At 34.7% G+C, this 71,238-nt stretch overlaps 7 protein-coding genes and 2 long non-coding RNA genes across 10 annotated transcripts in view; all 9 read left to right on the plus strand.

The window, feature by feature from the left end:
• The first annotated feature begins 502 nt into the window (after window positions 1-502).
• On the plus strand, window positions 503-5,543 carry LOC114723387 (TMV resistance protein N-like). Of its 2 annotated transcripts, none has more exons than XM_028909583.1 (5): window positions 503-1,020; window positions 2,156-3,260; window positions 3,521-3,797; window positions 3,915-4,751; window positions 4,994-5,543. In XM_028909583.1, the coding sequence occupies exons 1-4, from the start codon at window positions 539-541 to the stop codon at window positions 3,944-3,946; spliced, it is 1,896 nt and encodes a 631-aa protein (XP_028765416.1). In that variant the 5' UTR covers window positions 503-538; the 3' UTR covers window positions 3,947-4,751; window positions 4,994-5,543. The 2 variants fall into 2 exon arrangements, with proteins under 2 accessions (XP_028765416.1, XP_028765417.1); XM_028909584.1 differs by lacking the exon at window positions 4,994-5,543 and adding an exon at window positions 4,857-4,905.
• A 6,124-nt stretch (window positions 5,544-11,667) lies between these two features.
• On the plus strand, window positions 11,668-20,866 carry LOC114723340 (TMV resistance protein N-like). Its single transcript, XM_028909536.1, has 9 exons — window positions 11,668-12,161; window positions 13,098-13,679; window positions 13,791-13,913; window positions 16,876-17,953; window positions 18,246-18,406; window positions 18,488-18,524; window positions 18,624-19,460; window positions 19,797-20,194; window positions 20,794-20,866. The coding sequence occupies exons 1-9, from the start codon at window positions 11,668-11,670 to the stop codon at window positions 20,864-20,866; spliced, it is 3,783 nt and encodes a 1,260-aa protein (XP_028765369.1).
• A 5,056-nt stretch (window positions 20,867-25,922) lies between these two features.
• LOC114723367 (TMV resistance protein N-like) lies at window positions 25,923-26,535 on the plus strand. The gene has a single exon (XM_028909561.1). The coding sequence runs from the start codon at window positions 25,981-25,983 to the stop codon at window positions 26,488-26,490; it is 510 nt and encodes a 169-aa protein (XP_028765394.1). The 5' UTR covers window positions 25,923-25,980; the 3' UTR covers window positions 26,491-26,535.
• A 1,093-nt stretch (window positions 26,536-27,628) lies between these two features.
• On the plus strand, window positions 27,629-28,144 carry LOC114723341 (TMV resistance protein N-like). Its single transcript, XM_028909537.1, has one exon. The coding sequence runs from the start codon at window positions 27,629-27,631 to the stop codon at window positions 28,142-28,144; it is 516 nt and encodes a 171-aa protein (XP_028765370.1).
• Window positions 28,145-31,150: 3,006 nt separating this feature from the next.
• Window positions 31,151-33,023, plus strand: LOC114723342 (TMV resistance protein N-like). The gene is made up of 4 exons (XM_028909538.1): window positions 31,151-31,606; window positions 31,850-32,125; window positions 32,228-32,807; window positions 32,980-33,023. The coding sequence occupies exons 1-4, from the start codon at window positions 31,151-31,153 to the stop codon at window positions 33,021-33,023; spliced, it is 1,356 nt and encodes a 451-aa protein (XP_028765371.1).
• Window positions 33,024-33,030: 7 nt separating this feature from the next.
• LOC114723369 (uncharacterized) lies at window positions 33,031-56,502 on the plus strand. The gene is made up of 3 exons (XR_003738231.1): window positions 33,031-33,067; window positions 33,281-33,395; window positions 56,461-56,502. It is a non-coding gene; the product is annotated as an uncharacterized LOC114723369 (long non-coding RNA).
• Window positions 56,503-67,225: 10,723 nt separating this feature from the next.
• On the plus strand, window positions 67,226-70,449 carry LOC114723343 (TMV resistance protein N-like). The gene is made up of 5 exons (XM_028909539.1): window positions 67,226-67,710; window positions 68,677-69,760; window positions 70,022-70,132; window positions 70,264-70,294; window positions 70,388-70,449. The coding sequence occupies exons 1-5, from the start codon at window positions 67,226-67,228 to the stop codon at window positions 70,447-70,449; spliced, it is 1,773 nt and encodes a 590-aa protein (XP_028765372.1).
• Window positions 70,450-70,504: 55 nt separating this feature from the next.
• Window positions 70,505-71,155, plus strand: LOC114723344 (uncharacterized; the record flags this gene model as incomplete). The annotated part of the gene is made up of 1 exon (XM_028909540.1): window positions 70,505-71,155. A coding segment is annotated over exon 1 (480 nt), but the record flags the coding sequence as incomplete, so codon positions are not given.
• A 19-nt stretch (window positions 71,156-71,174) lies between these two features.
• The window catches only part of LOC114723368 (uncharacterized), an 841-nt gene continuing 777 nt past the window's right edge, over window positions 71,175-71,238 (plus strand). Inside the window, exon 1 of the long non-coding RNA XR_003738230.1 lies at window positions 71,175-71,224. This is a non-coding gene — a long non-coding RNA (uncharacterized LOC114723368). The remainder of the gene's footprint in view (window positions 71,225-71,238) is intronic.

Below are 71,238 nucleotides of genomic sequence, written 5' to 3' on the forward strand. Positions count from 1 at the left end.
TTTTTTCTCAAAAATAATCTTATTGCCGGGAGGAGTGTGTAAGAGAGATGATAAAGACATAAAAGAATGATGATTTCAGAAATGAGATAATAAATATAGTGAGTATTAAAAGAAGTAATTAATGGGAAGAAAAATAGAAAACTAACCAATAAAATTTGAGATATTTTGTAATTTTTCCTTATAAAGAGAGGTAAGATGGGGATAATAATTGTTTTTTATGAGAGGAAGATGGAGGGAGGATGGCAGAGGAGAAAGGATTTTCAAGGAAAAGAGAAAGTGATACAGTAGAAATTAATTAAAAGACGAGGCGCTATATTATAATTGACTGACTTCCGGCCCCCAAAAAAGATGAGATTGGTTTGCTTCCTGAAGTCAGGCTTTTTGTACTAAAACAGTCAAACTTGGGTGGCTAAAGAATGAATTAATTATAAAGCCACTTTCTCGTAGATACCATCGAATCGATACTCTATATCTTGTAAATTGCGATCCATGTAAGCGTGTTATTGCCCCTGCTGCCTGATTCCGTCCATAAGCGGCGATGGCTTCTTCTTCTTCTTCCGGTTCTCCCTGGACTTACGATGTGTTCTTGAGTTTCAGAGGCGAAGACACCCGTTACGGTTTCACTTCTCATCTTACTGAGGCTCTGAGACACTCAGGAATCCATTCTTTCATGGATGATTCAGGGATTGAGAGGGGAGAGAGGATCTCTGGCTCGATATTGCAAGCAATTGAAAGATCAGGAATTGCGTTACCAATTTTCACTCCGGCTTATGCTTCTTCCCATTATTGCCTGGATGAACTGGTGAAAATGATGGAGTGTCAAAGAACTCAAGCTCAAGTGGTCATGCCAATATTCCATGACGTGGAGCCGTCAGATGTTCGTAATCAGAGAGGCAGATACGGCGAAGCAATGGAACGACACGAGCAAAGGTTGGGAAGGGGCAGTGATCGGGTGATGCAGTGGAGGCAGGCACTTACCCAAGCTGCCAACATTTCCGGCTTTATTTCCTCGCCAAATCGGTAACATTCGAAACCAGCCCTCATTAGGACCAAAAAAAAAAAAAAAAAGGAAATGATGATGATTGCTCACACTCAAAATGCTTTCATATATACTCTTCTTGTGAGTAAAGAGAAAAACACATTTTTTTTGTCCTATTCATAGGGCACCAAGACAAATTTTTATATGCATGTACAATTTTACTTTTCATTTAATATTGTGTTGACTTTATTGATATAATGTATAATACATATTAAATAGAGATAACGAGGGACAATCGATAAGGAGAAAGACATATATTAAGGACCATCAGAATTAGAGAATCCCAAAATGCTCCTTCAAAATGGCTTAATTCCTATAAAGTTATAGACTTTTCTAAGATTAAGTTTTTTTGTGAAATGACCTAATTGTCCTCATTAAAAAAAAAAAAACCCTCCCTATCGCTGGTCGCTGGCGGCCTCCTCCGGCGTGCCAAAAACCAGAGCTTCAACACTGATTGCAGGGGAATTTCTTCGGTAAGGGTTGGTCAATGTTGAATTTGAAAACAAAAACTTTAGCAGTGAAGTAATCATTGATCCACCAATAATTTTTTTCCCTACTTGGATCCACAACACTTAAAGTCCAGAAATTGAAGTTTTAAGAGAGCAGTTGTCATTACTTGAGTTGTCATTATCATTTCGTATAACTAAAATTGTTATTTCTCAGAATGAAGTAGTTCTTGATCCACCAGTACTTGAAATTCTAAAAGCTAAAATTTAAGTGAGTAGTCATCACAATTTAAGTTATTTGTGTCACTACATAGAACTAAAAGTGAACTAATTATTGACACACTGAAACTTAAAATCCTAAAAACAGAATATTAAGCCAGTAATTGTCATTTTTTAAAAATTATTATTGTCATTTTCATATAATTAGAATTATCAACGTGACGCTGTAGTATCTTGTGATTCCATGATTGTGTGTGCCGAATATGTCCGTCCAATAAAAAATATATGTAGAGTTAAAATAGATTAATGTTGACTAAATTAGTCCATCTCTTCATTCTTAATGGTTCATTAAAATTATTCTATTTAAAAATAATCTTTTTGGTTTATTTCTAATAGCGATATTATATATGCGGCTGATTATTGTTTCACGGATATTTAATATTACTGACAGGAATCAACTTGGTCTGATTGAGGATATTGTTGGGGCTGTTTCAGAAAAATTAGACTCTGGACAATTGTTTATTGCTGACCATCCAGTGGGAGTGGAGTCACGAGTTCATGAACTGACAATGGAATGGTTAAAAGAGAGATCACCAAAACCTCTTACCATAGGTCTCTTTGGGATGGGAGGCGTTGGCAAAACCACTATTGCCAAAGCCATTTACAATAAAATTAGTCGTCAGTTTGGTGCAAGAAGTTTCCTTGCAAATATAAGAGAGAATTCAAAGCATGCTAGTGACCTAGTTAATTTGCAAAAGCAACTCATTTGTGATATCACCAAAACACAAGTTTTCAAGATACCTAATATTGATAGAGGGAAAAAAATAATCCAGGAAAGATTTCCCAACATAAAAGCATTTCTTGTGTTGGATGATGTGGATCGCATCAATCAACTAAAAGGATTGTGTGGGAGTCACAAATGGTTTTGTCCAGGGAGTGTAATAATCATAACAACTAGAGATCTGCGCTTGCTTCATTTTATTAAAGCTGGCTATAAGTATAGAGTGAGAGAAATGAATAAAATTGAGTCTCTTGAGCTTTTAAGTTGGCATGCTTTTGACCAAGCAACTCCATTAAAAGATTTGATTGAACTTTCCAAGGAAGTAGTTGATTATTGTGGGGGACTTCCACTTGCTCTTGAAATCCTTGGTTGTTGTTTGCGTGACAGAACAATTCAAGAGTGGAAGGCTGTATTGTCCAAACTACGAAGAATTCCTAACCAAGATATACATGCAAAGTTAAAAATAAGTTATGATGGATTGAACGATTATATGGAGAAGGATATTTTCCTCGATATATGTTGCTTCTTTGTCAATAAGAATAGGAACTATGTTACAAAGATATTAGATGGCTGCGGACTTCATGCAAAATATGGACTACAAATCCTCATAGAGCGAAGCCTCATAAAAGTTGGTAGGAATAAAAAGCTTGAAATGCATGATTTATTACAAGAAATGGGAAAAGAAATCATCCGTGGAAGCCCACCCAATGACCCTGAGAAACGCAGTAGATTATGGTTTCATGAAGATGTACTTGATGTCTTAGCAGCACATACGGTAAGGATTTTCTTGATATGCTGTTTTCTTTTGCACATTTTGATTTCAAGGGATGCTTTGTATTTTTCTTAAAAAAAGTTTGTGATCTTTCCTTTTTTTTTTGGCTCCATTATACAAGTTTCATCATCCTTTGTTATAGCGATCTTTTACATAAGAAGCAAGATTAAGATGTATCCATGCCATGTGTTGATTGGCTTTCTCTCAACAAATATCAAATGCTTCCCTTTCTCGTAACATTTTTTTCTCCCACTAATTTACAGGGAACTGAAGCTATTGAGGGTATATCTCTAAAGGTTCAAGGAAGTCATAGAGAGTGTCTCATTGATTCTGTGGCATTTAAGGAGATGAAGAAACTTAGATTGCTCCAACTAGATGATGTCAATCTTAAAGGAGATTATAAGCATCTTTCCAAAAAGCTAAGGTGGCTCTGTTGGCACAGATTTCCATTGAAATACATTCCAAGCAACTTTTGCCAAAAAGAATTAGTTGCTATTGACCTCAAATATAGCAGCCTCAGTAGTTTGGAAAGAGCCCCAGGTATATATATATTCGTTGTTACTTTTTACGAAGACAATCAACATCAATGATTATTATAATTCTTCTACGTACTATGAAGTTTCTAATTATTTATTTGAAACCTGCATGATTTTGCAGTTGCTGGAGATGCTGAAGACACTCAATCTTAGTTGTTCGTCTTGGTTGAGACAAACTCCTGATTTTACAAAATTACCAAGCCTTGAAAGGCTAGTGATGAAAGATTGTCCGAGCTTGATTTTAATTCATGAGAGCATTGGAGATCTAAAAAATCTTCTTCATGTGAACCTAAAAAATTGCAAGTGCCTCAGAAAACTTCCTAGAAGCGTCTACAAGTTGAAATCATTAAAAACTCTTATTCTTTCTGGTTGTTCATTGATTGACCATTTAGAGGAAGATTTTGAGCAGATGGAATCCATGACAATACTAAAGGCAGATAACACTGCCATAACAGTAGTACCCAAGTCATTAGCAAGATTGGAAGTGCTTAAGCATGGATATGTATGTTTCCCTGGCCTTGAAGGAAGAGCACAAGATATATTTCCTTCTCTCATATGGTCTTGGATGTCACCCACTGATATTCGCGAGTCCAGTAGTGAAGCATTTTTGCTGAGCATATCATCTCCATTTTTCTCAGTTGTACAGAATGGTAGCTTTCATGGCCTATCTCCATTTCCAAGCGATTTTGCCAAGCTTCGAGGTATGTGGGAGGGATGCCGATCACAGTCTCGATTCAATAGAGAAACGGAAAGAGGTTTGGATGCCTTGTATGGGACAAACTTTATGGAATTGGAATCCACGCCAAGCACATCAAAATTCTCATACATGGAAGCTCCTGTATCATCTGACTGTCATGATCGAGCTCACAATGCAACGCCAGCAGATTCCTCCAATTCCCTTTTAATTCAAATGGCAAAGAGCAGCAAAGTAGACATATTGAAAGACAAAATACTACAGGTTTGTCTCTGTTTTCTTTTCTACGACCATCATATTTGGAAACATGAATTTTGTGAGGTTCCTAACGCGTATTAATATTTCTTGCTTGCATGGAAAAATCTGTAGTTTCAATAAAGGGCGGTAATTACCTGACATGAGCCCTATTACTTCCCACAAGTCTAATGAGTATGCTAAAATAAAGGTAGTAGTTATAAGTACTTATGTACAAGATTTTGATTCCTGTGTGTTGATGCAATACATAGGGATGGAATAATGGTGGGGGGGATGATTCTTACCTACCTGGTGATCAGTATCCTGACTGGCTCATTTACAAGGGCAAAGGACACTCTGTAATTTTTAAGGTGCCTCAAGTCATAGGTTGTCATTTGAAAGCGATGCTTCTCAATGTTGTGTATTGTTCTTGCATGGATAACACAACGCCTCAATTTCTCCTGAATGTTCTGATCATTAACTACACGAAAGCTACTGTTGAACATCGTGAGGGAGACTGGGCAACTTTCCATGAAGATGTAGAATGGCAGAGTATCATATTCTAAGTGTTCAACCTGGTGATCTGGTGGAGCTTGTTTTAAGCATTGGGCCTCAATTTCCTGTCAAGATGATTGCAGCATACCTGATTTATGAAGGTTCTAAGAGTTGCAGGTTATTGAAATAATTGTTGCACAGCCTGATTTTGGTTTGTAATATAGCCTCGCTACTTCTGTCCTAGCTGCAACTTTCTATGCAGGGAACATGGCGATTACGCAGCTTTTTAAATAAGATAATGATACTTCAAGAGTCCAAATTTGAAAATGCCAATTGGTTCATGGAATTTCCCTAATCAGCAAATGACCTTGTTCATCAATTGGCACTTTCAAGTTTTAGGGTCATTAACTGGTATTATCTTGCTAAAATCTGTTGTGATATGTTGGATGATGTAGTGTGTTTTGAGTGTTTGTGTCTGAAGACTCTTAGATGAGTGAATTGGACTTTCAAAAAATTATTGTTGTCATTATGATGTCTTTTGACTGATAGAAACTTTCCATTCCAACTGTTATCTGAACATCAAGTCTCTTGATGCAGTGTGATTGTTGGAATTCTAGATTTTTCAATTTACAGACAAAACAATTTGAAGTCTTTCTTCTCACCAAAAACATGGAAAATAAAAACCGAGATTAAGAAGGAAATAATCAGTCAGCTTGCTAAATCTTCATCGGACAATCCATAGACCTTGCCCCACAAATTTCAAATAAAATTCAATTTAAATGCAAATGTAATTTTTTTATACTAATTTGTGAAACAGCTTCCTTGAATAACAATACCAAATAAGAGCCGATTGATTATGTAATCTGTACGTACTGTGTGAGGATTCAGAATCTCTTGCAGTAACATCCATTAAGATACAAGGAATTCTGATTGCTGTCAGAAAAATTGACAAATAATTTGCTAGCTGAATCATAACTGAGAAAATCACTTTCACTATCTCTGAAATTGAGCAAGCATATAAAGAAAATAAAAATGCGGAGATAAGAAATTCTACTATTGAATTTCTGCTTACAAAAGTCATTTCTGCCTAAAGGTGCCAGTTGAGATATGATACTCAACGAGACCACTGTTGAAGCTTTGATGGATGAAGAAATGGGGTGATTTCATATCTTCGGGGCCCTGTCAGGAAGATAAAAGAATAATGCAGGCGTCTTTATTTAGTTATAAAGGGGAATCTGAATTGGGGAAATTGCAAATAAAGACCCTCCAATATATAAAATAGCTATCAGGGACCCTGAATTTGTAAAATAGCTTCAAAGGACCCGGTCCCAAATTGCAAATATGAAATGATGGTAGAATGTCCAAAATGCCCTCTGCTTTTCTCTCTTTCTTCCTCTCCAGATCATCTTCTTCCCGACCTTGCCTCCTCATTTTCCTCTCACTCTTCGTTCTCTCTTTCCTCTCCAAGTTTCCTTCCCTCTCCTCACTCTTTTCCCAAAGTATATGGAACTCCCAATGTCTTTCGGTGGTCCTCTCCTCATTGTCATCCCCGTCACTTTCTTCTTATCTTGCTTACCTGCTCTTTCGTCAACAATGAAGCCTCTTCCATCATTCTCTCTGTTGCTGTGGAAGGAGAGGAGAGTCGGGAGTTTGAGGGAGAGTGACAGTCATTTGTAATGCTTGTAATGTTTGCTTGCAATGTGTGCGGTGATTGCTTGGTGCTGAGACAACGCCCAATAAATCTGGATTTTTATTCTTCATTTCTATTTTGATTTTCAGCTTGTGTTCGTAATTGAAAATAACGAGTTTGATAAGTTGTTGAAAATAACAAGTTGACAAGTTCTGATACCCAGTTCACGACAAGTTCAGTAATGCGAATAACAAGTTTAGCAAGGCGAATAACAACTTCTGATAAGCAATTCATAGAAATTCGAGTTTCTCTGTTAAAATGACAGCATTTTCAGATTTCTTTAGCAGATGACAAGTTCTGATACACAATTCATGACAAGTTCAGTAAGGCGAATGACAAGTTTAGTAAGGCGAATGACAACTTCTGATAAGCAATTCATAGAAATTTGAGTTTCTGTGTTAAAATGACAGGTTCCCAGTAGGTTTTCATACTTTTTCCTGTTAAAATGACTGGATTTCCACATTGATTTATCAAATGACAGGTTTATAATAGAAAATAACAAGTTTTCATAAGATTTTTATGCTTTTTTTTTACTGGAATTACAATTTGCACATTTCTGACAGCAACAACTTCTGATAAATACGAAATGACAAGTTCAGAATGAAAAATGACAAGTTAAGTATAGCAAATGACAAGTTCCCATAATGTTTTCATACATTTTCATACTTTTTCTGCTAAAATTACAATTTGCACATGTCTGACAGCACCCACTTCTGATAATTGCAAACAAGCTCTAAATTGTGAAAATCAAGTATGATGATTGTATTTCGGTGGGAAAAATCGATCAAGGTGTGGCATGTGAGGAACAAACGAGCCCTAAATACAGTGCTAAACGAATAAAGTTCTCGCTTTATATGTAGAATTTGATGGTTTCTTGTTCATATGATATGGCAATTTATATTTGGGATTTCATGGTTGAGGATGCACTTGTGAGTGGATATGATCATCGTAGTGCATTTGCCACTGGTGTTGATATGAGCATGCTTCTTGAGGGGCTTATGAGAGTTCTGGTGCTATAGTTTTATACATTAGGAGGAAATGAAAGGTGAAGTTGATGATGAAAGATGTTAATCAGAAGTGGCTGCTGTAAGAAATCTGAACATTGTTATTTCAGTAGAGAAATTTACATTTGTATGAAAACGTGATGGGAACTTGTCATTTTACATACTTAATTTGTCATTCGCTATTGTGGACTTGTCATTTATTGTTTATCAAAAGTGATTGCTATCAGCAATGTGCAAATTGTAATCCCACCAGAAAAAGTATGAAAATGTATGAAAACATTATGGGAATTTGTCACTTGCCATACTTAACTTGTCATTTTCCATTATGAACTTGTCATTTCGTGTTTATCAGAAGTTGTTGCTGTCAGAAATGTGCAAATTGTAATTCCAGCAAAAAAAAAAGCATAAAAATCTTATGAAAACTTGTTATTTTCTATTATAAACCTGTCATTTGATAAATCAATGTGGAAATCCAGTCATTTTAACAGGAAAAAGTATGAAAACCTACTGGGAACCTGTCATTTTAACACAGAAACTCAAATTTCTATGAATTGCTTATCAGAAGTTGTCATTCGCCTTACTAAACTTGTCATTCGCCTTACTGAACTTGTCATGAATTGTGTATCAGAACTTGTCATCTGCTAAAGAAATCTGAAAATGCTGTCATTTTAACAGAGAAACTCGAATTTCTATGAATTGCTTATCAGAAGTTGTTATTCGCCTTGCTAAACTTGTTATTCGCATTACTGAACTTGTTATGAACTGGGTATCAGAACTTGTCAACTTGTTATTTTCAACAACTTATCAAACTCGTTATTTTCAATTACGAACACAAGCTGAAAATCAAAATAGAAATGAAGAATAAAAATCCAGATTTATTGGGCGTTGTCTCAGCACCAAGCAATCACCGCACACATTGCAAGCAAACATTACAAGCATTACAAATGACTGTCACTCTCCCTCAAACTCCCGACTCTCCTCTCCTTCCACAGCAACAGAGAGAATGATGGAAGAGGCTTCATTGTTGACGAAAGAGCAGGTAAGCAAGATAAGAAGAAAGTGACGGGGATGACAATGAGGAGAGGACCACCGAAAGACATTGGGAGTTCCATATACTTTGGGAAAAGAGTGAGGAGAGGGAAGGAAACTTGGAGAGGAAAGAGAGAACGAAGAGTGAGAGGAAAATGAGGAGGCAAGGTCGGGAAGAAGATGATCTGGAGAGGAAGAAAGAGAGAAAAGCAGAGGGCATTTTGGACATTCTACTATCATTTCATATTTGCAATTTGGGACCGGGTCCTTTGAAGCTATTTTACAAATTCAGGGTCCCTGATAGCTATTTTATATATTGGAGGGTCTTTATTTGCAATTTCCCCATCTGAATTTATATTTGAAGATTATAATTAAACAATAACTAAAATTCCATTTTGGTCCCCCAAGATGACTCCTGTATCAAATAACTTCCTTGACAACTTTTTGTTTCGCTTTGCTGCTCCGATAGGTTGACTTTATTTCATTCTTTGTTCTGCAGAACCATTTACCCAGAACTTCAAAAAGATAATGTTAGAACAATTATTAATACCATTTTCAGTCCTTAAAATTTAACTTAATTTTTTATTTTGGTACTTAAAATTTGAAATATGGTTTTAGCTTTTGAAACTTTATGCCGAACCAAAAATCTCTAGACAAACCAAAATAAAGTCAAATTTTAGGGAACAAAATGATTGGTTTTAAATTTTATTAACCAAAATTACAGATATCAAATTTCAAAGACTAAAGATGATAACTCTTGGAACAAATATTACACGCAGGAATGGCCCATTCGTAAAAGGAGCAGAAAGATAGATGTGTATAGGATTTGCTCTCTGTTTTAGTTTCTGATGGATCACAAAGGCAACCACAGGCGTAATTAAAGTATGAGTTTACGTAAATTAACTAAAGTGTATCTTAATATCCTTCAGCAATATGAATTAAAAATTTGAAGTAAATGCCTCACTACCCATCGTATAATCATCCTAGAAAATTTTTCTTTGTTCTGTGATGTCTCTGCTCATGCAAATGTCTCTGCTCATGCAATGTTATGCTGGCACTATTTAATTGTCGTAGAAAGGAATTTGACAATTCATCAGCTTTAATTGGTAAATTGACGAGGAAGTTGCAGAACTTAATCAGGGGTCCTTGCAATAATAAAACTGCAAGGGAAGCGGTAAATCCGAAAAAGAACTTTATTGGGCTTGAAAATGCCAATTTTTTTTTTTGTAATATTGCTTTAGTCGCTAAAATTGGTTGGAGAATTTTGCAGGAACTGATCAGCTTTGAGTGAGAATATTGAAGGCAATAGCGAAAGATTTGGTAAGTTCTATTGAAGTGCCCAGACCTGGACCTTTTAATGGAGTTTTCCAACAGCCCTGCAGTCTAATATGAAAGTTCAAGGTGCCTCAGAAAATTGAGCTTTTCCTCCAGAGAATTCTTACAAATGCAATCCCAACATTCTAATTTCTCGAGAAAAGAGGAAGTAATGTCAAAGATGTAATGTTCAGTTTGCAATAACATCGCTGAAACTTATGAGCATCTTTTGTTTCCGTGAGATTATAAGTTGGGTTAAAATTAATGGAAATTGTTCATTTGTAGCTGCTAAAAATTGCAAAGTCGATGGAAGAATGTTCGGCTATGGATTTTACTAATCTTCATCTAAGATAGATCCCTTTGCAAACTTTATTGGATTCAGAATTTCAAATTGAGCGTGAGTTTGTGATAATGGATGATTGTTTTCTTAGTACCGTTTTATTTAGTATTTTCTTTGTCTCTTGTTTTTTCGATAGTGCTTTATGCGTTGGACTTGTGTTTCTACTTTCTACCGTTTCAATGATGCCCTATTTTTTATTTGCAAAAAAGTAAGTATTGCATGTGGCTCTGAGCTGGTTAGTGGCTAGCATTATGAATTCTTGCCCCTCTTTTATTTATTTCAACATCTTCATGTTAGAGGACAAGGAATAAGGGGCAGCAAACGACAAAAAGAAAAGAGAGTTGAAATTAAAAAATAAGGGGAAAAAAGGGGCAAAAGAAAAAGTTATAGATGATATTGAAAATGTACATTTCTTTTGAGTTCGAATTCGAAAAGTACATTCTTCAATATAGTTTTTTAAAAGGGGCCAAAAAAAAAAAGTTCACTCTCCATGAAGCTGTCGATCTAAGTCAAGTCAACAATTACCGAAAGAAACTACTTTATTAATAAAAAATATTTATTAGTAATTATAATGAGAGTGCCAATAGTCATATTCTCTTCCCTGTTCTGCAGATGGCTTTAAATAATTGTTTTATCATTTTTTGGTGTGAAAATGAATAAAAAAGAGAATTTAAATAAAAAAAATGAAGGGAAAAGGGGGACAAAAGAAAAAGTTGTAAATGATATTGAAAAAGTACATTTCTGGATATGATGCACTAAACAGAAAAAAAATTAACGATAATTAAATTAAGCAGTGTAATCATTCTGCCAGGGCAATCATGACCAATTTACCATCACCTCTAATTTGCTTTTTCCTCGTGGAGCGTCTTTTTCTACGGTCAGTCTTTTATCATCATGTATTTTTTCTTTCGTTGTTCCAATAAATAGAAAGAAAGATAATAAAACTATTGATCCCCCAAATTTGGGTTAATTATGAGGTCGCTTTCTCTCGTAGCTGGCATCTATTATATGTTGTGAAAAATGTGACCCCTTGAAGGGTTTTATTGCGCTGCTGTCTGATTCCGTCAATAAGCCATGGCGGCGGCTGCTGCTTCTTCTTCGTCTAATTCTTCCTGGACTTACCATGTGTACTTGAGTTTCAACGGCGAAGACACTCGTCGCGGTTTTACTTCTCATCTTTATAACGCTCTGAAGCAGAAAGGAATCCATGCTTTCATGGACGATACAGATATTGAAAAGGGAGATGATATCTCTGGTGAATCATTTTTGCGGGCAATTGAAGCATCACAAATTGTGTTAGTAATTTTCTCTCCTGCGTATGCTTCTTCCCAAGATTGTCTGGATGAGCTGGTGAAGATAATGGAGTGTCAAAGAAGGCTACCTCAGTTAGTTATCCCCATATTCTATTACGTAGATTGGTCCGAAGTTCGTCGTCAACGAGGCAGATATGGTGAAGCAATCGAGCAACACGAAAAAAGATTGGGAAGCGAGAGTGATGGGGTGATGCGGTGGAGGGAGGCACTCACCGCAGCTTCCGGCATTACCGGCTTTAGTTCTTCAGCATATCGGTAACATTCCCATACGGTCTCAAGAACTAGCCAAGTGAAATCTTCCCCAAATGCTCATTACAAACTAATTGGATTAACCGCTTTCTATTTCATAAATAATTCTATACTTTCTGGAACTATTTGGACATTTTTGCTCGCATAAATTCTTCATTTCTGTAACTCTTTGGAGACATGTTTACTTGGGACACGCTACTCGTTGCTTTGATATGGTCTTTTTTTGGGTTCATCCTAATTCAGCCTCGTCCTTCATGCTTGTGCTTGGGTATTTTTGAAAAATTGCCTTTTAGATCACTAAACTGCCTTTTTTTTTTTTTCAAGTTACAAGGCCAGCCCTGGCTTGAGAAGAAAGAAAGACTAGGACTAACTCCTAGTAAACACAATAACACCTAGCTAGCGTAATTGAAGATTCCTTAATTTGTTTTCCAAGAACATTCCTAAGAAACCGTTTGGCACAATCAGTATCAACACCATCTCAGTTGAGGCATGATGCCCCTTGTGAGCTAAAAAATCAGCACATCTGATCTAATAAGATCTCATCAGTTGCTATGATGCAATTCCATCCGGTTGTCTTATTGGCGTCCCCACGCCCAGGTCATCGTCTCATCTTTCCCCATTTCCCCTGCCATCAGAAGCGCGAGCTTCCTTCTTCGCGTCCATGCTCAAATCGGCGCCATCAGGGGTGTCTTCTTGTAGCTCAGTGCATGAAATGATTTCTTGAAAGTGGTAACTCATGCACGAGTTGGATACCATTTGTAACATCATGCTGCCAATACTTGCTCCTTAATTAGTCAAAAAATAATATACATATTTAATATGCAAATAGTCCATCTCTTATTCTTAATGGTCCAATAAAATTCTTATGTTTTAAAACAAGTTTGTAGGTTTATTTCTAATAATTATTCTTATTATTGTTTCACGGATGTTTAATATTGACAGGTCTGAAAGTGAGCTGGTTGAGAGAATTGTTGAGAGTGTTTTAAGAATGTTAGACATTGAAGAATTGTTTGTCGGTGAACATCCAGTGAGAATAGAGTCACAAGTTAATGAACTAAAAGTTGATGAATGGTTCAATTACGATGTGTTCTTGAATTTTAGAGGCGAAGACACTCGTCGCGGTTTCACTTCTTACCTTTATAACACTCTAAGACAGTCAGGAATCCACGCTTTCATGGACGATTCAGGGCTCGAAAGGGGAGAAGAGCTCTCTAGCTCATTAGTGCAAGCAATTGAAAGATCACAAATTGCTTTGGTAATTTTTTCTCCAGACTATGCTTCTTCCCGGTGGTGTCTGGATGAACTGGTGAAGATAATGGAGTGTAAAAAAGGTCTGGCTCAGGTGGTTATCCCTATCTTCTATGAAGTAGATCCGTCTGATGTTCGTCATCAACGAGACAGATATGGTAAAGCAATTGAACAACACGAAGAAAGATTGGGAAGCAAGGGTGATGGGGTGATGCGGTGGAGGGAGGCACTCACGGCAGCTGCCAACATTTCCGGCTTTAGTTCTTCAGCATATCGGTAACATTCTAATTAAACCAACTCTCATTTGGGCCAAAAAAAAAAAAAGAATTCTGTGCACGCACAATTTTTTTTTTACCATCCGTCTGATGTTCGTCATCAACGAGACAGATATGGTAAAGCAATTGAACAACACGAAGAAAGATTGGGAAGCGAGGGTGATGGGGTGATGCGGTGGAGGGAGGCACTCACGGCAGCTGCCAACATTTCCGGCTTTAGTTCTTCAGCATATCGGTAACATTCTAATTAAACCAACTCTCATTTGGGCCAAAAAAAAAAAAAAGAATTCTGTGCATGCTCAATTTTTTTTATTTTACCAGCAGTGCATGCACAAGATTTCATGAATATATAATAAAGACATAATATAAAACCCTAACAAATCATGCTATCTATTTATAAAATATAAATTATAAATAATATGACTCATTTTTCATATTCTCAAATATTAATATTAATTTGTTCATAATTTGACATGCTATAAATTATAAATTGATGATGAGATCATATCAATTTTTTTATTAATATATTAGGATGTTTCAATTTTTAACACAATGTTTACATAATATATATATATATATATATTTCATTTGAGCTTATCCAACAAGATCTTATAAGATATGAAACCAGTTTTATTTTTTGTCTTGACAAAGAGTTTAATTGATATCAGTTTTGATAATATTCATTGAGCAAAAAAAATTAATACGTGATATGCTGATCCTATGAATAAGGATCTTGGTGAAAAATAAAATTTCAAAATATGGGCAATTTTAGTTTTATTTTTTTAATGTTTTAAAATTTATATTTTTGCTATTTTGTTTTAATTTCTAAATAATTACAATCTTATAAACCTCTCCAATAAATATTATTCTCTTTGGGTCTTTCTAGCTAGTTTTCTCTTAATATTTTGTCATTAAGATATTATTATTATTATTATTATTATTATTATTATTATTATTATTATTATTTGGTTTCAGAAAGTAATAGAACATAACAGGGTGTCTCTGGATGTTGTTGGATTGAAGCTATGCGATACAAAACTGATTTTTATGTGATTGAATTGATTCATCTTGTTTGTTAAAGCATCTTAAAGCTGATTTTATTATTGATTTTACTGGTAGTAGTTATTATGCAGGATTGGAAATGTTACCTTCGTTAATTAATTTGTGAATATTAAAAAAATTAGTCAAATTTTTTAGGGAAAATGACAGATAAAGAAGTTTGAAAATGTGAAATGCCAATTTGGAAAGCTAAGGAAATGTAATTACAGATAGGGAAGTCCTTCCCAAATTGGAATTTTGAAATTCAGTAAAATGACAAAAATGCCCTTTGTCTATTTTTTTTTAAATCCCAGCCCCTCACCGGTGGATGGCGATCGGTAGCCACCGTCGGCGATTGGCCTCTAGCGGCCGCCGACCGCCTCTGGCCACCGGCACCGGCCACTAGTGTGGTGGCTGCTGGTGAAGGATTTTTGTAACAGCATTTTTTTTTTGAATGGGATAATATGGTTCAAAGTGACAGGGTGGGATTTGATCCCACAACCCCTTGGTCACTTGGGCCAACAAAAGGGAAGATGGCCATTGGGCCATCAAAGATTTCTTAATCTTATAATGCAAACAAAAATATAAGTTAACTCTTTTACTGTGACTCCAGCGCGTGACAATAATTTATCTGAGGATGACAAGTCTTAATTGAGAAATAACAAGTTTAAATTTGATATTAACAAAACAACTTTTTCTTATACATAACAGGTAGCAGCATATACATTAACTAAAAATGACCATAATTGATTTAAAAACGACACGTCTTTACTGAAAAATGACAAGTCTAAACTTGATACTAACAAGGCAACTTTTTCTTATACATAACAAGAAATAGCATGTACGTTAATTAAAAATGACCATAATTTATTTGAAAATAACATGTCTTTACTAGAAACAAGTGTTTAGAAGAAAACATTTTCTCTCTGGTGGCTTGTCATTGGTGGCTTCTGATGTGTTTGTTTTAGGTTTTCTCTCTGTTCCTATCATGAAACAAGTGTTTAGAAGAAAACATTTTCTCATTACTTTGTATTATTGAAAATAAATTCTCTTATTAATATTTTTATTATTTAAGGTGTACTAATAATTATTTTCTTCGGCCCCCAATTTTGTTTAATACAAGCAATTATAAACATTTTGAAAACAAGTTTCATACACAAAACAACGATAAAATTTATCTCTTTCATATTTTGAAATTTATATCAACAAACTTGCATTCACATATTTATTTCTAGTGTTTAATAGATTTTAATCATCAAAGTATGGCTCTCTCATCGTGAGAAATTAATTCTGATTCAATATTTATCTACATACATGCTTTTAGTAATAAATTGTACATATTAGACTACATTTGCTTGCCTAGTTAATTGTGATTCAGGTAATATAAATGAACCTACTCCTTCATCTTTATTTTAGAGTGGATCACCTACTTGTTGGATAATTGTAGCAGTGGTTATATATAACTGTATCGGTGGTTATGGCAAAGTTGATTTTAAGATAACTTTGATTTATTCTTTTGTTATATATAAAATTTGCTCCACAAAATTTATGAACATGTGGTCCACTTTCTTATTTGTATATTTATGTATAAATAAAGAGAAAGGGTCTCATTATGTGAAAAAAGAATTGGTCGATTGATTGTTGTAAATATATATGCTACCGAAGTCCAGCGTTTAGTTAAAGAGATCTATGCTATATCTTAATATAAAGGTTGATGAATGAGTATATTATAATGCCAACTGATATTATATTAATGAAGTAGATCTTACCGGTTGTATGCAGAAAATATCTAATCAACTAAACTTATGAAGTGAGATCACTCTATAACTCGTGCCGATAACGTTGTTGTGTGGTTGGGCGTGACAAAAAACTGAGCAATGTTAACACAGCTACAACAACCTGCATGTGCCATTGGCCTTCTTTTGAAGCCTTCTCCTATTCCGTTCCAGCAATTAATGGCCACTCATTCATCCACTACTTGAAAATTTTCCTCTGATGCATATAAATATTAGTAGCTAAATTGGTCCATCTCTTATTTTTAATGGTCCACTAAAATTCTTCTTTTTAAAAAATAAGTCTTGCTGTTTTTGTTTATGATAATGATATCACGGTATCTATGTGGCTAATTATATTGTTTCATTGATATTTAATATTCACAGGTCGGATAGTGAGATGATTCAGGCTATTGTTGAGAATGTTTCAAAAAGAGTAGACACTGGACAATTGGTTGTCGCTGAGCATCCGGTGGGAATAGAGTCACGAGTTCATGAATTGACAATTGAATGGTCACAAAAGAGATCCGAAAAACATCTTATCGTAGGCCTCTGGGGGATGGGAGGTGTGGGCAAAACAACTATTGCCAGAGCCATTTACAATACAATTGGCCGTAAGTTTAGAGCAAGAAGTTTTCTTGAAAATATAAGAGAAAAATCAGAACATACTAATGGCCAAATTAATTTGCAAAAGCAACTCATTTATGATATCATTAAAAATGAAGTTTTCAACATACCTGACATTAATAGAGGGAAAAAAATAATTCAAAAAAGATTTCCCAAAATAAAAGCATTTGTTGTATTGGATGATGTGGATAGTGTGGATCAACTAAAAGCATCATGTGGGAGTCTTGAATGGTTTTGTCCTGGGAGTGTGATATTCATAACAACTAGAGATCTCCGTTTACTTGATGCCATAAATGCTGACCATAAGTATCCAATGAGAGAAATGAATGGAATGGAGCCTCTGATGCTTTTCAGTTGGCACGCTTTTAAGCAAGCAAATCCTTCTGAAAGCTTCGTGGAATTATCTAAAGAGGTAGTTGATTATTGTGATGGACTTCCACTGGCTCTTGAAATCCTTGGTTCTTGTCTACGTGGAAGAACAATTGAACAATGGAATAATGCATTGTCCAAACTACATAGCATTCCTCATAAAGATTTACAAAAAAAGTTAAAAATAAGCTATGATGGATTGGATGATGACACACAGAGGGATATTTTTCTTGACATATGTTGCTTCTTTATCAAAAAGGACAGGAACTATGTTACACAGATTTTAGATGATTGTAAGCTTCATGCAAAAGATGGACTACAAATCCTCATAGAGCGAAGCCTTGTAAAAGTTGGGAGGAATAATAAGCTTGAAATGCATGATTTATTGCAAGAGATGGGGAAAGAAATTGTCCGTGAAAGCTCACCTAGAGATCCTAAGAAACGTAGTAGATTGTGGTTTGATGAAGATGTACTTGAAGTGTTAACACAACATATAGTAAGAATTTTCTTGATATACTATTTTCTTTTAATTTCCAAGTTTTGACATCAGGGAATATGCATTATATATTCTTTTCTAAAATATAATTATGATTTTCCTTTTTCATTGCTGCATTATATAATTCATAGCCTTTGTTATAGAAATCTTGTACATGAGAAGCAAGATATAAAGTTATAGACGTCTTATTTGTTAATTGGCTTTCTCTCAAAATTTATCAAATGTTTTCCTTGCTTATAACATTTTCCCCCCTACATATTTATAGGGAACCGAAGTTATTCAGGGTATATCTCTAAAGGCATCAGAAACCAGGAGAGAGCATCTCATTGATTCTGAGGCATTTAAGAAGATGACAGAACTTAGATTGCTCCAACTAGATTATGTAAATCTTAAAGGAGATTACAACCATCTTTCCAAAAAGCTCAGGTGGCTTTGTTGGCATGGATTTCCACTAAAATACACTCCAGATAACTTTTACCAAAAAAAATTAGTTGCTATTGACTTCAGATATAGCAACCTCAAAGTAGTTTGGATAAAGCCCCAGGTATTTATATTTGTTGTCATTACAATCGATATCATTGATAATATAATTTTTCTAGTATGAAATTTCTAATTCTTCATTTGAAACCTGTATTTTTTGTAGAAGTTGTCAATGTTGAAGACACTCCATCTCAGTCATTCTCCTTACTTGACACAAACTCCTGATTTTTCATACCTACCAAACCTTGAAAGGCTTGTGATGAAAGATTGTCGGAGCTTGATTTTAATTCACAAGAGCATTGGAGATCTTAAAAATCTTCTTCATGTGAATCTAAAAGATTGTAAGAGCCTCAAAGATCTTCCTAGAAGCATCTACAAGTTGAAATCTGTAAAAACTCTCATTCTTTCTGGCTGTTTTTTGATTGACCATCTAGAAGAAGATATTGAGCAGATGGAGTCCTTGACAACTCTTATGGCAGATAACACTGGCATAATAAAAGTACCCTTTTCATTAGCAAGATTGGAAGGGCTTAAGCATGGATATGTTTCTTTCCCTGGCCATGAAGGAAGAGCACAAGATATATTTCCTTCTCTCATATGGTCTTGGATGTCACCTGACAATATTCCCCACTCCCGTATTGAAGAATTTGTGCAAAGCATATCATCTATAGATATCTCAGTTAGACAGGATAGTGGCTTTTGTGGCCTATCTCCATTTCTGGGCGATCTTGTGAAGCTCCGAGGTATGTGGGAGCAATGTCGATCAAGGTTTCGATTTAATGAAAGAATGGCAAGACTTTTGGATGCCTTGTATGAGACAAATTTTGTAGGATTTGAATCAACTCGAGATATACCCCAGATCTCACATATGGAAGCTTCTCCGTCATGTGAGGTCCATGACCAAGTTCACATTGCAAGGCCAGCAGATTCCTTGAAATCTCTTTTAATTCAACTTGGAGTGTTAGACAAAGCAAACGTGTTGAAAGAGGAAATTTCTCAGGTTTGTCTCTTTTTTGTTTTTAAACTAATACAATATAATCCCTCTTTATCGATTTTATTCACCGAACTCATACAAGCAAATTCAAGTGAAATTAATCCAAAACAGATGCAACCAAGTCTTATTAAGCACCATAAACTTCACAATAACCTATGAAATGCTATTATGAAATGGAGGTTTGTCATAAACCCCATGAGCTTTGTGAAATTACCAACTATAGCTAGTGCGTGTTTCATGCGCTAATATAAGGATGAAAAGGCTCTACTAAATGTTTCTGATCCTCACTTTCTTTCCTTTTTTGGCTTCATTATTATTTGATTCCTGTGTTGATGCAAATAGGGATGGAAGTATGGTGGGTGGGATGATTCTCAACTGCCTGGTGACCAGTATCCCGACTGGTTCATCTTCAAGGGTGAAGGACGGTCGGTAATTTTGAAGGTGCCTCAAGTCATAGGTTGCCGCTTGAAAGCAATACTTCTCAATGTTGTGTATTGTTCTTGCATGGATAACACAATGCCTCAACTTCTCATGAGTGTTCTGATCATCAATCACACGAAGGCTACTGTTAATCAGCTCAAGGGAGACTCGGCAACTTTCCATGAAGATGGAGAATGGCACAGTATCATTTCAAGTTTTCAACCTGGTGATTGGGTTGAGCTTGTTTTAAGTATTGGGCCTCAATTTCCTGTGAAGATGATTGCAGCATACCTGATTTATGATGGTTCTAAGCCTCGCAGGTTATTGAAATCATCATTATCGCAAAAACTGATTTGGGCTTGCCATATAGCCCCGGTACTTCTGATATGCGCTGCAATTTTTAGAAAGGGAAAATGACAACTAAAACCTCTTTTTAAGCAAGATAATGATAGCAAAGGGCCCCAAAATTTAAGTCTGCCAATCCCCAGCCGTTTCAATTCTAGATTATTACAAGTCAGCTGGAGCATTTTGGTCCATAGAATTTTCCAAATCAATGAATGACCTTGCTCTTTAATAGGCATTTTCAAGGTTTAGGGTCATTAGTTGTTATTATATATCTTACTAAAATTGACCCTAGCTGTCATTTTCCCTTTTAAAATCTATCACGATATGCTGGACAGTGTGTGAACTGTGTTTGATGTCTGTATCTGAAGAGTCTTAGACGGGTGAATTGGACTTTCAAAACATTGTTATTGTTTTTAAATATCATTTGAATGTTAAAGGCTTTCCTTTTCGACAATGTGATCTCAAGATCAACTGTGTTTTTTTCCCTCTGACAGATCAACTCTCTTAATACAGTGTGAATGTTGGAAGTCCAGATTTTTCAATTTCCTTTTTTTGTTTTTTGGGGCCATAACAGAGTCAATTTCGAGAAACGTGTTTTGAACAACGCTTATCATCTTCAAAACAGGTTTTCCAGAAAAGCACAGTAGAATAAGAAACCTTGACCTTGGACCACAAATTCCAAATTAGTTTGAAAAGCACTTATCATTTTGAAAAAACTTATCATCTTCAGGATGACAAGCACGGTTCAATTAATAATGCAAATGTAATTTCTTATGCTAAACTGTGAAACAGCTGACAGCCGGATCACGGTATGACATTATTTACATTAATCAAAGTGTATCTTAATATCCTTCAGCAATGTAAATTAAAAATTTGAAGTAAATGCCTCACTACCCATCATATAAGTCTCCTAGTAAATTTTTCTCTTTGTTCTCTGATCGTGCAATGTTATGCGGGCACGATGCAATAAGCTTTGGCAGCAGGAAGCACTTTATTGGGCTGAAATTACCAATTTTTTTTCCCCTTCATATGACTACACTACAGAGGAGATGTCAAAATAAGTTTGTGAAGTTGAAGGCTGATGATGATAACTGGTTGGAGACAGAAGGGTTTTGCAAAGGCTTTTGAGGAATTTTAATGGAAGACTCTTCAACTCATCAAGTAGCAGAGATTTTTCAGAAGTTTTGGAAGGTGTGGATCAAAGCTGATGTTCATGAACGGGGAGGAACTCAGTTTCTTTTCAGATGGTTTTAACGTGAATTCAATTAATGATATTGATATGATGCTGATCCCAAAAGTGAAAAATCCCGTCAGGGTTAATGAGTTTTGATACATAAGCTTGCACAATTTCTCTCATAAAATCATTTCAAAAGTTATGACGAATAGGTCTAATCAGTGGTTATAATCAAGATAATATTATTGGTGTGCATGAAACTTTCCATTATTTGTGCAATAAGAGTGGTCTTCTAGAATTGGCTTTTGATCTTAGACATGAAGAAAGCCTATTATATTGTAGACTGTGAATGGGATTTCTTGTACCATATTCTGCTTAAAATCCGATTTGATGAGAAGTGGGCAGATGGACTTGTTTGGTACTTAAATTCTGTGAACATCAGTATAATGCTATCTGGTAACAGAGTATTGTGTTAATCCAAAAAGGGGTTTATGACAAGTAATCCATTTTCTCCGTACTTATTCCTTATATTTAGCTATATGCTTTCCTATGATGGACACAAAAGAGAGGATGATGACATCAGGGGAATTAAACTAGCGGGAAGATGCCCAGGTTTAACTCACTATTCATTTGCAGATGACTCTGTCTTTTGTCCCCAAGCTAAGATTGATGGCTGCTGTAATTTGAAACATATTTTTGATAACTACTATTAGGCTTCGGGCCAATTAATTAACGTGAATACGTTCTGTTTTTTTTTTTTTTTTTTTATACTGGATTTTGCCAAAAGAAGGAATTCATCAGCAGACTTTTGGAATTGATTTGGTGGATGCTCTGAGAAGCTCTGTGGGATTATAAGAACAAAAAAAGAACCAAAAAAAGAAAGAAAGCAATACATCTGGCTCTGGGCTTTCGCCTCTCTATCATTTATTTCAACATTTCGTGTTGGAGGAAAAGGAAAAGGAAAAATTGGCTAAAAATTGAATGGTAATTGTATATCATTTGCATGTAACGAATATTCAATTGCATATGTAATTAGTATCAGTAACATCAATATTACGCAATAACATAAGACCCATATGCAAGTAAGCATCTCTCATATACAAGTAAACATCCATCATATGTAATTAACATCGCTATTAAGCAATAACGTGCAATAAATATCCATATGCAAGTAGAGATCTATTATGTGCAAATGAATATCTGTCCATGCAAGTGAGTATTCGTATTACACAATAAATTATATGCAAGTGAGCATCCTTATTACATAATAAACTTATAAACAACTAGGGATCCCTCATGTGCAAGTAAACATCCATTATATCTAAGTGAGTATCCATTATATACAATTAGCATTCATGTTACACAATAAACTTATCTGCAAGTAGGTATCTATCAAATGCAACAAGTCATACATAAATGAACATTTGTCATATACAAGTGAGAAGATGTTATGTACAAGTGAGGATTCATTATATGCACTTAGTATCTATTACGATAATATGGTTTTTTTTTTCCCTATCACACTCACATTTGAGAAATACACATCTTCATATTTATTACAGGTCTTATTTCCCAATTAATTTGTGAAATGAAGATTTTTCACCAATTTTCCTCAAAGGAAAATGGGGCACAAAACGACAAGAAAAAAAGAGAATTGAAATTGAAAAAAAAAAAAACAGAAAAAAGGGGCAAAATGTTGTAGATGATCTTTAAAATGTACATCCCCTCTAATTTGCTTTTTCCTCGTGGAGCGTTTTTTTCTACGGCAAGTCTTTTATCATTATGCGTATTTTCTTTCGTTTTTTTAATACCACGTCAAATTCTTTATATTTATTATATCAAATTTTTTAATTACATATGACTATATGTCTTACTATTTTAATTAGATTAATGATTAAATGATAATATTTTAAAACGATGATGGAAAAATTTAACATAGATATATAATTTGATATAAGTATTGTCCTATATATTATCATAAAAGAAAAGGCAATAAAACTTATGATCCCTCACATTGGGTTAATTATAATTTTGGTCCTCAACGATTAATATTCATCAATCAAAATTTTCAGGTTTCTTCGTCAACAAAATATATAATATCAAGGCCTATTTGGATAACATAAAAACCATGGTTTGGGTCCTAACTTGCCAAACACCCAGAAAAAAACAGAAACCATGGTTTTGGATCAAAACCATGGTTTGAGCTCAAAACCATGGTTTCAGAAGAAGTGAATCCATTTTGCTTCTGGCTCAAATGGGAGAGTATGATTATGCCTGTAGAGCAGATCTCAACGATAATATGATTTTAACATTCCTCAATTATTTTTTTATAAACATATTTAATCTTATATTTTATAAATATATATACATATTAATTATATTATTTTATATATTATTAATTATGTTGGTAAAAAAATATATTATTAACAATTTTATTTTTTCAAATTAAAATATATTATAAAATCTATCTTTTATGTAATTATCATATTAACTTATGCTTTTTTAGGTAAAATTTGTACATATAAAAAGTTCTTCTGATAACAACTATCCAAACACTCTCATTCATTAGAATCACTTCTTCACAAAATCTATTTTTTCCAGAATCTATTCTCCAGAAGCTATTCTCCAAACCATGGTTTGGTTTCATCCAAACACTCCTAGAAACTATTCTCCAAACCATGGTTTCATTCAACCATAGGACAGCCAAGTGGATGATGCTCACTCTCACTTTATGAGAAGGGAATCTGGAGAATTTTAATAAACCCTTCAGTAGCAGTAGCCCCTAAAAAAATTCTAAATTCTGAAGTTTCACCACGATCCTTGAGTGAGAAGACAAATATACCATCACTTTAATTAATTTGCAAATCGCCCAAATCTCCAAATTCTTATTGTAAATAGTCGAAATCGAGTTGTAAATCTTTAAAAATTTTATGTGTGAATGACCGACTCAGGTTTGGCAATTTATAATAAGAATTCAGCCATTTACAACTCATAAAGTAAGGATATTTTTCTCTTCTCACACAGAAAATTTTAGTCAAAGGGGTGTGATGAAATTTCAGAATTTTTTTTAAGGTTGACTGATATTAATGGGCTACTGAAGGGGGTGACTGAAATTTTCCCACCATTTGAATTTTTTAATATCATTTTCCATTTTTGTTCTTTTAATTATAAAATTTATATCCTTTTTTATAATCATGCATCTATAAAAGATTTTAATAAATGAAATTCAAATATCATCAAATTTCTCAAAGTCACTTATTAAAAGAGTAATCCAACTCAAAATTTTGATTAACCAACATCACTTCTAATTAATATTACTTATAAAAGGTAAAAAGCCGCAAATCACATTTTTGTTCAACATCATCCAAACGGGTACACTCTCGTTTCATAAACAAGGATGCTTTTTAAAAATAAATTATATTTTCTTATATATTTATTACCTGTAATCAATTTTAACTATTTTTTATTTGCATAATTTAATTATTTGTATTTCATAAAAGAAGATTGGATATAGTATAATAGAACTAACTTAAAAAGGAAAAAAAATCATAACTAAATTATAATTAACTGACTCCAGGCCCCAAAAAAAATCATAACTGACTGACTTGATTTCCTTGGGGAAAATTAATCTGGTAGTTCTTATATAGTTTCTTTTGATCTTGAATCAGCCTTAAATTTTTTTATTGAGTCTTTTGACTACTCTTCGCGGCGTTGGATATGAACAGCGAAAGGAGAAGAAAACACAATAAAGAAATGAATCAAAGATAAGAAGTAAAATGATTTAGATGATCCGTCTTTGAACAATCAAGGTAAAAGTGAACACGATCAGCACCGTAGAGACAAAGGGAACTGAGAATTGAGACAATACCATGCGCGAAACAAACAAGACGATTGTAGAGACCTATAGTGATAGTGGAATAAGACAGATGTATAGTGATTATCCAGCCAGTAATCTAATGGAAATTTTTTCAACTCAGTTAATCCTTATTATTTATTGGCAAGAACTGATGAATCTGTCGGCAGAAAGCTAAATTATCTAAAAAAAAAAACTTTAAAAAACTATAAGGACGTCAGATTAATTTTTCTTTTCTTTCAAGCCTGGCATTTTGTAATAGAGTATTCGAACTTGGGTGGCTAATAATAAATGAATTTATTATAAACCTGGCCACTTTTTCGTAGATACCAGCCTAAACAAAGACTATTTATATTCCCTACATTTTTTTATAAGACACAAATAATAGAATTATCTAATTAAAAAAATTAGTTATCTATAAATCAGACGTCAATAATATCGTGTATCTTCTGAACAGACGTCAACAATATAATGTATATATAAATCCGACGGTAGGTAGCTTAAGAGAATATAAAGTGGCAAGCAACTTACAAAAGGAAAAAAAGAGAAAAGAAGCGTGCAACTAAATTATAATTGACTGACTTGTTTCTCTTAACTCTGGCTTTAGTCCTAAAGCATTAATATAAATGGAGCAGTTATGCAGTCACATTCTCGTGGCCGCCATCGATATTCCCCTATATCTTGTGATCCGTTAAGCGTTTTTATCGGCCTCCCTCTGATTCCCTCAATAAACGATGGCTTCTTCTTCTTCTTCTTCTTCAACTTCGTCCACAGCACCAGCATGGACTTACGACGTGTTGTTGAGCTTCAGAGGCGCAGACACTCGTCATGGTTTCACTTCTGATCTTTATAACGCCCTAAGACAGTCAGGAATCCATGCTTTCATGGACCGTCCAGGGATTGAAAGCGGAGACGACATCTACGGTTCATTGTTTCAGGCAATTGAAAGATCACGAATTGCGTTGGTTATTTTCTCTGAAAATTATGCTTCTTCCGGGTGGTGTCTGAATGAGCTGTTGCACATAATGGAGTGTCGAACACGTCTAGCCCAGGTGGTTATACCCATATTCTATGGAGTAGATCCGTCTGATGTTCGTCATCAGACAGGCACATGTGGTGAAGCAATGGAACGACACGAGCAATGGTTCAGAACGATAGGGAATACTGATCGGGTTTTGCGATGGAGGAAGGCACTCAGGGCAGCTGCCAGCCTTGCCGGCTTTCCTTCATCAGAATGTCGGTAATGTGTTCTAAAACAGTTCTCATTTGAAGAAAGAAAAGGAAATGGTGATATATGTATAGGTGAAACTCAATATTTTCCCATACGGCCTCAAGCAGCGCTCCGAGAAATTGGATATAATTGAGAATTCAAAATTAAATTCATACTTTGGTAAAAAGAAAATTAGAGAGAGGAACCTGATGATAATGCTAATATAGTGGGGGGATCATAAAAATTATAATTATTTACAAAAATTGGATATATATTGAGAATTCAAAATTAAATTCATACTTTGGTAAAAAGAATTAGAGAGAGGAACTGATGATAATGCTAATATAATGGGGGGGGATCATAAAAATTATAATTATTTACAAAGACCACATGCTAAAATCTAAATTTTCCTTAATCAAACCTCACACATATTCTCTCCCATATTTTATTATTAAAACTAATACCGATTTTTAAGTTCCACTAAATAGAAAAAAATTCCCCTCGATTTTTACATTTGAATTAGATATGTATTAAAAAAATGCACACATATTACATATATTGTTCAGTTTTATTAACATTAATGATTTTATTTTAAAAATCATTACAAAATTCAATTAAAAATAAAAATTGTATAATTTAGTCGAGACCTTTTATAATTTTTTATATCTTTAGAAAGGCTATATCTGTTGTGAAAATAAAAGTAAAATTTAGGCAATTTTAGAAAATTCAAACGAACTTTGTAGAATTTATTTTTATTTTATAATAAATGTATGTCAGTTTTAAAAAGCTCATGTAATGTTAATGAAATTAAAAACAGCCAAACAATCTATTACTATATTTTTTTATGCAAAAGCTATAGTCAGGATTGCCTTGCCTCCACTGGAGAAGACTTTCAACTAAGAAAAAAAATGTTGTGGAGAAAAATTTCTTGAAAGTTTTCTTATGATGCATGCACATGCTTAGTAGCTAAACTGGTCCCTCTCTTATTCTTAATGGTCCTCTAAAAAGCTGTAGTCAGTATCTTGTTTGCTGGTTTGTTTCTAGCAATGATGCTGGCTAATTATGGTTTCCCGGATGGTTAATTTAATGTTGACATCAGGTCCGAAAGCGAGCTGCTTAAGAAAATTGTTGAGGAAGTTTCAAGAGTATTACCGTTGGTTGAGGAGCATTCAATGAGAATAGAGCCACAAGTTGATGAACCAAAAGTTGATGAATGGTTCAATTATGACGTGTTCTTGAGTTTTAGAGGTGAAGACACTTGTCACGGTTTCACTTCTCATCTTTATAGGGCTCTAAGACAGTCAGGAATCCACGCCTTCATGGACGATTCAGGGCTTGAAAGGGGAGAAGAGGTCTCTGCCTCATTAATGCAAGCAATTGAAAGATCACAAATTGCGTTGCTAATATTTTCTCCAGATTATGCTTCTTCCAGGTGGTGTCTGGATGAACTCGTGAAGATAATGGAGTGTCGACGTCGTCTAGGTCGGGTGGCTATCCCCATATTCTATGAAGTAGATCCGTCTGAAGTTCGAAGTCAACGAGGCAGATATGGTGAAGCAATTGAACGACACGAAGAAAGGTTGGGAAGGGAGAACGATGGAGTGATGTGGTGGAAGGTGATGGAGTGGAGGAGCGTACTCAAGGAAGCTGCCAAGATTTCCGGCTTTAGTTCTTCAGCATATCGGTAATACTCTAATTAAACCAACTCTCATTTAAGAAAAAAAGAAATGATTATTTGTCAAACTCAAAATACATTCCCATGCGGCCTCAAGTGGCGTGTGAAAATTTCCCCAGTTGCTGCAAAATAAGGACCGGATAGTAGTTGTATTAACCCTAAATAATTCTGTTCTCCGACATTTTGCTTGCATAAATAATACAATCACGTGGGTGATGAGAACTTTTAGTTTTATTTTTTTAACAAAAATTCTGAATATAGGAGAGAATGTAATATCTTTGGCTAAAGACAATTTAATATTTTAAAATTTATATTTTGATATTTGCTTCTCCTAAATAATTGCAATTCTTACAAGCTATTTCCCCAATAAATACGATTCTTCCCAAGTCATTCTGGCTAATTTTCTCATAATAATTTGTCATTAAGATTATTGTTGTTGTTGTTGTTGTTGTTGTTATATTAATAAGTTTGAGGAAGCAATAACATATAATAAGGTGTCTGGAAGTTGTTGGAAGGAAGCTTATGCGATACAAAACTGATTTTATGTGATTGATTTAACGCATATTATGGTATTGATTTGAGTTGAGTTGTTCTTTAATGTTAAAAAATTTTCTTGGATATAACTTCCTATTATTATTTATTTTGGTGGAAAGAGTTGGTTTGAATGATTGACTGGGAATGACATTTCAAGCCTAAGTGCATGCTACCTGCTACCTATCATTAGTACTTGAACAATTGATGTTTACTTCTCATGTTTGCATATTTGCTTGAAACATGGTCCTAACATGAAGTTATAATAGAAGTTGATAACTGTCGTAACTGAAATTTGATATGCATATTGATTTTCTTTTGATTGAATTTATGAAAGGAGTTTGGAGATATGGATTATGAAAATTTTGCAAATCTCTTATAAGATTGAATTTTTATAATATACATGAGTAAATTGCATTTATTGAGATAAATGATTTCTTATAGGACTCTGAACCCTTTTATTACAGGAACTAGACACAAAGTGCTTGTCAGTCGTAGCGTGCAGCCCTTGTTATTCATGACCTCGGTGCCATGCTTGTTATTCATGACCTCGGTGCCATGCTTGTTATTCGTGGTCTCCATGCAGCCCTTGCTATTTTAATATTCATGGCATCTGTATGCGTTGTGCTTGTTATTCATGGCACGTGGACTTTTCCTCCGTGGAATTTGTGCTGCGCCTAATATTCATAACGATGTGCTTGTTATTCGTGGCCTTCACGCTGTATTTGTTATTTGTGGCTTTTAAGTTGCATTTGTTATTTGTTTTGTCTTGGTTCCTCTAATGAAACAAATTTTTAGAGAAAAAAATCTTTTCAACATTATTTTGTATTATTGAAAATAAATAATTTTATTAAATTTTTTATTATTTAAATTATACTTGTGATTTTTTTCCCTAATTTTGTTTAATATAAGCATAGTTATAACAAGTTTGAAAACAAGGTTTATACATACAATAATAAAAAAAATTTATCTTTTTCATATTTTGAAATTTGTGTCAAGCACAAACTTGCATTCACACATATTTATTTCTAGTGTTTAATAGATTTGAATTATCAAAGTATGGCTCTCAATTAATTGTGATTCCATATTTATTTACATGATCTTAGATTATTTTGGTAATAAGTTGTGCATCGAGACTACATTTACTTGCCTAGTTAATTGTAATTCAAATAGTATAAATATCACCTACTTGTTGGATAATTGTATTAGTGGTTATGATAAAGTTGATTTTATGATAACACTGATTTATTCTTTTGTTGTATATAAAATTTGCTCCACAAAATTTATAGATATGATGTCCCCTTCCTTGTTTGTTTATTTACATATGCCTAAATTAAGGGAAAGGGTCTCATATCTTGTTAAAAAAAAAAAAGAATTTGTCGATTGATTGTTGCACATATGCTTGAGAAGCCTAGTGTATAAAGATATCTATGTTGAGTATTTATACATAAGTTCGTGAATGAATAATATCATATCATATGATATTTTATTACTAATGTAGATCTTCGTAATTCTAAGTTGAAATTATTAATAAATTAGACGAACTTACAAAGAAACTGAGCAATGTTAACATAAAGCTCTAACACCCATTGGCCTTCTTTTGAAGCCCTCTCTTATTAGGTTCCAGCAATTAATGCCCACTCATTTATCCAATGCTTGAAAGTTTTCCTATGATGCATATAAATATTTAGTGGCTAAGTTGGTCCATCTCCCACTCTCAAAGGTCCACTAACATCTTCTATTTAAAGATAAGTCTTGTGGGTTTTATTTTTGGTAGTAATGTTATATATGTGGTTGATTATATTGTTTCATTGATATTTAATATTGACAGGTCGGAAAGTGAGTTGATTGAGACTATTGTTGAGAGTGTTTCTAAAAGAGTAGACCATGGACAATTATTTGTTGCTGAGCATCCAGTGGGAATAGAATCACGGATTCATGAATTGACAATTGAATGGTCAAAAAAGAGATCTCAAAAACCTCTTAACGTAGGCCTCTGGGGGATGGGAGGCATCGGCAAAACAATTGCCGCCAAAGCCATTTACAATACAGTACAATTGGCTGTAAGTTTAGAAGAGCAAGAAGTTTTCTTGCAAATATAAGAGAAACTTCAAAGCATGTTAATGGCCAAGTCGATTTGCAAAAACAACTCATTTTTGTTATCCTTAAAGTAAAAGTTCCCAAGATACCTAACATTGACAGAGGAAAAAGAATAATTCAAGAAAGATTTCCCAAGATAAAATCATTTATTGTATTGGATGACATGGATAGTGTCAATCAACTGAGCACATTTTGTGGTAGTCTTGAATGGTTTTGTCCTGGAAGTACAGTGGTCATAACAACTAGAAATAGCCATTTACTTGACGCCATTAATGCAGACCATAAATATGAAATAGAAGAAATGAATCGAATGGAGTCTCTTACACTTTTTAGTTGGCATGCCTTTAAACAAGCCAATCCAAATGAAGACTTTAAAGAATTGTCTAACATGGTAGTTGCATATTGTGATGGACTTCCACTGGCTCTTGAAATCCTTGGCTCCTATTTGCGTGGGAGAACAATTAAACAATGGGAGAATGTGTTGTCCAAATTACAGAGGATTCTTACTAAAAGTATACATGAAAAGTTAAAAATAAGCTATGATGGATTGGATGATGATTCAGAGAAGGATATTTTCCTTGACATATGTTGCTTCTTTATCAACAAGGACAGGAACTATGTTACACAGATATTAGATGGTTGTGAACTTCATGCTGAAAATGGATTACAAATCCTCATAGAGCGGAGCTTGGTGAAAGTAGGTAGAAATAATAGGCTTGAAATGCATTATTTATTACAAGAAATGGGAAAAGAAATCATCCGTGGAAGCCCACCTAAAGATCCTAAGAAACATAGCAGACTATGGTCTCGAGAAGATGTGCTTGATGTGTTAACAGATCATACAGTAAGAATTTTCTTAATATACTGCTTTATTTTCCAAGTTTTGATATCAAGGGATGCATTATCTTTTTCTAAAATACAATTATCATCTTCATTTTTCATTGCTACATTATACGTGTTTCATAGCCTTTGTCATAGCAATCTTGTGCGCAAGAGATATATACATGTTGGCTGTTGTTGGCTTTCTCTCAACATTTATCATATGTTTTTCCTTGCTTATAACATTTTTTCTCCTATGTCTGTATAGGGAACCGAAGCTATTGAGGGTATATCTCTAAAGGTATCAAAAACCCATAGTGATCCCATTGATTCTGAGGCATTTAAGAAGATGAAGAAACTCAGATTGCGCCAACTAGACTATGTAAATCTTAAAGGAGATTATAAACATCTTTCTAAAAAGCTCAGGTGGGTTCGTTGGCATGGATTTCCATCAAATTACACTCCAACCAACATTTACCAAGAAAACCTAGTTGCTATTGACTTCAAACGTAGCAACCTCAAAGTAGTTTGGAAAGATTCCAAGGTATATATGTTTGTTGTTACGATCTATGAAGATAATCAACAACACTCATAATATAATTCTTCTTGTATAAAGCTTCTAATTCTTCACATGCATGTTTTGTAGAAGTTGCCAATGTTGAGGACACTAAATCTCAGTCATTCACCTTTCTTGACACAAACTCCTGATTTTACATATCTACCAAACCTTGAAAAGCTTATGATGAAAGATTGTGAGAGCTTGATTTTAATTCATGAGAGCATTGGGGATCTAAAATTTCTCCTTCATCTTAATCTAAAAGATTGCAAGAGCCTCAAAGATCTTCCTAGAAGCACCTACAAGTTGAAATCATTAAAGACTTTCATTATTTCTGGTTGTTCATTGATTGACCATTTAGAAGAAGATATTGAGCAAATGGAGTCCTTGACAAGTCTTATGGCAGATAACACTTCCATAACACAACTACCCAAGTCATTAGCAAGATTGGAAGGGCTTAAGCATGGATATGTATCTTTCCCTGGTCATGAAGGAAGAGGGCAAGATATATTTCCTTCTCTCATATGGTCTTGGATGTCACCTCATGATTTTCCTCAATCCGGTATTGAAGAATCCGTGCAAAGCGTATCATCTATAGTTGCCTCAATTGGACGGAATAGTGGGTTGCGTGGTCTATGTCAATTTCTAGGCGATCTTGTGAAGCTTCCAGGTACGTGGGAGCAATGTCGATCACAGTTTCGATTTAATGAGAGAATGACAAAACTTTTGGATGCATTGCATGAGAGAAACTTTATGGGATTTAAATCAACTCAAGATACACCCGAGATCTCAATAATGGAAGCTTCTGCGTCATCTAAGGGCCATGATCACCAAGTTCACAGTGCAAGGTCAGCAGATTCCGTCAATTCTCTTTCACTTCAACTAGGAGAGTGCGAGAAAGCAGAGTTGCTAAAAGAGAAAATTTTACAGGTTTATCTCTTTTTCATTTTTTTAAGCTATACTTAGCGTGTGTGTGTGTGTTTTGTGTGTTGATATAACAATGAAAAGGCTTCAGTTTCGTTTACGGACAATAATAAAGAGAAACGTGAACAATTACTTCCCTCATGCTCTAACAAATATTTCTGCTCCTTTCTTTCGTTTTTGGGGACATTATTATTTGGTTACTGTGTTGATGCAATATAGGGATGGAAGTATGGTGAGTGGGATGATTCTCTCCTACCTGGTGATCAGGATTCTGATTGGTTCATCTTCAAGGGTGAAGGGTGCTCAGTAATTTTGAACGTGCCACAAGTGATAGGTTGTCAGTTGATTATTATAAGTATTATCGTACAGCTTGGTGATATCGTACAGCTTATTATAAGTATTGAGCCTCAATTTCATGTGAAGAAGATTGCAGCATACCTGATTTATGACGGTTCTTAGCGTCGCAGGTTATTGAAATAATTGGTGCACAAATTGATCCCGGTTTGTAATATAGCCTCGGTACTTCTGTTATAGGCTGTAATTTTTAGAAAGGGAAATAACGATTACGGGCCTTTTTAAGCAAGATAATGACAATTGAGGAGCCCAAAATTCAAAACTGCCAATTGCTACAGATTTCAGCCAAGATTTTTACAAGTCAGCTAGAGCATTTTGGTTCTTAATTAGAATTTTCCTAATCAGTATATGACCTTGATCTTCAATTGGCATTTTCAAGTTTCAGGGTCATTAACAGTCATTATCCTGCCAAAGCTGATCCTAACTGTCATTTTCCCTTTCAAAATTTGTTGTGATATGCTCGACAATGTAGTGTGACTGTTTGTGTGTGAAGATTCAGATGGGTGAATTGGACTTTGAAAAGATTATTGTTGTTTTTAAGTTATCTATTGACTGATAAAAGCTTTCCATTCCAACATCGCAATTTGAAAATCAACTCTCTTAATACAATATGAATGTTGGAAGTTCAGATCTTTTAAATTTTCAGAGTTACCAATTTGAAGTCTACCAAAAACATGGAATATAAAATCAGAGATCAAGCCATAAATTTCAAGAAACACGTTTCTGAACAGCACTTATCATCCTTTAAACAGTTTTTTTTCAAGAAAAGCACAGAAGAATCAGAAATCTTGCCCTTGCACCACAAATTTCAAATAAGTTGCAGTTTAAATGTAATGAGGTGGCTTCACATGTTGGGGGCCCTGTCAGGAAGATAAAAGAATAACGCAGGCACTTTTACTTTGTTATAAGAAGGGAACCTGAATTTATATTTGAGTATCATAATCAAACAATAAGTAAGATTCCATTTGGTCCTTTGACATAACTCCTGTATCAAATAACTTCATCAATGACTTCTTGTTTCACTTTACAACTCCAACAGGTTGACTTTATTTCAATCTTTGTTCTGCAAAAATTTACACAGAACACTGAAAGGATAATGTCAAAACAAATATTACGCCTAGGAATGGCCCTTACATAAAAGGGTCACAAAGATAGATAGTTATGTGTAGAGTTTGCTCTCTGTTTCAGTGTTTTGATGGATCACAAAGGCAGCCATGGGCATAATTGCCACAGGCATAATTAAGTACTGTTGTACTATTTGTTTAAACATAAGTGTGGTTAGAGTCCCTTGCAAATTAGTAAGCAACATAAAGAATACCAATATAAGGCCATAAATACTAATGCGGCAAATTCAAATGGTTCTTCATTCTCCAACAAATTACTTTCTTCTTCCCACATCAGACTTCCTGCATCCTATTTCTCCTGCACATGACACTCACACTCCAATGACTAACATCAACTCTCCTTTTTAAGGGAAGTGTAAACTAAAACTCTGTCACTGTTCAACAAAAGTTGCCTTGGAGGAGTATGCCTTGTGAATTTACAAAGAATTGGAAAGCTTTTTCAAGCTAATATATTTTTTTATCTGTTCTCATCGAAAGTAATTTTTTCCTCTTAAATGAATCTAAACAAAAAAGCAACAGACCTCACTTGATTTAAAAGGCACATGTTTTCCAGTGAGAAATATCCTTTCACCCGAGATTGAGAGACAAATATGAAGAGATAAAACCCTGAGTAGTTGTGAAGAATGGAGTCAAACGAGGTCGTAGATATGAAAAACTATTAAAAAGGCCAACCTCATGAGAAGAAACCAAAAGAAGTTTTGGACATGGAACCCACAACCACGGAGGAGGGACTCAAGTATCGAACCTTCTTCTCCACTTGTACAGATGAGCAGCAAGAAAGAAATCACTTGAATTGAGAGTCCCATCATCCAAGGGAATGTGTATCCCACAGCTTCCTTTGTGTCCATTACGTACAACCTACATTAATGATGACTAGCACTATTCAAAATAGTCCCGTCCCACCTAGTTTGTCTCAATGCTAGCTATATTTGCATCAGACGAACCCGTCCCAAAAACTTTTCAGACGGGACGAGCCGGAATGGGACACGAGACGGGATTGTCCCATCCCAATCCTGTCCTAATAATAATATTTTTATATTTTTTATCATATTATAATTATTAAATGTTAAAGATACAAAATGTTTAAGGCATGTATAATATATAGATATATAAAATATTCATATTTGTAGCTTTTAGCACATATGTAATTGAATAGTTATTATTTATTTAGAGTTTTTATAGTTGCTTATGATTTCTAGAATAGTGAAAATGAATTTTGAAGTTATTATATAACTGATTATTATTTATTTGGACTTCTGTTTAAGAGGATGAAGCTGGAAGAAATAAAGAGAAAACAAAAAGATGCTTTCAAAAGTGCTAAACCTAAAGAACTAAAAATAGAAGGGGAAAAAAACCAAAATCCATTATAATAAGTCCAACCACAAAACAAAAAATATTTTCTTCTAAAAAAAAAAGGACGTCTTGGTTCCGTCCCGTCCCGTCTCCATCTGACATTGGGATGAGACGAGACATGGGATAGATTTCTCGTCCTGTCCCTGTTCTTCAAGGCGAGATTGTCCCAATCTCATCCTATCTCGTAAACAGCCTTAATGATTGGATGCATTTTAACTGTTGAATGAAACGACGCAGAATCCACAACGAATTATAATAATTCAAATAAATAAGAAAGAAAAGTGAAACAGAATAGCTTCTTCAAGAGCTCAAGGCTGAACAAGCAGACAAGATAGTACGTCCTAATAATAATATCCTATATTTCTCACATAAAAGCTTAGTAGCTGAGAATGACCCAAGAATTTATTAGGTGGGTTAGCCCATCCTTAAAACTACGAGGCCTTTGCCCTTTATGGAAAGCAATCAATAAAATGAAAGAGTAGATTTTTTAGTTGTTAAATGAAATTTAGTGAGCAAAAGTTGTGAATGACCTGAATAAATGATCTTAAATGATTTATATGAGCTAATTCGATAAATTAATTTTGAGCATTAATTTAGGGGTTACCATCACAAATACAATACTTTTAAATTAATGAAAATAGAGATAGTTTAGTTTAAAAAAATTAATAATAATAATTTAAAGTTTTCTAATGAAAGAAGAGTTTCGGTTTTATTTTGTTTTGTTCTGTGTTACCTATTTTTTCTTTCTATTCTCGTTTTATTTTATTTTGTTTTGTTTGTTTGTTTCTCCGTTAGAAATTTAGGCTGTGTTTGGGTGACACCCCAAACCATGGTTTGGGGACCCAAACACTCACCTAAAAACCAAAATCATGGTTTTGGAAAAAGCAAAAAATTTTTGCTCTTGGAGAAAAAAAAGAAAGTGTGAGAGCCTATAGGATATGTATTTTGTTATTTTTTTTATAAACATATTTTTTTATAAACATATTTAATCTTATATTTTATAAATATATATACATATTAATTATTTATTAATTATATTATCTTATGTATTATTAATTATGTTAATAAAAAATATATTATTAACAATTTTATTCCTTCAAATTAAAATATATCATAAGATCTATTTTTTTGTAATTATCATATTAACTTATGTCTTTATTTAGTAATTTGTATATATAAAAAGTGCTTCTGATAACAACTATCCAAACACTCTCACTTCTCAAAATCACTTTTTCATAAAATTTATTCTTTCCAGAATCTATTCTTTCCAAAACCTATTCTTCCTAGGATCTGTTCTCCAGAATCACTTTTCTAAACCACGGTTTAGTTTTATCCAAACACACCCTTAAAATCAGACGCACGACCCAGAATTTGGAGCCGAAAGCACGATTTCTCTGTGGAGGATTTGGCAGTAAGAGACGACAACGTTTTTGGATGTACGAAAGTGGGAAATCAAACCTAGAGACACGTGTTCCACGAGTAGTGAAAGAGATGGAAAGGGGCTGCCGCTTGTGTACTGTGCAGAAGGGAGACTATCGTTTGGACTTTGGGCCCAAGTTTTTTTATGCCTCCATTAACCTCCTCATTATACTCCCTCCTATTCAAAATATAAAATAATAAGATAATATTTATTTTTGTTCAAATATTTAATGAGTTTTTGTTTAATTTTATCTCGTATATTTTTTCTCTTTAATTTCTTTATTATATCTTTTACTTATTCTATTTAATAACAAGGGTATATTTAGGAACAAAAATACATATCTTATATATTTATTATTTTAAATTGATTTTAACTAATTTCTTGATAAAATTTATCTTATATTTTGAATTGGAAGGAATATATTTTTTCTCCACCTTTTCCTTTTCATTATTTTTCGTTTATATTTTTTTTTCATTAATTGACTATTAGGCAAGGGGAAAAAAAAAAACCAGACCGGACTGTCTGGTTCAACCAGAAAACCGGTGAATCAGTCACCAGTCTGTTCTAGTTTTCCTAAAAAACCGGAGCATAGTTGAACTGGTGAAAAACCTGTTCAAACAGGAAAAACCAAAAACCGATGCTAAACCGAGTACTCACCGAATCGGTGGTTACTCAGTTTAATTTTTTTCCACTGAGCCAACGTGCAAAACGAGACCATTTCTCAACCAAAACCCAAAATCCTCCAACTTCGTCTTCGGTCTTCCCTAGTTTCCTTCCTAGATCTGAAATCCCCTCCCCAAAAATCGCAAATCGCCTTGCTCCGTCTCCTAGATTCTAGCCTTTCCCTCCACAGAATCCATAGCTTCACTGACGACGAACCTCCTAGTTCGGCCATTCACTGACAGTGGCACCTAGTCGCAAGTCTTCTGTCTCCCTCATCGCTGATGTCCTGCTTCGCCTTCACTATTCATTGGCATCGTTCTTCCTTGTTGCAACTCACATCACAAGTTGCACGGAAAGTCGCAACTCACCGACGCCATGCTTCAGCTTTACTGATGTTCTACTTCGACTTCGCTGTTCACGGAAGCTTCACCTTTTGTCCGTGCACTGAGTTGTGGTCTTGTGGGTAAGCTCAAAACCTTTCCCTCTTAGCTAGTTTGTGTTTTTAGGATTAAAGAGTTGCTTTGTTCCGTCTTTCTCTGGCTGTTGAGAGATTTGGGAAAGGAGGAGAGTACTTGATAAATTTTGTTACTGAAATAATATAGCTTTTGATTGCTTTAGATTAAATTGATTCTGGATATTGCATTTGCATATGGAATTATGGATATAAAATTAGCTTTTTACAGAATTCATGTTTCTCTTTTCTGGATTTGGAGGATGGCAAATCAAATATCAAAAATTGGGAGGGGTAAAAATCGTTCAACTATTGATATTTCAGTCCATACCAATGATCTTAATGGTAATTTTAAGTGATCATTATTTATGATTTTTGGTCTATTTTAATTTTATGAATTAAATTTTATTATTTTAATATAACCAGTCTGACCCCAGTCTGACCAGTGACCCTTGACCCACTGCTTGCACTGGTTTAGCTCCTGGTCCGGGTTTTTGTTCCTTGCTCTTAGGAAAATGCCCCATCGTCCTCATCTCTCCGTAAAATAATTTTATTCTTTTTTTTTTGCCTGAGTAAAATAATTTTATTCTAATGTACTAGTCTTTTATATTTATTTCCTTCTTGTCCATCTGGTTCAAGGAATGATATAATGAAGATAAAAGGAAGCGTTAGTCGACCTTTTGATCCTTGATACGTACTATGATGTAATAGTAATAAGTGTCAAATCAAAAATGAAGAATTTTTTTTCAATTGCCTAGAGTATCCTGTCACCCGAACGGTAAGAGACTAATCTGTCGAGATACTGTTAGGCGCCGTAGTGGGGATCCCTCCCAACAATATTTTTTTTTCATACACACCGCAAAAATGAAGTTGAGATAACTTCTAACCATCAATTACAAATTATCTTAAATTTTATTTGCACTAGTCTCTTCATACTTCAAGCTATATGTGGAAATACATAGTAAACAAAATAATGATCTTAAAAGAGTTATGTGTTGGGCTTTTAGGCATACCAAGATCCTCTAAAAGGGTCTTAAATAGAAGGATAACTTGTCAAATTGAACTTGAGATAATTTAGATCACAGGTGCTGCTCCTTGAACGAGTACCCATAATCAGTATCCGCACGAATGATCTTCATCCAAAGCATTGGCCTAATGCACAATCTTCAAGGTTATATGTGAGTGGCCTTACCTGGACTAAAGCCTTGAATATCAGACTATGTTAGCTTGGTCCGGTGCAGCTAACACCCCCGAGTGGTATCAGAGCCTGCACAATCTTGACGGAAGTGGAAAGACTGGTTCTCTCGCTATAAATTCACCATCCATCATCTCAAAGGTCACCAGAACATCATAGCAGATTTCCTCACGAGACCTCAGAAAGTTTCCCCCATCCATCATCTCAAAGGTCACCAGAACATCATAGCAAATTTCCTCACAAGACAAGAGGATCCTGTGCATCAGAAAATAGAATCTGACCACGATCCATGAAGGAGTGTTTAGTGACAATCTTTCCAGTTATCCTAGATCTGGTATTCAAAGCTGAGAGTCCTAACGTGGCCCGTTGATGAGTTGAGAATGAGTGGCCTTACCTGGACTAAAGCCTTGAATATCAGACTATGTTAGCTTGGTCCGGTGCAGCTAACACCCCCGAGTGGCTCTGAGCCAGCTAATACCAGATCTAGGATAACTGGAAAGATTGTCACTAAACACTCCTTCATGGATCGTGGTCAGATTCTATTTTCTGATGCACAGGATCCTCTTAAAGAGGCAAGTGCAGAGCATACTTAGAATCTCTGACGACAGAAGAAAGATATCATAAGTGAGGCTTTCAGAAGAAGAGAGAAATTTAGAGAGAACTCATGAGGAAAGCACACTAGTATTATACAAGGAAGTCGATACAACTCCTTCTGCCTGTAACTGATGGCAGAGTGGGGTTTATATAGACACTCGGGGTCACTAAATGACAAAGTCCTAATAGTACACCTCATTATGACGGGTAGATGTAATAGTAGACGTCATTATGACTTGACATTTAATAATCACAACTACTAACTACCAACTACTCTTATAATGACACCTAATAATGGCAACTACTCCACTTATTACAAGAGGACGAAATAGACTACAGGACAAACTACTTTAATAAAGTAAAAGTAGATAGCGACATAAAGTAGGATTCTGGCGGGTCCCGCTTTATCTTCAGAGTATCCCAAAAGGAGATTTTCTGATAATGATGTTCCCTAGTCTTTATAGATAGGCTCATGGCTAGGGGATAGGTTCATGATGCCTTCTGGGTCAGGGTCATCTGAGTCATAGTGTCTCCTTGAGCTCCTTGAGTAGTAGTAGTCTTCGAGCTGTGGATCAGGGTCTTCTTGGTTAGGGTCCTGGGATTCCCCTGCAAGGAATGGGAGTTGTGGCTGGAAACTTGGCTGAGGGAGATAGAGTCCTTCAGGCTGAGTGAGTTGGATCTGAGAGTCTTCTTCATAAGGGTCTTCAGAGGCTTCTGTCTGTGGAGGGACCTGTGACCTATTTGGTGGAGGTCTGACAGCACTCATGATGAAATCTCTTTGGAATTCTTCAAGTGTTGTGCTGCTGGCTGATGGTGAGATAGGAGGGAAAGGTCCAAGAGATAGACATGAAGTGTCTTCTCCTGTGTCAGGCTGGTTAAGTGCAGTTAATGTTTTCCCAATTTTTTCCATTAGTAATGCTTCCTTTTTTGGCCATGAGGGAGTGGTGACTTGGAGGATCAGACGGTTGTCTGTGTAGAGCCTCTGGTTAGCACTTATACTATAGTTCCTGAAAAAGGTATACAGACAGAAAAATCTTTTTTGTTTGGGAGTTGGTAAGTCCCAAATATTATGTTCCTTGAGAATTTTCCAAAGTTTTCCTCTCCAGTAGGGAAGAGGAGCAAGCATCTCAAAGAGTGTGGTAAGAGGAGAATTTCCATTCCTGAAGTCATTTAGGTGGTCATGGACGACTACAGCTGAGAAGGCTATGGCACAGGTATAATTGGCTGAGACAGACCAGATGTACCATAAAAGTTCCTCTGGTATGGGTCCTTTGATGATGGGAACAGTGAGGTAAGGAGCATCGGCATCAAAGTGCTGAGGATAAGGGTGGATTCCGGTATCTACAAAAACACGGTGGAGCCAGTAGAACATAGTACTTCTGGCAAGGTTTTGGACATCTGCTGGAGATTCAGGACGGGATCCAGGAGGGAAAATGGTGGCTCTCATTCTGTGAGGCATTTCTGGTTCAGAGATGGTTAGGATGAAAAGAGGTTGAGGTCTGGAGAGTGACAGGAGTTTTGGAGGCTGGGAAACTTTCTGAGGTCTTGTGAGGAAATCTGCTATGATGTTCTGGTGTCCTTTGAGATGATGAACGGAGAATTTATAGCGAGAGAACCAGTCTTTCCATCGGAGTAACTGGCTGTCTGGCAAAATCTTTCCCTTGGGGTTAAGCATTCTGGGAAAAGACGTATTGTCCATTTCTACTCTGAATTGATAAGGACTGAGGTGGAAGCTGAACTTCTCGATTCCTCTTTTGACTGCAAGGATCTCCTTGTAGGTAGCATGATAATGCTTTTCTGACTCCTTGAATTGTCCGCTTGCATGTCCACAGTAAAATCTCTTTCCATCTATCTCTTCAATTAAGACAGCTCCCCAAAAGTCATCACTAGCATCAGTCTGGAGGATTCGTAACCCTCTGTCAGGAATCTTTAAAGGAGGTGGTTGCTGTGCAATTCTTTTAAGAGTCTTGACAGCTGAGGTCTGCTTTGTCCCCCACGCGGGAGGATTCTTTTTGAGAAGTTTGGACAGCTGGCTGGTATGATTTGACACATGAGGGATAAAATCCCGAAGATAATTAATAATCCCCAGAAATTGTTGGATTTGCTTTGCGGTGAGATTATCGTCTGGGAATTTGAGTAATTCTTCTGCAATGTGTGGTCCAGGATAATACTGACCATTTTCAAAATGCATTCCAAGAAATTCTATGCTGTTGACACCTATTTCTCCTTTCTTTGCCGACAACATAATCCCATATTTTTCAATTATTTCCCCGAACTGGGTTAATAAAAGTTTATGGGAATCCTCATCTTTTGAGAAAAGTAAAAGGTCATCAATGTAAATGAGGAGGTTATCAAGCATAGGTTCAAAGAGTCTGGTCATGGCCTTTTGGAACAGTGATGGGGCGACCTTAAGCCCAAATGGCATGACAGTCCATTGGTATTGGGCGTTTGGAATACAGAAAGCAGTTTTGGGTCGATCTTCTGGGTGGATGCCCAATTGCCAAAATCCTGCTTTAAGATCAAACTTGGAAAAGATTTTTGCATCTCTAAGATGGACTGTAAGTGAACTGGGCTTTGGTAAGGGGAATTTGTCATCCTGAAGGAAAATATTAAGAGGCTTATAGTCAATGACTAACCTTTTCTTCCCTCTTTTGATTTCTGATCTTTTTTCAACATAGAATGCCTGGCAAGCCCAATTAGATTTTGTTGGTTCAATAAGGCCTTGTTTGAGAAGTGCAGCACATTCCTCTTTAGCGAGCTTGAGATCTTCTGGATTCATTCCTGGATGAGAGGCTTTTGTGGGGCTGATGTCTTCATTCTTCTTGAAGGGGAGTTTTATGAAAAACTCTTGGTTTTTCCAAAATGGAAATGGATGAGAGAACTGTTGATGATTATCAGCACAAAACTTGAGAAGATGATCTCGAATATCTTCATATCCTGGTGGTGCCTGTTGGATCTCAAAGAGATTAGGAACTTTAGTATATGCACTAAAGAAATTTTTATATCTAATTCCTTTAGGCAGGACTTGAAGATTCCTAGTATGATTATAAGCATCAAATCCAATAAGAATGTCTTTTCCAGGGAGATCACTACCAAGAACTTTCATCCATAGAACACATCCTGGAAAGAATTGAATACCAATCTTCCTGCGAGTTATCCATTCAATCTTGAAGGGCTTTGAATCAGCAGTAAGGAAAAGTTGATCACAAGGGATCCATGCTTCAGGGGGAAGAATATCAGGATTCATGATGGTTCTGCATGCTCCAGTATCAATAAAAGCAATAACAGGAATTGGCTTTTCATATCTTCCTGGAAGGATATGAATTTTGACATTTGGCTTAGGAGTGATTTTGTTGTGTTCTGGCTGAGAAGCTACGGAACTAAGGAAAGGAGACGGATGCACAGGCTGTTCAAGGGAATATAAATACCCTTAAGGACTATCATCTTCTTGAAAAAAGGATTCAGAATCAGTTTCCTCATCTTCAGAGTAAGGAAGAATATATTGTGTCTCTTCATCCTGAGCATCTTGTTCTTCGATCACGGATTCTACATCTTCATCTTCATTGATCATGAGAACAGTCTGCAAGTGTTCTAGCATTTTAACATCCTTTCTTGTCTTGTTAGGACAATTTTTTGCAAAATGCCCCTTTTTCTTGCATATGTAGCACCTGTCAGATTTCTTTGAGTAAGGTCTGCGCCTCCTGAAGTATCTCAGGAAAGGCTTTCTGGATCTTCTCCTGGAGTAAGAACCCTTTGGATATCTGAATCGACGATAGTGAGATTTTCTCTTGGTAGAACAAGAGCAATCTTTATCATCCTTGCACTTTATTTTCAGATGTGGTTTCTTGCAAGCATGCCTGAGCTTTGACTGTCCTTTCAGCATTCCTTTGAAGAACTTCTGTTGTTCACAGAGCTTATCCATAGTTGCCAATGCCAACTGATATATTTCTCCAATGGAAATGTCAGCCATGTTTCTATGGAGTGCATTGATAGCTCTATGAAGTTCTGGTTGCAGTTCATCTAGAAGAGAGGCAATAAAAGTATGCCTGAGGTTGACATCATTAGCTCCTCCAAGCATATAGTATTTTTCAGACATTCTCTGGAAATGTTTCTGCAAGTCTCTTTTGTCTAAAGAACAGCATTTCATCTCAAAGTATTCTTGGCGATACCTTTTGTCAATGATCTGGAAATCACCAATAAATTCCTTGTGAATGAGTCCCAGAAGAGTTCATGCATTATCAACTCTAGCTGCTGCCATCTTTTGATAATCACTGAGACTTTGATACCATTCTCTTAATGTTCCTGTTAGTCTTGAGAGAAATTCTGTAAGAACTTCCTCAAGAGTTGCATCATGCCTGGCAAGCTGCAGGTCAATCCATGCTCCGAACTCATGGAGTCTATCTCTCCATTTTTCCGGAGGGAGATCATCAAAAGTGAACCATGGACCTGTAGTAGGTTTATAGTCTGCTCTTCTTGGCTCAGGTATGTGAGGAATAGATGGTTCCTCATCAATAGGATCTTCAACTGTAGGATCTGGTTGGACCATTGCTACCTTAGAAATATCAGCATGATATGCCTCAGAATCAGAACTGTATTCAATAGAGGAATCAGACTCAGGTTCAGAGGTTCCATCTGTTGATGACTGATCTTTATCCACAGATTGGAAAGTGGCTATGGTTTTGTTTGGATCAGCAACTTCTTTTCCCTTTTCTTTATCTGGAAGAGAAGTTTGTTTTGGTGGAGATGATGGTGGAGTTCTTATTACAACTCCTTGAGAGGATGGTGTTGGTTCAATAGGTTTAGTGTATGAGGATGATGGGTAGAAAAGTCTTTCAGATGAAGGGAAATGAGGTGGTCGTACTGGAGGTTTGGGAGGAGGGTTTGGTTGGATGGGTGAAAGAGTTGGTTGTCGGGGTTTTCTCAATTGTCTTAAAATAGGATAAGACATTTTGAAAACCTTGCTGTAATCAGATTCTCTGGGATAAGAAGGAGGTGATGCTGGATATGTGGGGAGTTGAAAACTAGAGGGGTAAGATGGATAAGGGTCATAGATGGTTTGTGAATGATCTTTAGTGATGTCTGACTCGATTCTTTGTAAATCCTTTCGGATTTGTAACAGTTCTTGCTCTTTCCTGGTAAACTCTGGTCCAATGTATCCTTTTTCGATAAATCTCTTCAGATCTGCATCCAGTTGATAAGCCTGAGAAGTTAGAGTCATATAAAGCTGTTTGACTTGATCAGAGACTTGGTCAAGCCTGCTCGTCAGAGTATCAGTTCTAAGAGTCAGCAGGTCAAGCTTTGAATCAATCTTTGTCAGAGTTCTATTTTGGCCGATCGCATTCTGGGTCTGCCAGTTAAGAACTTCTTCTGCTGCTGAGACTGGTCTAGCTTCACCAGTAGGAGAGATTTCTGTCGGAACAGAGAAAGGTCTTGCTGTAACCTTTGTTTCTCTGTTGGTTCTTCTTTCAAGAGGAGGAAAATCCTGCTCATACGGATCCATCATTGCTATACACGAGATGGATTGTTGGATGACAGGAATCACTGGATCTGGCTTCTGTTTAGGGAGGAGATTTTCGTGACCTGTTTCCTTAAGCAGATCATATAGAGATAATCTGTTAGAAGGAACAGTAGGGACAGGAGCCTTCCAGTTTCTAGCTTTCTGCTTAGGACCATGATCATCATCATCATGGTGATGATGGTAATGGCTGTGGGAACAAGGGGATGTATTCTTCTCTTTTTTTCTTCTTTTTTATGGCATATCTGATGGGGTAAGACCATCCAGCTTCATCTTCATCGTCTGATGCTTCCCACCAGTAAGGTGTATCACACTCACAATCAGGATCACATTCTTCTGGTGCATGATCCCAAATGAAGTGGCCATTTATGTGAGACACATAACATGTCTTGGCATTCTGGTCTACCTAAGCAATTGGAGGGTCTCGCTTAGATGGGAGATAGGCTGGAGTGATGGTCAAAATACGTCCAGAAGGTACAGAAGAACCTTCCTGGCCAGGCTTGGTGAAGACAGTTTTGACTGTGCCATCTGGAAGTCTTTTTATCTCAGGAGGAGAAGAAGTATGAACATCCCTTTGAACACCATGAAAGTGTTTCTCATAGTTGGTGATCCACTCAAGAGGCATCAACTGAGCAAGTTCCTCTTTTGGGATCTGTCGAGGAATCTGGATGATGGAGGTATCATCAGCTCTATCAGAAACCACATAAAGAGCATCTTTAGTGGAGTTTGGAAAATGAAGATCAAGAGCATGATTCTGGAGTCTATAAATGACTTGATGATGAAGAGTTGCTGCAATAGCTCTGGGATCTTGCTCTGCTCCAACTATCTGGACTTGGATTTTTAGTCTGTCCGTCAAGGTTGGATCTGAAAGCTTGATGTTGAAGTCTGGAGCCATAGTAAGGATGACACTGCCGTTGCTAAGAGTAGCCAATACAGCACCAATCAAAGCATTACTGTAGGTAGTATAGGTAGTATCGACTAGAGCAACCTTAGCAGTAGCTGGGATTCCTTTTCTCCCATGGAGAGTAAGGATAAGACGTACAGCACCAATATGGAGATGAGTATAACCTTGAGCTATCCACTCATTGATCAAAGGTTGAGGTATATCAATATTGACGTATTGTTCAGAGGAAGAGGCAGGAAGACCACAGTTTTCTAGTCTGGTAGACTGGACTACTTCTTTAACATGAGGTCTTCGGGTGGAAATCAGGTTTCTAACATTCTGGTGACACGGTTGGTACGATGATAAAGACTGTAAGGACTGAGAAGACGTAGATCTGTTTCCTGAACTCTAGCATCTTCAGGAAGATGATCTATCTCAACAAGGTTTTCTATTTTTCTGGAAAGAGTTCTTCGAACAGAGGAAGGAAGTCTCTGTGGGATGAAGGAAGAAGAAAGGCGAACGGGTTCAAGGCTGTTTGAGGTTTCACTCATGATAAGATGATATCTTCTTACTCACCTTCACAAATAATATCTCACTTCCGTCAAGATTTCGTTTTACAATTTTACATAGGGTTCTGAAAATATCATCCATACATTTTTAAAAGGATTATGTGAAATTTTACCTATAATTTATTATAAAATTTGTGTTTTACATTGATATTTACTTCAAAATATAAGAGGACTGGTAAGGCATATTTTTCAAATCAAAAGTTCTTTTAGGCCGGAAAATTTAAAGGTTTCTTTCCCAACTTCTTTCTTTATAATTTGACACTCATTACTATTATATCATGCGTATCAAGGATAAAAAAGTCGATTAACCCTTTCTTTCTTTTTTTTTCTTTATTATATCATGCCTTGTATCAAAGGAGATGGAAATAAAAATAAAATAGTTCATCAAAATAAAATTATTTACTTTTAGGGAGAAGCGAACTGAGGGGCGTTTTTCTTAGAATCAATTAATAAAGGAAAAAAATGTGGATAAAATAGATGATAAGGTCCAAGCGAGGCAGACGCATAAAAAAATCTGCGAGATTTTTTTATAAAAATTTTATTCAAACATAAATCAACATGATGCTAATTAATTTTTTCATATCTGACACTAACTAATTTTTACCCCAACTTCAGTGTGTAAAAAACAGGTGGGATAAAAATCACTTTTATCAATATTAATCCAAACAAACCTTGAGAAATCTGTCTTGCCATGAGATATGCTACTCCAATTTTTATTATAAGGCACTTTTTAAAAAAGAATAAATGATCACTATTACGAGTCAAAAGGCAAACTATTAATTAAATTTGCTTTGCACACATGTCTTTATGATTTATCCTTGTAGGCTTTTTCCTGACAGCAAAAGTATTTAACAGGGTGAGATTTTTCACTTGAATGTCTTCGCGCTTCATTATATTGGATCCATTGATATGAATTATTATCCATGAGATTAAAGCTTTTCATCTCTCAACAGTTGGAAAGAAAAGACTTCACCTCAAGAGCTTCAAGCAGCAGCAAACCAATGAGATTCAACAAGACATCATTAGTTTGCTAATTTTCTTTCACTTACGGCATAGCCACTCATAAATATTTGGGTTAAAGTGTTGCCAGTATCTTGAAATATTTTTTTAAGCGCACCCAATGTTATAAAATTATTTGCAGTGCAATTTTACTGTTAAAGTTATTACCACCTCTAGTCCTTAATATAAGAACTAATTTGATTTTTATTTTGATTCTAAATATAAGATCTCAATCCACTTGTCTCTCATTTTTTTTAGAGTAGTCCTTGTAACAGTTGCACATGTTAGAAGGCTTCATCAAATAATAATTATAGTTAATACACTTGATCAATAAGGATATTTAAAAAAAAACTATATATTTACTACAAATAACTAAAATAACTAATTTTTTTTAATCTATTCAAATTAATTAACTAGTTTATGAGATATTAAAATGCAGCAATTTCATCCAAATCAAACAGCCTAGCAACGTCCCTTAAAAATATTTACACCTGGGTATTTGAACGCTGCCACGGATTCAAAGCATACATCCTTCGTTGCATTATTACATCGCCACCTGACTCCGTTAAAGCGAGAACAGCCCCGACCGTCTTCCTTTTGCTAGAAGAGCAAAATGCAACCCGAGAAATACAAGGTGGTTAGTTCTTTCTTCCAATGAAAACATGATATATTTGTGACTAAAAATGATTAAAACTAATTAGAAGTCGGCAGACCGAAATCACTGGTGTGCAGGCGAAGCTTGCCGTGGGGTGCAAAGAGATAGGCGACGCGAAACATGCATGATGCATCATGACTGTCGAAGAGGAAGTGATCTTCTTCTGTTTTTTGGGTTGCTGTTCTCTAAAGGTAACTTTCCAGTTTCCACCAAGGGGCTATTCTTGCTTGGGTTCTCTTTCTCCACCAACAAGGTTCCGTGTAAGAGCTTTGTATTTATGCTCACCTCTGTTTTTTTCTTGGAAAACAAAGGTAAACAGAGCATAATCATTACCTGTACATGAAGTGATTAAATATTACTTCATCCTACTTTCGTTATATATATATATACTTTACTTATCTTTAATATAAAACCTCTTTAATTAATTTAATTAGATTAAAAAAATTAAATAAGTTAGTTAATTATAAAAATATGACATGTTTTTTCTAAAATACCACAATTATCTTCTAATATCCTCTGTTCCTCTTCTACTTGATTAAAGTTGAGGAAATATCTACAGAGATAATTTAGAAAAAATTGATAAATATGAAAAATATGTTTTATATTTAATATTAAAATCAACTCAATAATTAGGTCATTATTAAGAATTAGAATAGCATATATCATTCATAAGACATGGTTAGTGGAGATACTTTGTCTTGGGGTATTGCTTCTGCGATGAGCTTAAAAATGTCCACTTTAGCTCAACCAGCTCTAGACACAAACCTACGATGTTTAATAAAACTGTTTTTCAATTAGAATACCTTCGTCCAGGCCCCAAAAAAAAAAAAAAGAGAATATCTTCGAGGCACATCTCAACATTCACGCGTTCCTTTGTTTTAATTTTCTTCCTCAGCATTCAGACTAGAACTCAAAACCTCATGCGCACAGCTATATGGAAGGTATTAAATTAAAGCAACGAAGAAATGAGAACAATGGTGGGAGACCATCAGACTCATGCTTTGGCAACCTAAATCCAGCAGGATTATTAGATTTTATCATATGACAGACGCCTCCTTGCTAATAATAGTACTATCAATCCTATAGTATGATTTTGTTTGATTTTTATTTTGGTCCTCAATATAAGATCTTAGTTTATTTTGTCTCTCATATATATATATATATTTTAAGATAATCTTTCTAATAATGATAGTTATAGCCAATACACTTGATTATCAAAAATATTTTAGAAAAAACAATATATATATTATAAATAACTAACTTAACGTATTTTTTTAATCTATTCAAATTATTTAGTAAGTTCTTATATTTAGTATCGCTGGTAATAACATATTATTCTGAGGACAGCGTCGATTTTGTCGGGGCGTTGTGTCCCATTACCGACCGCCACCTCCAACAGATTCATCTCTGATCCTTCCTTCCTCGCAGCCCAATCTTCTCGCAAATGGGGGACGCAGGTGGGGATTGTTACTTCAAACTTCAATGGAGTTCGGCGGCGGGGTAATAATGCCATCAAGGGTGAACGCTTGATTACGTGGCAGCGCTCGAATGCCCAGTTGTAAATACTTTTAACGACGTTGCTTAAGGGTCTGTTTCGTATGAGGGAGACGGAGGGAAAGGAAGAGGAGGAAATTTTTGATAAGCTCATTTTAAAAAATTAAAAAAATGGGGTTAAAATTTTTTGATTAATTTTAATTACTCTTTTATCTTAGATTTTTCCCTTTTCAAAATCTGATAACCCCACTTCTTTAATTTTTTAAAATAAGCTCATTAAAATTTTTCCTCCCCTCCCTTTCCCTTCACTTCCCTCATACCAAACATACCCTAACTGTTGGATTTGGATGAAATTCCTCTATTTTAATAACTTTAAGAATAAAATTGTATCAAAATTAATTTTAAAACATTGAATATGAGAAAAAAATATTTTAAAGTGTTATATATAGCTATTTTTTATTTCAAGAAAAAATTGATATAGGGTAGTTTTGGAATAGCTTATAAGTAATTTATAAACTGTTTTTTAATAGTGACTTACAGAATATGAGACGAGCGCTTAAAAAGAGTTTTGCCTCAACTAACGTGAAACTTATTTATAGAGAATTTCTACCGCGAAAGAGGGTCATAATATTTTTGAAATTTTCCAAGATATGTTTATGATTGTGAATATAATAAAATTTAAGAAATTCAATTTGATTTTTCAAATAAATTTGGCAATTTAACTGCAGCTGGCGACGCTACAATGAAGAAGGAAGTACGACTCATTTATAAGAGTCCAAGTGCCACCCTATATCAAAGAAAGAGTGATCACCCAGTAATGTCCGCGTCGTCCTTTATCGGCATGCGTGGAAAATTTGACTGCCGCATAGTAAATAGGGTTAGAGGTAGAGGTAAGGAGTAAGGACAGCGGGGACGCAGACTTTGGGATCACGTTTGGAGGTACAAGGGTGCATCTCCACATGTAAAAGTAGGATTAATTTGGTGTCAGAAGACCCTTGGGAAGTTCTTCGAGCTCGGGGGAGTTTTCACATTGAGGTGCTAGTCGTGTATTTGAATTAATTTTGTAAAAATAATTTTACTTTTTATAAGATATAAATATTACCTTCAACTCTAAATACAAGAACTAATTGATTAAATTAAGTAGATTAAAAAATAAATTAAATTAGTTATTTATCATAAATAGATGTTATTTTTCTTAAAATATTCTTACTAATTAATTTTATTAGCTAAAACTATCATTATTAGAAAGACTATTTTAAAAAAAATAGATAAATATGATAGACAAAATCAATTGAGATTTTACATTTAAAATCAAAATAAAAATTAAATAAGATCTTATATTAAAAATTAGAGATTGTATTAAGAAGAATTTTGTTAACCTATATAAAAATAGCCTTTTCAGTAGCTTTTCGGGATTTTCATTTCAACGCTAATGCATTGTCCGTCTGGGTTGTTTCTCCAAACTTAACTTGCCTTGTCATTGCAAAAAAAAAAAACACACGGGGAGAGAGAGAGTGTGTGTGTGTGTGGGAGAGAGGAGAGATCGCATGGAGAAATTTATTATTACTAGGCAGGAGTGTTCATGGGACGGGACGGGATGGGATCGGGACAAGCCCGACCCGATGAACAGAGACCGGACAGGACTTTTGTCCCGTGTCCCGTCCCGATTCTGTCCCAATGAACAAGAACGGCACAAGACTTTTGTCCCTTGTCTCGTTCTATCCTTTTCTTTCTTTTCTTCCTTTTAGGTTTTGGGCTTTATTTTTTTATTGGGTCTGTTTTAAATTTCTTCTTGACTTTTTTTGGGCCTAAGCCTACCGTAAAACGTATATCCATCCTCTAATTGAACCCCTGCACACTGAATGTTTCGAGTTAAATAAAAACTAATTAAACTGAGTAGAGTCCATTCCTGTTGAATTCCCTCCCCAGATCTTCATTTAAATAATTTCCTAATTGGTCCATTCTTTTGTTTTTTTTTTGGAACATGGAAGAATCGAATCAAATCAAATCAAAGTTCAAAGGAAACTACCAGGTCGAGCCCACGCTCACGGACTAATCAGAGCTGCGTCGGAGACGCGGGGTGACTGAGGAGGCAAACGTCGCAATCAGAGAATCAACAGAGCGAAGCCGTAGGAAGGAATTCAGAGCTGCCGGAGATTATTACTTGCACTTTCGATGATCATTTCTACAGAAAAATGCGCCTCTGGTGCTGATTATTATGAGTTTCGACGCGAAGGGGGAGAGTGACAAAACGAGAGTCTCGCAGAGAGATTAAGGAGGGCTTTCACGGTGATGAATGACTCAGATCAGAGCTGGCCCAAGAAAATGGCAGACCAACTACGATGTCGCGGCTGGGAGAGTCACGGGCTGGCGAGGAGGACTTCGGACAGTGACGAAATCTGGAGGCTGGAGAATTCACGAGAGGACGAGATCTGGACAGGAATGGCCGAATGGTATTAGAAAAAATAGGGCAGAGCTGGCGAGAAGGAGTCGCAGGAGTGAGGAGTGGGTCTGGAGACTGCCGAGAGGGAGATAGAAAAGGAATGGTAACAGGGCATCTGTAATTTTCTTTGTATTTTATTTATTTGCAAATCTTTTTTAATTATATATAACCCAGTCCCGTATAGTATTTTGTTCTGTCCTGGATTTGTCCCATCTCGAAATTTTTTTTCCCATCCCATCCTGTCCCAAGGTGATCGGGACCGGGACGGACCCATCGGAATGAGATAATTTAAACACCCCTATTACTAGCAACCACTACTTCCTCTGGTCTAAAATTTTAAATTTTGAATTTATTTAGTGCTTTTTATATGATCTTGTTTAAAGATTTCTAAACATTAAATGGGTTTTTATTAACTTTCTCTCTAATTAATTTTTTTTATTTTTTTCCTCATTTTTTCACATACTACATTCTTTTTTTAAAAAAAATCTCTTTACTAGTATTTTTTTTTTCTTTTTTACCCCTTTAGTATTGATAACTTTTTTAAAAACTATCTCCAACTTAAATCATGTAGATAGATAAACAAGGAATTCAATGATCTTTTCGACACTAAACCTTATTATTATTAACAAAGATAAAATTAAAAAGTAGTAATTAATGACTTGATTAATACCTTATATTTAGGAAAAAAATTTCTTCTAGATGTACCTTATAATGAGGACCAAAGGGAGTAATTGAGAAAAAAATGAGAAAACATTTTTTCTAGATGTACCTTATAGTTTTTAGCCAATCTTAATCGGTTAAAAAGATTTTATAAAAAAGACCGGAAGGATTATAAAATAATTGTTTATACTATTTTATGTGAATTAATATTGGCAAAAATAGCTCAGTTTTTGTAAAATAAAATTAGGATAAAAGTTAATTAATATAATGTAGTTTATAGTTTGATAGACTTTTCATAGAATTTTAATTTGACGTAAATATTTTTGAATGATATATTGAAAAGTCATGTAGAAGATCCAAATATTTTTGTCCAAGCTCTTGAGACTTTTTAACGTTATACCAAACAAGCTCTTTTTTTTTTTTTTAGTGCAATACAAAATCACTTCTTTATTGCTAATCCAAACTCCGCGAGCCAGGGCAACAATTATGATCAAATTAAGAGACAGGGCTAATCCAAACTCTGAATGAAAGTTTTTTTTTTTTAATTGTTTCTAGCTTAGCACCCCCAAGATGAATTGGTGCGTAGTGTTTGCGATAATTAAGAATTTCTCAACCTTTTCACGGGCCAAAAGTAAAATACCGAACAGGACTGAGGAGTGAGGACGACTACTCATCGCAGGCATAAACATGGCCTTGGCTATTGTGAAATTGTGATCCATTAAAGCGTGTTATTGCCCTCCTGCCTGATTCGGTCGACAAGCTATGGCTTCTTCCTCCTCCTCCTGCACTCACCATGTCTTCTTAAGTTTCAGAGGCGAAGACACTCGTCGCGGTTTCATTTCCCATCTTCATGACGGTCTAACAAGTTCAAAAATCCGTACTTTCATGGACGATGGAGGGATTGAAAAGGGAGAAGATATCTCTGCGTCATTATTGCAAGCAATTGAAAGATCACGAATTGCGTTAGTTACTTTCTCTCCGGACTATGCTTTTTCTAGGTGGTGTCTGGATGAACTGCTGAAAATAATGGAGTGTCGTAGACGTCTAGCTCGGCTGGTTATTTCCATATTCTATGACGTATGTTCATCTGATGTTCGCCATCAGAGAGGCAGATATGGTAAAGCAATGGAACAACATGAACAAAGGTTTGGGAGTGATCAGGTGCTGCCGTGGAAGGAGGCGCTCACGGCAGCCGCCAATATTGCCGGCTTTAGTTCCACAAGATATCAGTAATTTTCCCCACTTACTTATTGCAAAGTAATTGCAGACACGTTGTTGGATTAACCCCTTTAATTTCTATTATGCTTGGACATGTCTGCTCGAAAAAAATTCTTCATTTCCGTGGCTATTTAGGCTTGAAATGAATGAAGGGGGGAAAAAAGAGAATCTCATGAAGAAAAACCTTCAAACTAGTTTTGGGGGGGGGGGGAACCAGCAGCTAATTTTAGTCCATCTCTTACTCTTAATAGTCCATTAAAATTCTTGTGTTTTAAAACAAGTCTTGTTGGTTTATTTCTAATGGTGTCGCTGATTATTATTGTTTCACGGATATTTTATATTGACAGGAATGACAATCAGCTGGTTAAGGAAATTGTTGGGGATGTTTCAAAAAAATTAAGAATGAGATCAACAAAAGCTCTCACCATAGGCCTTTGGGGGATGGGAGGCATTAGCAAAACAAATGTTGCCAGAGCCATTTACAAAATTGGTCATCAGTTTAGAGCAAGTAATATCCTTGCAAATAGAGGAGAAAATAATTCAAAGCATGCTAATGACCAAGTTAACTTGAAAAAGCTACTCAAATCTAATATCACTACAATGCAAATTTTCAGGATACCACCTGACACTGATAGAGGGAAAAGAATAGTTCAGGGAAGATTTCCCAACATAAAACTATAAAAGCATTATATGCATGGGATGATGTGGACAGTGTCGATCAATTAATGAACACTTTATGTGGAAGTAGTCATGAATGGTTTTGTCCTAGTAATCATGACAACTAGAGATCTGAGTTTGCTTGATATCCTTAAAGCTGGATATGTATCTTTCCCTGGCCATGAAGGAAGAGCACAAGATATATTTCCTTCTCTCATTTGGTCTTGGACGTCACTTAGTAATAACAATATTCCCCAACCCCCTATTAAAGAACTTAAGCAAAGCATATCTTCCATATTCTCAGATAGATGAAATAGTGGCGTTCATGGCCTATCTCCATTTCTGGGCTATTTTGTGAAGCTTCGAGGTTTGTGGGAGAGATGCCGACCATCGTTACAACTTCATGGGAAAATGGCAAGACTTTTGAATGCCTTGTATGAGACAAATTTTATGGAATTGGAATCAAATCGGGATCCATCATCTGGGGGCTGCCATGACCAACTTCACATTATTGCAAGGCCACCAGATTCCCCCTTCCATTTCTTTTACTTCAACTAGGAGTGTCTGACAAAGCAGTCTCGCTGAAAGAGAAAATTTCGCAGGTTTGTTTCTTTCGTTTTTAAACCCCATCATGAGCTTTGGGAAATAACCAAAGTACTACCTCCAGTCTTTAATATAAGACTTTATTTAACTTTTATTTTGATCCTAAATATAAAACCCCAATCTACTTTATCTCTTATATTTATATATTTTTTCCCAAAAAAGTCCTTCTAATAATGATAATTCTGGCTAATACACTCGATTAGTAAGGATATTTTAGAAAAGATAACACTTAATCATTACAAATAACTAACTTAACTAAATTTTTTAATCTACTCAAATTAATCAACTAGCTCTTATAATTAGGACCGGAGGTAGTATATTTCAATACTAGTTAGGTTAGGCATAAACACGAACAATTACTTCCATGCTCTAATCCCCCCCCCCTTTTTTGGTCACATTATTAGTTGATTCCCGTGTTGATGCTATATATATAGGGATGGAATTATGTTGGGTGGGATGATTCTTACCTACCTGGTAATCAGTATCCTGATTGGTTCATCTTTAAGGGTGAAGGACGATCAGTAATTTTTAAGGTGTCTCAAGTCGTAGATTGTCAGTTGAAATCGATGCTTCTCAATGTTATGTATTCTTGTTGTATGGATAATACAAGGCCTCAATTGCTCATAAATGTTCTGATCATTAATTACATGAAGGCTACTGTGAAACAGCATAGAGGAGACTGGCAAACTTTCCATGAATATGCAGAATGGCAGAGTATCATTTCAAGCGTTCAACCTGGTGATGTCGTGGAGCTTATTTTAAGTATTGGGTCTCAATTTCCTGTGAAGAAGACTGCAGCTTATCTGATTTATGACGGTTCTAAGCGTGGCAGCTTATGGAAAAAATTGTTGCAAAAACTTATTTCGGTTTGTAATATAGCCCCCTTACTTCTGATGTGCTGTGATTTTTAGAAAGGGAAAATTATAATTATGGACCCTTTCAGGGCAGATAATGAATAAAGTGTATTGAATTTTGAGTTTTTGCTTACAAAAAAAATAACGCTACTGTTTGTTCAGATGGAGAGAAAACTAGGGGAGAAGAAAATGGAGAGATAATATTATCCCTCGTTGTGTTTGAATGGAGGGGCCGAAAAGATAGGGGAGAGAAAATATATGACATTTTCGATAACAATAATACTCTTTTTTAATTGTTAGCTAACTTTGAGAGTAATTTCATAAAAAACCAAACTCAAATATAAAAAGAAAATAACACCATCAAATTAAGAACTAAAGTCAAATCAAAATGAAATTATTATTTGTGTTTTATTTTAAAATCAAGATATCGAGCAAAGTATTTCCTCACATACCAAAATAATAAACGGAAAGTCAAAATGGAAACAAACATGTCACTGAGTGAAAGCTCCCACATTCACATGGATTTCAAGCAGGCGCAACAATAATTTGTTTAAGCTAAGCTTAGCTTAATTATGAGATCCCTACCATATATAACGATATATTTAATTGAACTGAAGTATTAAGTAATTGTGGCTTAGATATCTCGACCAAGCATAAAATTATAGATGATTACACTACTGTTTTGAGTAGTTAATTTGCAAAGAAAGGCTAAACAATGACTGATTTATACTCCCTCTATTTTTTTATAAAATACAAATAATTAAATTATGTAAGTTAAAACGTTAGTTAAAAATGATTAAATGAAATAAGACGTAAAGAGTGTAACTTATTTTTCAAAAGCACACTTATCTATGAAAAAGATACAGTTGAGGATATGTGCTGAACCGACTAGCAAATAAGTCTTTCCAACTTGCACTGCTAAACCCACAACCCACCGTGAGTTAGCCTACCAACTTGCATTTTTTTAATTTTATCAATTATTATAATTGTATTAGTATATTTTATATCCCATATAAAAAAATTTAAAAACTTAAATTATGTTTTCAATCAAGTATTTGAAAGAAAGACAAAAATTTTATTATATTTTATTTATATTATATAAAAAACTTAAAAAACAAATTTTTCTAAAAGTAAATAATAGTTGGCCAACCCGTAAACTCACAATGATCAGCTAAAAAACAGCAAGCTATGACGCAGCTGTTTTTTTAATCAGTATTGCCTAATTCTAACAATGGACCCGTATTACCAACCTTTAAAAAGATGAATGACACAGAATAAGCCCAAAAAGAAAGAGGAAAGTAGAAAGATACGATACACTAAAACTAAATTTGAAAACTAACAGGGGTTGGTCCAAGTGATAAGCGGCTTGGTACCGCTTAAGTGAGGTCTCAAGTTCGAGTCTCAGCTTATGTAGAAATCCCCGTTGGGAGACTCACCCACCACAGCCAGGTGCGCGATGTGGGTCGGATCCAGATGTAGTTAGAGCAAAGCTCCGGTGAACTGGGTGGGCAACCAAAAACAAAAACTAAATTTGAAAAAAAAAACTAAATTTGAAAAGAAAGGATTGTAATTGACTGACTTCTGGCGATGGAAAAAAGTTATAATTGACTGACTCCTTATCTTTATAACGCTCTAAGATCACAAATTGCGTTGGTAATTTTGTCTCCATTTTATACATCTTCCAGAGTGTCTGGATGAACAAGTAAACATAATGAACTGGAAAATTTACGTGAGTTTTAAAAGTGATACTTGCAGCCAAATACTTAATTCTAATATTTTGGACAAATAACTTCTTTTTTTAAAAAGGTGGAAACAATTGTTGGACAAATAACTAATTCTAATGTAATTCTGTAATTCTGTGCTAAATATGAGCAGATGAGGGTCCAATTCAAAATATATGTGGAGTTAAAGACTAAATATTAACGGAACAGTTTCAATGCCTGTTATCTTGATGAGTATTCTAAACTCATTAAATCTGAACTATTTATATTTGACTTAAATGGTTCAGATTTAAAAGTTTTAATTATTTATTTTTAAATAGGAAAAAAATATTTTTTGAAAGAATTAAAGTTAAGAGATTATCTCTATTTTAGATTCTATACATATTAAAATAATTATTTTGAATAAATAAAAATAAAAAGAAAATCAAATCTAGATTATTTAAATGAGATATAAACATTTTAGATTTGAAGAGCTTAGAATACTCATCAAAATGAAGTGATGAATACTAAAACTAGTTCCGAATATAAAGAAAGCTCCAGTAGCCTCCTTGTGCCATGGCCTTCTTTTGAAGCCTTGTCCTCTTCGGTTCTGACTATTAATGCCCACTCCTTCATCCAACGCTTGAAAGTTTTCCTATGACGCATATACATATTTAATAGCCAAATTGGTCCATCTCTTATTCTTCAGGGTCTGCTAAAATTCTTCTGTTTAAAAGTAAGTCTCGTCGGTTTTATTTCTGATAATGATGCTATTTATATGGCTGATTATATTGTTTCACGGGTATTTATTATTGAGCGTATTGTTGAGCAGATTTTATGAAGAGTAGATGCTAGATAATTATTTGTTGGTGAGCATCTGATGAGAATAGAATCTCGAGTTAAGAAACTGGCAAGTAAATTGTCAAAAAATAAAAATAAAAAAACCTCTTATCATAAGCCTCTAAGGGTTGGGAGGCATTGGTAAAACTACTGTTGCCAAAGGCCTTTACAACAAAATTGGTCGTGAGTTCATAAGAGCAAGAAGTTTTCTTACAAATATAAGAGAAAATTCAAAACATTCTAATGACCTAGTTAATTTGCAAAAGTAACTCATTTCTGATATCATTGAACCAGAAGTTTTCAAGATACCTAGCAATTGATAGAGAGAAAAAGATTCTTCAGGAAAGATTTCCCAACATAAAAGTATTTGTTGTATTGAATCATGTGGATAGTGTCAATCAACTTAACGTATTATGTGGGAGTCTTGAATGGTTTTGTGCTGGGAATATAATAGCCATAACTATAAAATGTTGACTTTTCGCTGAAGATTTCTGCACAGATTTAATTTACCAAAAAGACAGATCGAACCAGCCACTAAAATTTGAGTTTCGCATATTTATGTATTCATTTTATATTGATTTTCTATCCTTGAGCAAGTCATTATCAAGTGTTGAAGTGTTGCATAGTAACATGAAAGTAGTAGACATGATCCGAAATAATCACAAGTCCTCATCTAATTATTCTATAATTATTTGTTTTATATAGGATGATTACATGAGGCAAAAGGCATCGATGAATTCTGATACAACTTCTCAAAGTCTGCAATCAAATGATCTTGAAGAAATTAATATATGGTTTGAGGTTAGTGGTGGTAAGAACATGAAGGGCCCCATGTATGGGTTAGGATTTGAGGGTAAAGATATTGACTCTTCCTCTCACATGTCTTCTTCTTCCATCAACAACACAAGACTCCATCCAGAATTTGAGTCCGAATTGCAAATTAGGGTACAAGAGCTTAGATAAGAAAATCAAGAGATTATCCAACAGAATTGGGAGATTCTCTAGAAGAATCAAGAGATTCGTCAGGAGAATTAAAATCCTAAACATACAATCTTGTCAAAGCTGAAGGAACTTGAGAATAAAATATCTGAGCCATTTGACCAAAAAAGTGCAAGTAATGACTGTTGAAATACTAGTTGTATCTATGTTATATTTCTAGAACAGACTTCTAATATTTCTTTTTTCAGTTGTTATATTTGTTAAAATTTAGACATTTTATTGTACTTCATATTATTTCTAATTGCATGTTGCCTTTTATAAAAAAATTTGATTTGATTAGCATTTCAAAAATTTATTCCTATCCTTGTAAATTATTTATAGAAAGCTAGAGAAAATTTTTTTTGACATATTTTGCGATGGAATTTTTGTCACAAATCCTTTCATGTATAAGCTAAAAAAATTTAAAAGAAAAATACATTTTGTGACGGAAGCTTGCCACTGAATATTCTGTTTCTGTTGCTAATTTGTCTCAAAATTGAAATGCATTACTCCAGATATTTGCGATGGAATAACTGATTCGGGACGGAATATTCCATCACAAATTAGCGAACGAATTTCTGTCACCAATTTCGTGACTAAATTTGTGATGGAATATCAAATTCCATCATAAATGGATTTGAGATAGAAGGTTTAGCATGTTGCTAATTCCATCGCTAATATTTTTGTGACAAAATTCTATTGCTAAGTTTCGTCATAAATCACTTTAGCCAGGAAATTGTCTGTTTTTTGTAGTGCATTTTGCAGTTAACACATCTTAATTCTAAATTAAGTTTCTGTTTCTATAACTCATTTACAATATTAAAGGAGGAATATTAAATATTAAAACTAACCCACCATTGCCTCCTTGATTGATTTCTCAACTTTGCAATATAGATACCAAGTTTTCCTCAATATATGAAAATGAAAAAAAAAAATCTTGATGTCTCTAAGTTTCTAATAAAAGAGGTGTTAGAGTCATTTCATAAAATTTTAAAAACTCTCATTAAGGCTTTAACAAATTCAACAACCCAAATAAGAGATTTTAAGAGATTTTTCCAAGTTAAAAATAATTACAAGCAATAGATGAGCAAAATAATGAAAGAGAATGTATGATGATTGAGGGGGTTTTGGCTTACTCCATAAGTACTTTTCAGAAGTACTTTTCTGCAAATCGAGGTAAACTCCTCTACATATTTACTTCGTATACCGTAAAAACACTTCTGACACCATAATTTTGTTGTTACCCAAACACCCCCTAATGTAATAACAGTGTGACAGAAAAGAGAGAACAATAATTAAGGAGGAAAATAAAAAAAACATTAAATATAAGGACAAATCAAAATTAAAGCTTATAACACTACTCCCTAAATTTAAAGCTCATGGATAGAGATGGAGGGAGTATTTATTACAATAATCCTGCACCAGAAATCGTTATTTGCACGAACGATTTGCCTTTCATGCGAACATTTATTTTTTCAATAAAAGAAAAAAAAAAAATGGAATGGTTAGCTCAACGAACGCTTATATTTTAGCAATATAGATCAAATACTTAACACTGGCCGCCCCATGTACTCCAATCCCCCAGATTCTTCATGCCTCCATGCCTCTCATCATCTTTTTTTTTTTGTCCCCATTTTATTTTTTATTACTTTTCCTTTCTATTTTTTTTTGGTTACTAATTCATTCTCAGGAAAATGCCCCTAGACCCAGTCCTCTTCTCCCTAAAATTATTCTAATTTGATGAACTATTTTATATTTATTTCCATCTTGCCTAATGCAGGGAAATGATATATAATTAAGATAAAATGAAGGGTTAATCAACTTTTTAATCCTTGATATGAATGATATAATATAATCGGTGTCAAATTATAAAGAAAGAAGTTGAGATAACTTTTAACCAAAGAAAAAAACTGAACTGGGTACTAAACTGATTGAGGTAATAATTTAAGGGTCAGTTGGTCAGACCGAGATCAATTGAGGATCAAACATGTCATATTAAAATAATATAATTTAATTAAAAATAACACAATATAACAACATTAATAATCACTAATAACAAAATACAAAGAAATATAATAATTGTTTGATTGTAACAATAACAAAATACAACGACATTGATAATTTTAATTTTTATAATTTATCTATAACTAAAATTAATAATCATTGATAGGAAAACTATCATTAAAATTCATTCAAATTAATAGTGAGGAGATATTACGAGCTGAACGAGATAAAAAATAACCAATAACAACATAATCATCCAAATTAGTTCATCATTGATTCATATCGGTTTTCATTAGTGCACCCTAGTTTAATCAATTTTTTACCGGTTCAATTCTTGCCCGATTCAACAACCAAACCAGACCAGATCACCGACTAATTCACTAATTACTTTGCTTTGTAAATTTTTTTTTTTGGTTAAAGTATTTCTGTTAAGAGTCAATATAATCTTTGATCCATCAAGTTGATCTTCATTTTAGTTTTGATTCTTGAAGTTTCAAATCATAGGTTTTAGTCCCTCAAAAGACAAAATGATGCAGGTTTTTATTAGATTATAGGAACTAATGTTTTAAATAAAGAAAACTTAAAAACTAAAACTTATGATTTAAAACTTAGAGACCAAAACCAAAATGAAAACAAATTTATGAACCAAATATTGTATTAATCTATCTGTGAACTACATTTTTTTTAGCCAAACCTATTAATTGTATATACTAACAGGCTCCTAATCAAAAAGTAGTTCTCATATATATGATTATAAAAATAGTTTAGAAAAATCAAAAACACTTTTATTACAAATAATTTTCTTAATTAATTTTTTAATATTCATAAATGACTTATTTTAATTATTATATTAAAAAGAGGAGATATTATGAGAAAATCGTAAAAAAAACCGTCAAAATAAAAAAAATTATACATGGGGATCTGTTCATGAAAATTGTTATCAAAACTCATAGTAATATTATTATGAGTCCTCTAACTTTTTTTTCTTTTGTGATTTTTCCAGATATGACTCTTTGTGGCATTAGCGAGGAAGATGGGAAGCGGCTCGACGGTCAATAAAAAAAGGCAAAGAAGTGTACGAATACCTAAATAAAGAAGAGTCTTGCCGGCTCCCTTCTGGATTACTATGACAGAGGATAAGACCAGGAGAAAGGAGAATTCATGGAGGAGAAAAAAATGTGAGAACGTGGAAATTTGCGCATTATAAAAAGTTTTCCACGCACGTGTTCCATTTCAGAAGTTCAAACACTGTCCCCACCAATATTGAATTTCCAAACCAGGTCGGTGGATTTCTTCATATTTCATTTTATTTTCTACTTGATTGATTTTCAATCAATTTTTGGTTGACATTGCGGCACGGTTCCTTCACTCTAACACCAACTTTTGCGTCCCCAACCCCAGAAATGTTGGCGTCGCCTGCCATTTTGGATTTTGCCCCATTCAGAACAATGGGGACCATATTCCAGCCATGATGAGCTTAATTGGAAGCCACGTCCGTATTTTTTTCATGGTGTCTGCAACCCCTTTTGCCATGTAGGATGAGTCATGCGTAAGAAGGATTACTTAAAAATTCATGATCGAGTTATATCGAGTCATTATTGATGGGCTGAGTCACTGAGTTAAGAATTGAATGATTAAAAGATTAATTTTTTCAAATTTCTTTTAACTTTTAAAGTGACTTTTGACAACAACAAAAAAAAAGAAAAATCATCAGCAGCCTTCAAATCCATGAATTAATTTCTTAATTTATGGAGTTTTAACCAAGTAAAAAATTCAGGGATTGAGTTCTATCCAGTCATAATTGAAAGATTGGGTCAATGAATTAAAATTTGAATGACTAAAAGATTAATTTTTTCAAATTTTCTTAACTTTGAAAGTGATTTTTGACCCAAAAAAATCAGCAGCCTTCAAATCCATATCAAACAGCATTTTTTTTCATTCGAATAGCTTCTTCCCCCCCCCCCCCAAAATCCCAAGTGTCTTTTGAGGCTGTCCGGCACTATCCCAATAATTTCCAAACAAGCCCTTAGATTAACTTAAAATAGATTTTTTTTTAACATTTTTTTTCAGTAAAAACTGCTCTGATCGGCGCAGACAGGGTGAGAATTACGATTAAATTAATTTCAATTGGAGCGCAGTGATGGTGATAATATAATTATACAACAGGGCTACTGAGTGATTGACTATAAGCAAGAGACTAGCTACGCACAGTCATAGACAAGCGAATTCTGAGTAATTGTGGTTTAGATATCTCGACCAAGCATAAAATTATAGATGATTACACTACTGTTCTGGGTAGTTGATTTGCAAAGAAGGGCTAAACAAAGACTGATTTATACTCCCTCTGTTTTTTTTATAAGATACAAATAATTATATTATGTAAATTAAAAAGTTAGTTAAAAATGATTAAATGCAATAATATGAAAAAAAAATGTAACTTATTTTTCAGAAGCGCACTTATCTGTGACAAAGATAAATGTGGTAATATAGGTAAAAACTGTTAGCAAATGAGTCTTTTTAATCTGCACTGTCAAACGCGCAACCCTACGAGTAATTGGTATTTATTTTGTTTTCAATTTTATCAATTATTATAATTATATTACTATATTTCATATCCTATATAAAATTTTGACAAAAACTTATATCATGTTTTCAATCATTATGATAACTAGTGCAGTACCCAGGCACTGCACGGGTATAAATTAAGCTTCTTTTATATACTATAAAATGTTGAATAATCACAAAATAATTAGTTGAAGATCATATTTTTGCTTCAGCTTAATATGTATAAAAGTAAAGTATCTATAAGTTTTCAAGGCATGCAAAATATATAGATCCATTATCAATATTTTATTGTTCAGTATTATATCCCCATATTTAAATAAAGCCCTATATTTAACAACTTGACCTCTTTTAAGAATTTAATTATGCTAAAATCAATGGATACTCAACGTCAACAAATTCAACATAGTTACTCCTAAATCAGCCCTATTAATATTTCCCCAACAATATTCAAGTAAGAGAGGAAGGGAAGGAATTAAGGAAGATGCTTATGATGTTTTAGGAAAAAAATCATATTAACCAATTTAACTAATATAATTAATCTACTTAAATTAGTTAATTAGGTCTCATATTAAGGACTGGAGAGCATTTTATATATTTGAGGAGGATTCTGAAAACATCAATATAATAAACAATAATAAAAAGTCTATGTAATCAAGAAGCTGGCCTTCAAATTTAACCCATCGGTACTGAAAAAGAAAAAAAGAAGCATCTAGTTGATTAACTCAAAGAAAAGACTAGCCTTTCTTAATTAAAAAGCAGGCTGCAAAGCCTTGTCATCTTCCTACATGTAAATCATGTTTTGTATGTTCATCAAAAACGTTGAGAAACTCAAATTATTGGATGAGAAATTTTAGAAAGTTTTATGCAGCATTACACTTTAAATGAAAGTTATGTGGCCAACATCTTGGAATACAAACAATACAATAGGCACAAGAAAAATGAACAAAAGCAAAAGATTGAATGATTGAAACGCACATGTAATGAAGCTATGCTTTCTTGAAGTTCCAATATATATGTGGCAGCTTTTCGCCCCCGACCATTTTGCAGATTAATATGCCAAGGATTCTGAAACTAAACCAAAATGATAAGCATGTTAAAGAAAAAGATTTTGCCGTAGTCTCTATATTTCAGCATTCACACTCAAAATCAAAGAAAATCTAAAACAGTTGCTAAATAAAATAAAATCAAAATCAAAATATTAGGATTAATGGGATTTTGATTCTTTCAAGGCTATACATGACTGATGTAAAATAAAGAGTAAAATTTGACATATGGATGGTAAGATAGAGATGAAGGAAGCATCGTTGAAGAAGTGGTGAGGAGTTGAAATCTAAAACATAACTATTTGCAGACAAGACAGCAAAAATCATGATTTAATGAAGCATTATCGAAAGAAATCTAGTTAGAAAATATGAAATCGTGCATCCAAATAAATCGGGGTGAATCAGGGGAAGTTATGTCATTTTCATATATTTGTAACTTAAAATTTAAAATTTAAAATATTTATTCTAGATCTTTATTTTAAGAACAAACAATTCAACCAAAATAATTCAAATGGCAAGAAAGAGTAAAATATTTATTCTAGATTTTTATTTTAAGTCAAATGATAATTAAAAATATGTGAAGATGCCCAGGCTCTAAGGTTGTGGTTTATTGATATTTTAGGTCTATTAATAATTAATAAAAGATACAATTATAATTATTAGGGATTTCTTTTAGAAGATTGCCCATAAATATATAATAAAAAATTGCCACACATTTCCGGATTTTGCGAATATAGTTCTTCCCGTAATTTATCCATTTATAAATCAATTTAAATATTAAGCGGCCAATTTAAGCGGATATATAGGACTATTAGCAACATGGGTAAAAAATGTGGCTTTTTTTTTTAAAAAAAAAAAGAAAAACATTTATCTACTCATAAGTGATGCGATTTGTCGTGCTGCAATAATTCTTGCTTTGTACCCTAGTATTATATATCAATAGATAGATTAGCCTGTACTGTCAAACTCATTATTATCACAGTTTTTTTTTTTTAAAAAAAAAACCAGTATTGCCTAATCTTAAGCCGCCATCGTTGTCAATGGTCCCGTATTCCCTGCCCCTAAAAAATATCAATGGGAGAGAATAAGCCCAAAAGCCTAATAGGAAAGACGCGATACATTAACCCGACTTCTGGGGACCAAAAACAGTTATAGTTGACTGACTTGTTTGTACGAAAAGTATTCAGACGTGGGCGACTAATAAAGGAATCAATTATGAAGTCACACTCCCGTCGATACCCCATCGATATTCTCCATCCTGTGATGAATTGTGATCGATCCGTTGAAGCGTTTTATTGATTGGCCTCCTGCTTGATTCCCTCAATAACCCATGGCTTCTTCTTCTTCTTCTAGTTCTTCCTGGACTTACGACTTGTTCTTGAGTTTTAGGGGCGAGGACACTCGTGACGGTTTTACTTCTGATCTTTATAGCGCTCTAGGACGGTCAGGGATCCATGCTTTCATGGACGATGTAGACGTTGAGAGGGGAGAAGAGATCTCTGCCTCATTATTGCAAGCAATTGAACGATCACGAATTGCGCTGGTAATTTTGTCTCCCGATTATGCATCTTCCAGATGGTGTCTGGATGAACTGGTGAATATAATGGAGTGTCGAAAATCTGCAGCTCAGGTGGTTATTCCCATATTCTATAACACAGATCCGTCTCATGTTCGTAAACAGACAGGCACATATGGTGAAGCGATGAAACGACATGAGCTAAGGTTGGGAGGGGGCGGTGATCGCCAAGTGTTGCGGTGGAGGCAGGCACTCACAGAAATCAGCAACCTTTCCGGGTTTGATTCCGGAACATTTCGGTAACGAATTCCAAACCAGCTCTCATTAAAAGACCCAAAAAAAAAAAGAAAAGAAAAGGAAAGAAAAGGAAATTACGATGCGTCAAACTCAGAATGCTTTCATAATTTTATTCTAAGGTTAATATAATTTTTTTGTCTCTCTAGTTATTCAAATTTCAAATCATAGGTTTTGGTATCTCAAGAGGTAAAATAATCTGAATTTTTATTAAATTATAAAGATTAATATTTTAAATGAAAAGAAACCATGTAGGTAGACTTGAAGGGCAAAGTTTGTATTAACCATTTTATTTTTTAAAACGAAACAGAATTCAATAGAAAAAAATTATATAACTTAGTAAAATTAGAAGTCTTTTATATTTTTCTTATATAGGTTAAACAAAGGCTATATATGTCTAGAAAATAAAAGTAAAATTTATGCGTTTAAAAAAAAAAAAGCAGTTTGTATAATTTATTCTTATTTTACAATAAATTTATGTGAGTTTTAAAAGTTATCGCTATAAATTCATCGTGCACTTGAAAATGTTAGAGAAATTATTATAATTACGTTGCCTGTTTTGCTCTTGCAGCCACGGACAAATATTTAATTCTAATATTTTGGACAAATAACTAATTCTAATATAATACTGTAATTCTGTGCTAAATATGAGCAGATGAAGGTCCAATTAAAAATATATGAAGAGTTAAAAACTGAGTGATAACAAAGCTCCAATAGCCTCCTTGTGCCATTGGCCTCCTTTTTGAAGCCTTCTGTTCGGTTCCAGAAATTAATGCCTAGCGATTTATCCAACGCTTGAAAGTTTTTCCTATGATGCATATACATATTTAATAGCTAAATTGGTCCATCTCTTATTCTTAATGGTCCACTAAAATTCTTCTGTTTAAAGTAAGTCTTATCGGTTTTATTTCTGATAATGATGCTATTTATGTGGTTGATCGTATTGTTTCATGGACATTTATTATTGACAGGTCTGAAGTTGAGCTGCTTGATACCGTTGTGAAGGATGTTTTAGAGAAAGTAGATGCTGGACAATTGTTTGTTGCTGAGCGTCCAGTAGGAATAGAGTCTCAAGTTCGGAAATTGACAAGTAAATTGTCAAAAAAGACATTAACAAAGGCTCTTATCATTGGCCTCTGGGGGATGGGAGGCGTTGGCAAAACAACTGTTGCCAAAGCCTTTTACAATACAATTGGTCGTACATTTAGAAGAGCAAGAAGTTTTCTTGCACAGATAAGAGAAAATTCAAAGCATTCTAATGACCTAGTTAATTTGCAAGAGCAACTCATTTCTGATATCATTAATACAGAAGTTTTCAAGATACCTAACATTGATAGAGGGATAAAGATACTTCAAGAAAGACTTCCCCACATAAAAGCATTTATTGTATTGGATGATGTGGATAGCGTCAATCAGCTAAACGCTTTATGTGGAAGTCTTGAATGGTTTTGTCCTGGGAGTATAATAGTCATAACAACTAGAGATCTGCATCTGCTTAGTGTCATTAGAGCTGATCACAAGTATAAAATGGAAACAATGAATGAAATTGAGTCACTCGAGCTTTTCAGTTGGCATGCCTTTAAACAAAAAGCTCCCCTTGAAAACTTCATAGAACTTTCTAAAAGTGTAGTTGCTTACTGCGGAGGACTTCCTCTGGCTCTTGAAGTCCTTGGTTCTTATTTGTTTGATAGAGAAATTGAAGAATGGGAGGATGTGTTGTCCAAACTAGAAAGGATTCCAAATGATGAGATACAAGCAAAGTTAAAAATAAGTTTTGATGGATTAAAGGATGATATGGAGAAGAATATATTTCTTGACATATGTTGCTTCTTTATCAATAAGGATAGAAACTATGCGACGCATATATTAAATGGATGTGGATTTAAAGCAAAAATCGGAATAACAACCCTCATTGAGCGATGCCTAGTAAATTTTAATAGGAAGAATAACAAGCTTGAAATGCATGACTTATTACGTGATATGGGAAGAGAAATCATTTGTGGAAGCCCACGAAAGGACCTCGAGGATCGCAGTAGATTGTGGTTTCAGGAGGATGTAACTAAAGTGTTAATGCAAAACACAGTAAAGATTTCTTTCATTTCTTATTTTCTTTTGCAAGCTCTAATGTCAAAGAACATGCGTTGTTTTTCCACTAGAAAACAAGAGTTATGTACTTTCTTCCTTTTTGTTGCTTCAATTTACGAGTTCCATATTCCCTTTGTCATAAGCATCATGTATAATTAGTGTATTGTCTTTATCTTAGCAAATGGTGAATATTTCTTTTTCCTGTAAAATTTTTGTTGTATGTTTTAACAGGGAACAAAAGTTATTGAGTGCCTATCCTTAAAGAAGCCCCATGAAGTATGTGAGATTGATGCTAAGGCATTCAAGGCAATGAGAAAACTCAGATTGCTCGAATTAGAGTATGTAAATCTTGAAGGAGATTATAGGCATCTTTCCAATAAGCTAAGGTGGCTTTGTTGGCCTGGATTTCCTTTAAAATCTATACCTGACAGCTTGTATCAGAAAAACTTAGTTGCTATTGACTTTAAATACAGCAACCTCAGGCTAGTTTGGAAGAAGCCCCAGGTATGAATTTGTCTTTCCCCACTTGTCAAATGTTTTAAGACGTTAGTATTATAATTTGATTAATTTTTCACATGAAACTTCATTTTTTTGCAGTTGTTGCGGTGTTTGACAATCCTCATTCTCAGTCACTCACCTTACTTGAGACAAACTCCTGATTTTACAAACCTGCCAAATCTTGAAAAGCTAGTACTGAAAGATTGTCGGAGCTTGAAGATAGTTCACCAAAGCATTGGAGATCTAAAAAAAATCATTTTGGTAAATCTAGAAGACTGCAAGTGTCTAAGGGTTCTTCCTAGAAGCATCTACAAGTTGAAATCAGTAAAAACTCTCATTCTTTCTGGTTGTTCGTTGGTTGACCATTTAGAAGAAGATATTGAGCAGATGGAATCCATGACAGTACTAAAGGCAGATAATACTGCCATAACAGTAGTACCCAAGTCATTAGTAAGATTGGAAGCGCTTAAACATGGATATGTATCTTTCCCAGGCCTTAAAGGAAGAGCACAAGATGTATTTCCTTCTCTCATATGGTCTTGGATGTCACCCACTGATATTCCCCAGTCCAGCAGTGAAGCATTTTTGCTGAGGATGTCATCTCTAGTTTTTTCTGTTGTACAGAATGGCGGCTTTCATGGCCTATCTCCATTTCTAGGCGATCTTGCCAAGCTTCGAGGTATGTGGGAGGAATGCCGATCACAGTCTCAATCCAATGGAGAATTGACGAGACTTTTGGATGCCTTGTATGGGACAAACTTCGTGGAATTGGAATCCACGCCAAGCACATCACAGTTCTCATACGTGGGAGCTTCTGCATCATCTGTCGGTCATGATCAAGTTAACAATGCAAGACCAACGGATTCCTTCTATTCTCTTCTAATTCAAATGAGAGAGAGCAGCAAAATAGACATATTGAAAGACAGAATACTACAGGTTTGTCTTTGTTC

Source organism: Neltuma alba, unplaced genomic scaffold (assembly GCF_004799145.2).
Source record: "Neltuma alba isolate B1F8T4 unplaced genomic scaffold, ASM479914v2 tig00012135_pilon, whole genome shotgun sequence".
Classification (NCBI taxonomy): domain Eukaryota; kingdom Viridiplantae; phylum Streptophyta; class Magnoliopsida; order Fabales; family Fabaceae; genus Neltuma; species Neltuma alba.

What these genes read in the sequence shown, in the direction of transcription:
- LOC114723342 (XM_028909538.1), top strand. Translation starts at nt 31,151, where the DNA reads ATGGTAGTTGCATATTGTGATGGACTTCCACTGGCTCTTGAAATCCTT. An exon ending in TAGTTTGGAAAGATTCCAAG is followed by an intron (nt 32,126 to 32,227) that starts GTATATATGTTT and finishes CATGTTTTGTAG; the next exon opens with AAGTTGCCAATGTTGAGGAC. An exon ending in CGATCTTGTGAAGCTTCCAG is followed by an intron (nt 32,808 to 32,979) that starts GTACGTGGGAGC and finishes CCAAGTTCACAG; the next exon opens with TGCAAGGTCAGCAGATTCCG.
- LOC114723340 (XM_028909536.1), top strand. Translation starts at nt 11,668, where the DNA reads ATGGCGGCGGCTGCTGCTTCTTCTTCGTCTAATTCTTCCTGGACTTAC. An exon ending in TTTAGTTCTTCAGCATATCG is followed by an intron (nt 13,914 to 16,875) that starts GTAACATTCTAA and finishes TAATATTCACAG; the next exon opens with GTCGGATAGTGAGATGATTC. An exon ending in TGAAAGAGGAAATTTCTCAG is followed by an intron (nt 19,461 to 19,796) that starts GTTTGTCTCTTT and finishes TGATGCAAATAG; the next exon opens with GGATGGAAGTATGGTGGGTG.
- LOC114723367 (XM_028909561.1), top strand. Translation starts at nt 25,981, where the DNA reads ATGGCTTCTTCTTCTTCTTCTTCTTCAACTTCGTCCACAGCACCAGCA.
- LOC114723387 (XM_028909583.1), top strand. Translation starts at nt 539, where the DNA reads ATGGCTTCTTCTTCTTCTTCCGGTTCTCCCTGGACTTACGATGTGTTC. An exon ending in ATGTCTTAGCAGCACATACG is followed by an intron (nt 3,261 to 3,520) that starts GTAAGGATTTTC and finishes ACTAATTTACAG; the next exon opens with GGAACTGAAGCTATTGAGGG. An exon ending in TAGTTTGGAAAGAGCCCCAG is followed by an intron (nt 3,798 to 3,914) that starts GTATATATATAT and finishes ATGATTTTGCAG; the next exon opens with TTGCTGGAGATGCTGAAGAC.
- LOC114723341 (XM_028909537.1), top strand. Translation starts at nt 27,629, where the DNA reads ATGAGAATAGAGCCACAAGTTGATGAACCAAAAGTTGATGAATGGTTC.
- LOC114723343 (XM_028909539.1), top strand. Translation starts at nt 67,226, where the DNA reads ATGGCTTCTTCTTCTTCTTCTAGTTCTTCCTGGACTTACGACTTGTTC. An exon ending in TTTGATTCCGGAACATTTCG is followed by an intron (nt 67,711 to 68,676) that starts GTAACGAATTCC and finishes TATTATTGACAG; the next exon opens with GTCTGAAGTTGAGCTGCTTG. An exon ending in TAGTTTGGAAGAAGCCCCAG is followed by an intron (nt 70,295 to 70,387) that starts GTATGAATTTGT and finishes ATTTTTTTGCAG; the next exon opens with TTGTTGCGGTGTTTGACAAT.